The following is a 65,830-nucleotide window of genomic DNA, read 5'->3' on the forward strand; positions in this document are numbered from 1 at the left end:
CTTTAAGCATTCCCTTGATAATTTATAGCCTTCCAATTTTTAATTTACTATTTACTGGTATAAAAGACACATTCACCATTCTCATCTCATACTTTGATTTACCTGGTTTTATTTTTATTTATTTTTAATTTATTTTTAATTTTTATTTATTTATTTTTTTAAATTTTAAAATCTTTAATTCTTACATGCGTTCCCAAACATGAACCCCCCTCCCACCTCCCTCCCCACAACATCTCTCTGGGTCATCCCCATGCACCAGCCCCAAGCATGCTGTATCCTGCGTCAGACATAGACTGGCGATTCAATTCTTACATGATAGTATACATGTTAGAATGCCATGCTCCCAAATCATCCCACCCTCTCCTCTCCCTCTGAGTCCAAAAGTCCGTTATACACATCTGTGTCTTTTTTCCTGTCTTGCATACAGGGTCGTCATTGCCATCTTTCTAAATTCCATATATATGTGTTAGTATACTCTATTGGTGTTTTTCTTTCTGGCTTACTTCACTCTGTATAATCGGCTCCAGTTTCATCCATTTCATCAGAACTGATTCAAATGAATTCTTTTAACGGCTGAGTAATACTCCATTGTGTATATGTACCACTGCTTTCTTATCCATTCATCTGCTGATGGACATCTAGGTTGTTTCCATGTCCTGGCTACTATAAACAGTGCTGCGATGAACATTGGGGTACACGTGTCTCTTTCCATTCTGGTTTCCTTGGTGTGTATGCCCAGCGGTGGGATTGCTGGGTCATAAGGCAGTTCTATGTGCAGTTTTTTAAGGAATCTCCACACTGTTCTCCATAGTGGCTGTACTAGTTTGCATTCCCACCAACAGTGTAGGAGGGTTCCCTTTCTCCACACCCTCTCCAGCATTTATTGCTTGCAGAGTTTTGGATCGCAGCCATTCTGACTGGTGTGAAGTGGTACCTCATTGTGGTTTTGATTTGCATTTCTCTGATAATGAGTGATGTTGAGCATCTTTTCATGTGTTTGTTAGCCATCCGTATGTCTTTGGAGAAATGTCTATTTAGTTCTTTGGCCCATTTTTTGATTGGGTCGTTTATTTTTCTGGTGTTGAGCTGCATAAGTTGCTTGTATATTTTGGAGATTAGTTGTTTGTCAGTTGTTTCATTTGCTATTATTTTCACCCATTCAGAAGGCTGTCTTTTCACCTTGCTTATATTTTCCTTTGTTGTGCAGAAGCTTTTAATTTTAATTAGATCCCATTTGTTTATTTTTGCTTTTATTTCCAGAATTCTAGGAGGTGGATCATAGAGGATCCTGCTGTGATTTATGTCTGAGAGTGTTTTGCCTATGTTCTCCTCTAGGAGTTTTATAGTTTCTGATCTTACATTTAGATCTTTAATCCATTTTGAGTTTATTTTTGTGTGCGGTGTTAGAAAGTGATCTAGTTTCATTCTTTTACAAGTGGTTGACCAGTTTTCCCAGCACCACTTGTTAAAGAGATTGTCTTTACTCCATTGTATATTCTTGCCTCCTTTGTCAAAGATAAGGTGTCCATATGTGTGTGGATTTATCTCTGGGCTTTCTATTTTGTTCCATTGATCTATATGTCTGTCTTTGTGCCAGTACCATACTGTCTTGATGACTGTGGCTTTGTAGTAGAGCCTGAAGTCAGGCAAGTTGATTCCTCCAGTTCCATTCTTCTTTCTCAAGATTGCTTTGGCTATTCGAGGTTTTTGTATTTCCATACAAGAGCTAATCAATGAATATAGTAAAGTTGCAGGATATAAAATCAACACACAGAAATCCCTTGCATTCCTATACACGAATAATGAGAAAGCAGAAAAAGAAATTATGGAAACAATTCCATTCACCATTGCAATGAAAAGAATAAAATACTTAGGAATATATCTAAAGAAACTAAAGACCTATATATAGAAAACTATAAAACACTGATGAAAGAAATCAAAGAGGACGCTAATAGATGGAGAAATATACCATGTTCATGGATCGGAAGAATCAATATAGTGAAAATGAGTATACTACCCAAAGCAATTTACAAATTCAATGCAATCCCTATCAAGCTACCAGCCACATTTTTCACAGAACTAGAACAAATAATTTCAAGATTTGTATGATTTACCTGGTTTTAAACTTGAGGCCTCTGTGGCATGGGTTTTTCCCTTGAGGTACTTCTAAGGGCTTTTAGGAGATTCTGGGCTTTTGGACCCTTTGGTGGGAAAACAAACAAACAATCAATGGGAATAGAAGAGAGGACTGGGGAAGTTAAATGACTATAATCTTTGCATAGTTTTACTTGTAAAATTGAGATGAAACTGAGAGGGTGACAGGCAGGAAGGCCAGGGGTCTCCAAACAGAGGAAATAGCCTGCAAGTGTCAGACATTTCTATCTCTCTTAAGTGGCAGGAAACAAACTAGTGATATTTTTTCCTTCTCTATACAAATTTAATAGGAGGTTTCTCTTAAAATACTGTGTTGCCATAATGACACCTGGTTTCACTTGAAGTTAAACAGTGCCTTTTCTTATGGAAATGTTTATCTTAAGCTATGCTAATGTACTATGCATTTACCCCAAACTCTGTCTTCATGTTGGTTTGGCCTCTTGGCTCAGAACCTACTTGACAAACCAGTATGTTATACTCAGATATTGTTCCTCCAATCTATGTAAATGAAACTATTTGTATGGTGACCTGCCCTTCTTCAAGATTCAAGTTAATCATTTTATGGCCCAGGATGAACCATTTGGTGCCAAGATTATCCCAAAATGCATCTTATGGGTGAGGGGCCTGGTGCCATTCTGAGTTTTAAGAATTCATTTCTTTCATTAACAGGCTGCTTGTGACTATATAACATCCAGCTGAAGACTAGCAGGGGGGTACTCTTTCAGCCCCCTTCTGATGCCTATGCCAGAAGCTTTCTCTATCTCCTTTATACTTTAATAAAACTTTACTACACAAAAGCTCTCAGTGATCAAGCCTCATCTCTGGCCCCAGATTGAATTCTTCTCCTCCGGGGGCCAAGAATCCTGGTGTCGAGATTCAACAACAACCTTTCAAAACTAATACTCTTGCAAATGTGTAAGAGTTTATGTGGTAAGCCTGAGAGCACATGGACTGTTGACAATGTTAACAATACAGAACCGGTGATCTTGTCCCAGTAAGATTAAGAAGATACTGGTTTGGGAAGCTTACCAGATAGGAAGTCAAAGGGGAGAGTATCAGACTGAACATTGTTGTTAATTTTTCTTTAACCTCCAGAAGCTACCTTGCTTCTAGGAGGGCTTGATTTTCACATTTATAAAATAGACTTACAACTATTTCTGAGCAACAAAGTAGGGCTTATTTACTAAAGTTAAAATACTATCATTTGTTGGCCTTTACTGTTGCTATTAATAAAAATAACCAGGAAAATATAGTCTCTATCCTTAGGAAAGTCTCAATCAAATAATGCACGGCTAAAGTATAATGACCAAAACCTATGACAGAATTGTCAATAGTCATAAGAAGGAAACACAGGGTTTGATGAAGACTCAAAGGAAGGAAGGGAAGAAGGAAGGAATTCTCACTGCGTGTTAGACTAGGCAGTAAATAGTCGTTGTGGATGAGGTGACCTTTGAGACGGGCCTGAAGGCAGGATCTGGATGTCCAGCTGTGATGAGAGGAATAGCAGGTGACAGGAATGACCTGAGGAGGGGCCTGGTGACGTGACAAAATAGGAGTCACCTTTAGCTGAGATTATGGGAACGGTGAAGTCGCGCGGTGTGGGATGTGAGTAGAAAAATAGACGGAGTCGTATCTAATTGGTTTAGTGAGTTGGAACATTATTCTCTAGAAAGAGGCTAATTTTTATCACGTTAGGGCTACCCTGTTGGAAAGGTGGATTTGTGTAGGATGGTCAGAGCGTCTAGAGGGGATGCGACCAGGTAGGAGCTAGTGCAACAGCCTGGGAGAGAAGAGTAGTGATGGTTAAGCAGGAAGGAGACGTAATATTTATTGAGCGCTTGCTCTCCTCTAGGCACATTATGTACACTACCCCATGTGACTCCTGACTGTGGGCACCACTAGCTTGCAGCTGCGCTTGAAGAAACAGAAACTCGGGGGTTTTAAGTAACTTGCTGGAGATCAAGAGCTGGTGTTCCAACCTAAAGTGTCCTCCTGCGGCACACACACTGTTTTTTTTGTTTGTTTGTTTGTTTGTTTTTAATTAAGTTTTTATTTTGAGATAATTATAGATGAAATAATGAGGTATAATTATGAGGAATATGAGATATAAGTATGAGGAATAATACAGAGAGAGCCTATGCACTTTTTTCTTAGTTTTTCTAATGTAACATCTCCTGCGCTTCACCTACTTTATGTATCTACCCTCCTCCAAACCCCGGACAATCAGTGATCTTTTTCTGTCTGTACATTTCTGCCTTTTCTATAATGTCATGTAATGGCAATAACAAAATATGTAGCTTTTGAAGGCTAGAAGCCATGTTCCTCAACTAGCAAAGAGTTTGAATTACAGCCTTTTGTATATCTTCTGGTTTTTATAAAGGAATTGAATCTTCCACCTTTGCCAGTTTTTGCTAAATGGGAATAATTTTTTCTTTTGTTTGTTTTGTAAGGCAAACAATCATGTACACCCATGGTGGATTCATGTCAATGTATGGCAAAACCAATACAGTATTGTAAAGTAAAATAAAGTAAAAATAAAAATTTAATTAAGAAAAGAAACTAGGATAACAATCAATAAACTTACAGTGCTAGAAAGAACTACTCTGCACCTTACATTAATTTACAAAGACAATGTGATTCCCCCGGGGTCAGTTCTTTGCTGCCTCACTGTATCAGGCATCAATAGCTACATTTCAGAGTTGAATAGCAATGATCACCCAAGAAGTTTTCTTATTTAAAACTGCCTTCATTAATTAGTTCCTCTGAAACTTGTTTAGGAGTGAGGCAAATCATTTATTCCAGTGTTAGTAATCGCCCATCTCTGGACACTCAATCAGTCTTAATAATGTCCAAAGCATCTTGTTAGAGAGAAGATTAGTTAATATATTGGGTCTTGGAGTCTGTCTCACACTGGGATGAAAAACTTAAGTTAGTTTTTTGCTGTAATAGCTTCTCCGAAGATTAAACTACTGATTGCTCATGTTTGAAAGTCATTCAAAGTTTTTCTGAATCCCAGAAATGTTAGAAGTGAAAACTGCCTTAGCGATAATCAGGGCTGATCCTTCTGTCTGTGAGATGAGGGAACTAATAAATAAAGAACTGACTGTCTCAGGTCATGGAGGTAGAAGTGCAGCATTAAGAACCTGGTCCTCCTGATGGTTAGGGAGGTTACACCTTGCAGGGTCCCATGATATTATAAAACACAGAGGAAAGAAGCGAGGAGGGAGGAAAATAAGGCTCAAATAACTAATCACACTGAAAGAGAATATTAAACATTTTATGATTAACTCATGACTATTCCCGAAGGACTTTCTATTAAAAAAGATAATCACATTCTGGCGGAATTTTAGAAATATGTGATAGAGAAGAAAAGAATTTTTAAAAAAGAAAGTCAATGCCTCCTGATACTTTTTGACAGAGGCTGTAAGGGGTAAGAAATAGTCTTGAAACTCAGGGAAATAAAGACCCTTGCTCTCAACTAAATCAACTTTGCTTTCTTTTCTGGCCATTTTTTTTTTTTTTTTTTAAGTGTCAAGAAGTTGTTGTTTGTTTTTTAATTTTTTTAATTTTTTTAACTTTAAAATCTTTAATTCTTACATGCGTTCCCAAACATGAACCCCTCCCACCTCCCTCCCCATAACATCTCTCTGGGTCAGCCCCATGCACCAGCCCCAAGCATGCTGTATCCTGCGTCAGACATAGACTGGCGATTCAATTCTTACATGATAGTATACATGTTAGAATGCCATGCTCCCAAATCATCCCACCCTTCTCCTCTCCCTCTGAGTCCAAAAGTCCGTTATACACATCTGTGTCTTTTTTCCTGTCTTGCATACAGGGTCGTCATTGCCATCTTTCTAAATTCCATATATATGTGTTAGTATACTGTATTGGTGTTTTTCTTTCTGGCTTACTTCACTCTGTATAATCGGCTCCAGTTTCATCCATTTCATCAGAACTGATTCAAATGAATTCTTTTTAACGGTGAGTAATACTCCATTGTGTATATGGACCACAGCTTTCTTATCCATTCATCTGCTGATGGACATCTAGGTTGTTTCCATGTCCTGGCTATTATAAACAGTGCTGCAATAAAAATTGGGGCACATGTGTCTCTTTCAATTCTGGTTTCCTTGGTGTGTATGCCCAGCGGTGGGATTGCTGGGTCATAAGGTAGATCTATTTGCAATTTTTTAAGGAATCTCCACACTGTTCTCCATAGTGGCTGTACTAGTTTGCATTCCCACCAACAGTGTAGGAGAGTTTCCTTTTCCCCACACCCTCTCCAGCATTTATTGCTTGCAGAGTTTTGGATCGCAGCCATTCTGACTGGTGTGAAGTGGTACCTCATTGTGGTTTTGATTTGCATTTCTCTGATAATGAGTGATGTTGAGCATCTTTTCATGTGTTTGTTAGCCATCCTTATGTCTTCTTTGGAGAAATGTCTATTTAGTTCTTTGGCCCATTTTTTGATTGGGTCGTTTATTTTTCTGGAGTTGAGCTGCATAAGTTGCTTGTATATTTTTGAGATTAGTTGTTTGTCAGTTGTTTCATTTGCTATTATTTTCTCCCATTCAGAAGGCTGTCTTTTCACCTGGCTTATATTTTCCTTTGTTGTGCAGAAGCTTTTAATTTTAATTAGATCCCATTTGTTTATTTTTGCTTTTATTTCCAGAATTCTGGGAGGTGGATCATAGAGGATCCTGCTGTGATTTATGTCTGAGAGTGTTTTGCCTATGTTCTCCTCTAGGAGTTTTATAGTTTCTGATCTTACATTTAGATCTTTAATCCATTTTGAGTTTATTTTTGTGTGTGGTGTTAGAAAGTGATCTAGTTTCATTCTTTTACAAGTGGTTGACCAGTTTTCCCAGCACCACTTGTTAAAGAGATTGTCTTTACTCCATTGTATATTCTTGCCTCCTTTGTCAAAGATAAGGTGTCCATATGTGTGTGGATTTATCTCTGGGCTTTCTATTTTGTTCCATTGATCTATATGTCTGTCTTTGTGCCAGTACCATACTGTCTTGATGACTGTGGCTTTGTAGTAGAGCCTGAAGTCAGGCAAGTTGATTCCTCCCGTTCCATTCTTCTTTCTCAAGATTGCTTTGGCAATTCGAGTTTTTTGTATTTCCATACAAATCTTGAAATTATTTGTTCTAGTTCTGTGAAAAATGTGGCTGGTAGCTTGACAGGGATTGCATTGAATTTGTAAATTACTTTGGGTAGTATACTCATTTTCACTATATTGATTCTTCCGATCCATGAACATGGTATATTTCTCCATCTATTAGTGTCCTCTTTGATTTCTTTCATCAGTGTTTTATAGTTTTCTATATATAGGTCTTTAGTTTCTTTAGGTAGATATATTCCTAAGTATTTTATTCTTTTCGTTGCAATGGTGAATGGAATTGTTTCCTTAATTTCTTTTTCTACTTTCTCATTATTCGTGTATAGGAATGCAAGGGATTTCTGTGTGTTGATTTTATATCCTGCAACTTTACTATATTCATTGATGACCTCTAGTAATTTTCTGGTGGAGTCTTTAGGGTTTTCCATGTAGAGGATCATGTCATCTGCAAACAGTGAGAGTTTTACTTCTTCTTTTCCAATCTGGATTCCTTTTATTTCTTTTTCTGCTCTGAATGCTGTGGCCAAAACTTCCAGAACTATGTTGAATAGTGGCGGTGAAAGTGGACACCCTTGTCTTGTTCCTGAGTTTAGGGGAAATGCTTTCAATTTTTCACCATTGAGGATCATGTTTGCTGTGGGTTTGTCATAGATAGCTTTTATTATGTTGAGGTATGTTCCTTCTATTCCTGCTTTCTGGAGAGTTTTTATCATAAATGGATGTTGAATTTTGTCAAAGGCCTTCTCTGCATTTATTGAGATAATCATATGGTTTTTATTTTTCGATTTGTTAATGTGGTGAATTACATTGATTGATTTGCGGATATTGAAGAATCCTTGCAGCCCTGGGATAAAGCCCACTTGGTCATGGTGTATGATCTTTTTAATGTGTTCTTGGATTCTGATTGCTAGAATTTTGTTGAGGATTTTTGCATCTATGTTCATCAGTGATATTGGCCTGTAGTTTTCTTTTTTTGTGACATCTTTGTCAGGTTTTGGTATTAGGGTAATGGTGGCCTCATAGAATGAGTTTGGAAGTTTACCTTCCTCTGCAATTTTCTGGAAGAGTTTGAGGAGGATAGGTGTTAGCTCTTCTCGAAATTTTTGGTAGAATTCAGCTCTGAAGCCATCTGGATCTGGGCTTTTGTTTGCTGGAAGATTTCTGATTACAGTTTCAATTTCCATGCTTGTGATGGGTCTGTTAAGATTTTCTATTTCTTCCTGGTTCAGTTTGGAAAGTTGTACTTTTCTAAGAATTTGTCCATTTCTTCCACGTTGTCCATTTTATTGGCATACAACTGCTGATAGTAGTCTCTTATGATCCTTTGTATTTCTGTGTTGTCTGTTGTGATCTCTCCATTTTCATTTCTAATTTTATTGATTTGATTTTTCTCTCTTTGCTTCTTCATGAGTCTGGCTAATGGTTTGTCAATTTTATTCATCCTTTCAAAGAACCAGCTTTTGGCTTTGTTGATTTTTGCTATGGTCTCTCTTGTTTCTTTTGCATTTATTTCTGCCCTAATTTTTAAGATTTCTTTCCTTCTACTAACTCTGGGGTTCTCCAATTCTTCCTTTTCTAGTTGCTTTAGTTGTAGAGTTAGGTTATTCATTTGACTTTTTTCTTGTTTCTTGAGGTATGCCTGTATTGCTATGAACTTTCCTCTTAGCACTGCTTTTATAGTGTCCCACAGGTTTTGGGTTGTTGTGTTTTCATTTTCATTAGTTTCTATGTATATTTTGATTTCTTTTTGATTTCTTCTGTGATTTGTTGGTTATTCAGAAGTATGTTCTTCAACCTCCATATGTTGGAATTTTTAATAGTTTTTCTCCTGTAATTGAGATCTAATCTTAATGCATTATGGTCAGAAAAGATGCTTGGAATGATTTCGATTTTTTTTGAATTCATCAAGTTTAGATTTATGGCCCAGGATGTGATCTATCCTGGAGAAGGTTCCATGAGCATTTGAAAAAAAGGTGAAATTCGTTGTTTTGGGGTGAAATGTCCTATAGATATCAATTAGGTCTAACTGATCTAATGTATCATTTAAAGTTTGCGTTTCTTTGTTAATTTTCTGTTTAGTTGATCTGTCCATAGGTGTGAGTGGGGTATTAAAGTCTCCCACTATTATTGTGTTATTGTTGATTTCCCCTTTCATACTTGTTAGCATTTGTCTTACATATTGTGGTGCTCCTCTATTGGGTGCATATATATTTATAATTGTTATATCTTCTTCTTGGACTGTTCCTTTGATCATTATGTAGTGGCCTTCTTTGTCTGTTTTCACAGCCTTTGTTTTAAAGTCTATTTTATCGGATATGAGTATTGCCACTCCTGCTTTCTTTTGGTCTCTATTTGCGTGGTATATCTTTTTCCAGCCCTTCACTTTCAGTCTGTATGTGTCCCTTGTTTTGAGGTGGGTCTCTTGTAAGCAGCATATAGAGGGGTCTTGTTTTTGTATCCATTCGGCCAGTCTTTGTCTTTTGGTTGGGGCGTTCAGCCCATTTACGTTTAAGGTAATTATTGATAAGTATGATCCCGTTACCATTTACTTTATTGTTTTGGGTTCGGGTTTATACACCCTTTCGTGTTTCCTGTCTAGAGAATATCCTTTAGAATTTGTTGGAGAGCTGGTTTGGTGGTCCTGAATTCTCTCAACGTTTGCTTGTCTGTAAAGCTTTTGATTTCTCCTTCGTATTTGAATGAGATCCTTGCTGGGTACAGTAATCTGGGCTGTAGGTTATTGTCTTTCATCACTTTAAGTATGTCTTGCCATTCCCTCCTGGCCTGAAGAGTTTCTATTGAAAGATCAGCTGTTATCCTTATGGGAATCCCCTTGTGTGTTATTTGTTGTTTTTCCCTTGCTGCTTTTAATATTTGTTCTTTGTGTTTGATCTTTGTTAATTTGATTAATATGTGTCTTGGGGTGTTTCACCTTGGGTTTATCCTATTTGGAACTCTCTGTGTTTCTTGGACTTGGGTGATTATTTCCTTCCCCATTTTAGGGAAGTTTTCAACTATTATCTCCTCAAGGATTTTCTCATGATCTTTCCTTCTGTCTTCTTCTTCTGGGACTCCTATAATTCGAATGTTGGAGCGTTTCATATTGTCCTGGAGGTCTCTGAGATTGTCCTCGTTTCTTTTAATTCGTTTTTCTTGTTTCCTCTCTGATTCATTTATTTCTACCATTCTATCTTCTGTTTCACTAATCCTATCTTCTGCCTCCGTTATTCTACTATTGGTTGTCTTCAGAGTGTTTCTGATCTCATTTATTGCGTTATTCATTATATTTTGACTCTTTTTTTTTTCTTCTAGGTCCTTGTTAAACCTCTCTTGCATCTTCTCAATCCTTGTCTCTAGGCTGTTTATCTGTGATTCCATTTTTATTTCAAGATTTTGGATCATTTTCACTATCAATATTCGGAATTCCTTCTCCGGTAGATTCCCTACTTCTTCCTCTTTTGTTTGCTGTGGTGGGCAACTTTCCTGTTCCTTTACCTGCTGAGTATTCCTCTGTCTCTTCATCTTGGTTATATTGCTGCGTTTGGGGTGGCCTTTTTATATTCTGGTAATTTGTGGAGTTCTCTTTATTATGGAGCTTCCTCACTTTGGGTGGGGTTCTATCAGTGGCTTGTCAAGGTTTCCTGGTTAGGGAGGCTTGTGTTGGAGTTCTGGTGGGTGGAGCTGGGTTTCTTCTCTCTGGAGTGCAGTGGAGTGACCCGTAATGCGTTATGAGACATCAAAGGTTTTGGGATAATTTTGAGCTGCTTGTATATTGAAGCTCAGGGGAGTGTTCCTGTGTTGCTGGAGAATTTGCGTGGTATGTCTTGTTTTGGAACTTGGCCCTTGGGTGGAGCTTGGTTTCGGTGTAGGTATGAAGGCATTTGATGAGCTCCTATTGCTTAATGTTCCCTGAATTCAAGAGTTCTCTAATGTTTTCAGGCTTTGCATTTAAGCCTCCTGCTTCTGGTTTTCAGTTTTATTTTTACAGTAGCCTCTAGACTTCTCCATCTATACAGCACCGATGATAAAATGCAGAGAGGTTCACTGAATTACAAGGAGAAGAGAAGATGGAGGGGGTAGTTAGAGGTAACTGGAATGAGATGCGGTGAGATCAAAAGAGGAGACAGCAAGCTAGCCAGTAGTCACTTCCTTATGTGCTCTCTATAGTCTGGACCACTCAGAGGTATTTACAGAGTTATACGGGGCAGAGGAGAGGGAGGAATTAGACAGAGGTGACCAGGAGGATAAGAGAGAGGAATGAGTAGGAGAGAGACAAATCCTGCCAGTAACCAGTTCCTTAGGTGTTCTGCACCATCTGGAACACCCAGAGATTCACAGAGTTGGATAGAGAAGAGATGGGGGAGAAAAGAGACAGAGGCCACCTGGTGGAGAAAAAGGAGAGTCCAGAGGAGGAGAGAGTGATCAAGCCAGTAATCTTGCTCTCAGGTAAACTTGGGTAGTGAAGTTTGGGGTTTTAAATGTACAAAATTGACAACAAAAACCTAAGAGCAAAGATTAAAAATCTAGAGTAGAGGTTGGATTTTCAAAGATACAATATTAAAGAAAAGCAGAAGGAAAAAGGGAGAAAGAAAAAAAAGAATTATTAAAAAACAAACAAACAAACATAAAAGAAAAACACCAACAACCATCCAAAGACTATATATGGTGTTTGCCTTAAAAAAAAAAGTCTTAAAAAAATAGTAATAATAGGTTATAGAAATAAAAATTAGAGGAGAAATAGAAGACTTAACAATTTAAAAAAAAGTTTGAAAAAAAAAAGAAAAAGGAAAAACAAAAAAGCAAAAAAAAAAAAAAAAGGAATGATTTTAAAAATAGTCAAAATATTTCTGGCCCTTCTCTGATGTTATGGGCCGTGTGGGATCACTTCCAAGGTGGTTCCCTCTGTTTAACTTCTTCTGTTTGCTGGTTTTTTAGGCTCACTAGTTCAGTCGTGCTGTGGGAAGGGGGGATGCTGCAAACAAATAGCACCGTCGTGTGCACCCAGTATCTCAGCCCTGCTTGACCTGTCCTTTCTTGCGGCGCACAAACCGCTCCGGCTCTAGGATGCTCAGCCGGGAACCGTCTGGAGCTCGCCCTAGGCTGCGTGCACTTTCCCGGTCCAAGCCGCTCAGGTTCGGCGCTCAGGCAGCCCTCAGAGGCACAAATGCTGCTGGGACTGCGCTTTGTGCCCTTCCCAGGTCCGAGTTCCTCAGGAGTTTGGCGAGCACGATCACCGCGGCTTGTCACCTTTTCTGCCGCTGCTGCTCAGCTCTCTGGGTGGACCGCTGGCGCACCCCGTGAGGCAGACTGTGACTGTCCAGCACCCCCAGAAGTCTTAGCAACGGAGCCTGCTTGCAGTTAGGTACGTAAAGTCTCTCCGGGTCTGCAATTGCCCCTTTCCAGTCCTTACGGCTCTGGCTGCCTGTCCCCGGCGGGGGATGGTCTGCAGCTGGCTTTTTCCATTCCATCCTTTGTTCTGTGCTTGGTCCTGGCGGTGTCTTATGTTCGAGCTTTTCGCGTGGTAGCTATCCCACAGTCTGGTTAGCTAGCCCAAGTTAGATCATTCTGGTTGCGCGTGGGGCGTTCCTGCCTGATTCTTACAAAGCTCTGCAGCCCGAGCCTCCCGCGCGTCCCTGCCTGCCCCCACTTCCCAATGGCAGATGCAGGCGTCTGTGCTGCTTTTCCGCTGGGGGAGTTACTGTTGGGCTTGTAATCTGTTGGTTTTAATTATTTATCTGTTTTTCCTTCCTGTTATATTGCCCTCTGTGTTTCCAAGGCTCGCCACAGACTCGGCAGGGAGAGTGTTTCCTGGTGTTTGGAAACCTCTCTTCTTCAAATTCCCTTCCCGGGACGGGCTTCCCTTCCCGGGACGGAGCTCCCTCCCCACCTCCTTTGTCTCCTTTCTCATCTTTTATATTTTTTCCTACCTGTTTTTGAAGACAATGGTCTGCTTTTCTGGTTGCCTGATGTCCTCTGCCAGCCTACAGAAGTTGTTTTGTGGAGTTTGCTCGGCATTGAAATGTTCTTTTGAGGAATTTGTGAGGGAGAAAGTGGTCTTCCCGTCCTATTCCTCCGCCACCTTTCCCTCCCTCCTATGTTATCTTTCTTGAAGGCAGGGACTACACGTTTGTTTGCTTTTGATTTTTAAAATCAGCAATGGCTAGTTGTCTTACCATTCATACATCTCTAATATTCTTGTCAGAGCACTACTTGATAAAATTTATGGAATTAGATAGGAATTTCACATTACCAGAAAAGCTGCAATTTCTGTGATTTTATGCCATCTTCCCTAAAGGATAAAAAAAGCCTCAATGTTCAAAATAAAGAAATCAAACAATATTAATATTAATTCTAAAATTATATATTATCTATTTTAAACAAGGTTCTAAACACTTTGTGTTTTAACTTATTTTGCAAATTATTCATAGAATGCTTAAATATAGTTGCTATTTGCTATTTTTAAAAACTATTTTACTTCGTAGAGAAATGTATATCTTATACACTTTTTATTTTAGTTATCTGAGGTTTAAGCAAGTTTCCCGCTGCTCTAGGCAGGTTTTTATCTCTTTCAGTTGTTTGAGGTTTGAGTGAGATAATATCCATAAAATTCTCAACCCTGTGCCTGGAATTTAGCAAGAACGTGCCATAGTAACCATTCTTTTTATTAAGTATTGAGAGTGGAGGACAGATGTGGAGGGAATCCTGAGTTCTTGGTGTTGAGGGTGCTTTGCACATGTGTCTTTTTGAATCATGGTTTTCTCAGTTATATGTTCAGTAGTGGTGATTCTATTTTTAGAGTTTTTTTTTTTTTAAGGAATCTCCATAATGTTCTCCAAGTGGCTGTATGAATTTACATTCCCATCAACAATGCAAGAGAACTCCTGTTTCTCCACACCCTCTCCAGCATCTATTGTTTGTAGGTTTTTTGATGATGGCCGTTCTGATCAGGGTAGATTGGCACCTCATTGTAGCTTTGATTTGCCTTTCTCCTGTATGGATGTGAGAGCTGGACTATAAAGAAAGTTGAGTGCCGAAGATTTGATGCTTTTGAACTGAAGAAGACTCTTGAGAGTCCCTTGGACTGCAAGAAGATCCCCCCAGTCCATCCTAAAGGAGATCAGTCCTGGGTGTGTTCATTGAAAGTGCTGATGTTGAAGCTGAAACTCCAATATTTTGGCCACCTGATACGAAGGACCAACTCATTTGAAGAGACCGTGATGCTGGAAAAGATTGAAGGCAGGAGGAGATGGGGATGACAGAGAATGAGATGGTGGATGGCATCACCGACTCAATGGACATGAATTTAAGTAAACTCCGGGAGTTGGTGATAGACAAGGAAGCCTGATGTGCTGCAGCCTATGGGTTCACAAAGAGTCAGACATGACTGAACGACTGAACGGAACTGAATTGAACTGAACTGAACTGAACAATTAGTGATGCTGAGCAACTTTTCCTGTGTCTCTTGGCCATCTGTGTGTCTTAGACTTTCGGCCAATTTTTTGATTGGTTGTTTGTTTTTAGATAGTGAGTTTCATGAGTTCTTTGTTTATATTGGAAATGAATCCTTGTCAGTACCTTGTACGGAAGTGCACCTAATTGGGGATCACCATTACAAAGAACAGTGGGTGATTCATACTGTTTTTGCAAGATGGTGGGGGAATGCCAAATGTTTTAGGCTAATTTTTGACTTGAATTATGTGGCATGACTAGAAGCATGCAAGGTGGAGTAGCTTGCAAAAATATTGCAAGCTCAAGGGACAGCATGCTCAAATCCAAGGAGAGGTGCTCATAGTGGAGGCTTTTCCAGGTAATAAGACAGAGTTCTGAGGGTCTGCATCATTGAAAACATGGTGGTGATGACTCGCAGAAGAGGTGACTGGGCAGGAAGGCCGTAATTTATGAGCCTTTTTGTGTCATGTAGGGAAGCGTGAACTGTTATCTTGTCAAGTTCCAATACTGGTCTGAAGTTACTTAGAGGGACTGTGGTTTACAGTCGGGTCATAAACAGAAACATTTTTCTTTAATTGAGGTTCTGTCTATAGAAGTGCAAATGACTCAGCCTTAATTTGTCCAGCCTTTTGCGGGGGATCTCCTCTGTTATGCAGCTTGGTTGGTAAAGAATCTACCTGCAATGCAGGAGACCCAGGTTCGATTTCTGGGTCAGGAAGACCCGCTGGAGAAGGGACAGGCTACCCACTCCAGTATTCTCAGGCCTCCCTTGTGGCTCAGCTGGTGAAGAATCTGCCTGCAATGTGGGAGACCTGGGTTCAATCCCTGGGTTGGGAGGATCCCCTGGAGAAGGGAAAGGCTACCCACTCCATTGTTCTGGCCTAGAGAGTTCCATGGACTAGTCTATAGGGTCACAAAGAGTCTGACACAGCTGAGCCACTTTCACTTTCCTCTATTATGCAGGAGTATTTCATAAATTTAAGAACACAGTCAGTTATTATGACCTTGTTCCTTTTTCCTCTCCTTCCAAAAATGGCCCCTGTGCCTAACATAGTTACACTTAAGCAGCTTTGCCCTCTTGCATTCTCTGAGTATATTAGTGTGACTTGGTTAGTTGTGTCTGACTCTGTGATTGTAGCCCAACAGGCTCCTCTGTCCATGGAATTCTCCAGGCAAGAACACTGGAGCTGGTTGCCATTTCCTTCTCCAGGGGATCTTCCTAATCCACAGATAGAACCTGGATCTCCTGCATTGGCAGGCAGATTCTTCATCATCTGAGCCACCAGGGAAGCCTTATTCTCTGAGTGGTCCTTAGGGATTCTAGGCGCACAGTGACATTTTCTGCCCCTTTGCCTTAGTTCCCCTCCATCCTTTGCTTCAAGATTGGGCATGTGTGCATGGCACTGAGTGGGTGTTTAGATAGAGGAGGGCTCTCCTATCCCACCTGTAGTGGTGAAAGCCTCCAAATCATAGGATAGGAGTGACTCATAGGTTTTGCAGAGACTCTAACAGCACGTTGCCTGACCAAGTATTATTTCCTCCTTTTTCTTTCCAGGACTCAGATATGAATACTTGAATACATCATCAAAAGGCATTTTTAAAAAATTGACAAAAAGTTTTATATATTTAAGATGTACGACATGATACTTTGATATACATATACACTGGAAAATGATCATCACAATTCAGCTAATTAACACATCCATTACTTCATATAGTTATTTTTTATGAGTGATAAGAGCACTGAAGATTTATTCTCTTAGCAAATTTCAAGTATATGATATACTTGTTTTCTACAGTACTTTTTAAAAATTATTTTTAATTGGAGGATGATTGCTTTACAGTGTTGTGTGTTTCTGCCATAAATGGACATGAAGCAGCCGTAGTATGCCTAAGTCCCCCGACTCTTGCACCTCCCTCTCACTTCCCCACACCATTCCACCTCCCTACCCCATCACGCCTCCTCACCCCATACCAGCCCATCCCTGTAGGTTGTCACAGAGCCCCACACCCCTTTAGCTTGTCACAGAGCACTGGGTTGAGCTGCCAATGTCATACAGCAGGTTCCCACTGGCTATCTATTTTACATATGGTAATGCATATGGTAATGTGCTTCCGTACTCCCCTCTCAATTCGCCCCGTCTCTCCTGCCCCCACAGTATCCACAGGTCTGTTCTCTGTGTCTCTGCTGCTGCCTGAAGAGATGCAGAGGAGCCTGGCGGGCTCCAGCCCATGGAGTCACAAAAAGCTGGACACGGCTTAGCGTCTGAGCACATAGGTTCATCAGCACCATTTCTCTAGAGCCCATCAGTTCAGTCACTCAGTCATGTCCGACTCTGCAACCCCATGAATCGCAGCACGCCAGGCCTCCCTGTCCATCACCAACTCCCAGAGTTCACCCAAACTCATGTCCATCGAGTCAGTGATGACATCCAGCCATCTCATCCTTTGTCGTCCCCTTCTCCTCCTGACCCCAATCCCTGCCAGCATCAGAGTCTTTTCCAATGAGTCAACTCTTTGCGTTAGGTAGCAAAAGTATTGGAGTTTCAGCTTCAACATCAGTCCTTCCAATGAACACCCAGGGCTGATCTCCTTTAGAAGGTACCGATTGGATCTCCTTGCAGTCCAAGGGACTCTCAACAGTCTTCTCCAACACTAGAGTTCAAAAGCATGAGTTTTTCGGCACTCAGCTTTCTTCACAGTCCAACTCTCACATCCATAAATGACCACTAGAAAAACCATAGCTTTGATTAGATGGACCTTTGTTGGCAAAGTAATGTCTCTGCTTTTGAATATGCTATCTAGGTTGGTCATAATTTCCTTCCAAGGAGTAAGATCTTTTAATTTCATGGCTGCAATCACCATCTGCAGTGATCTTGGAGCCCCCCAAAATAAAGTCTGACACTCTTTCCACGGTTTCCCCATCTATTTCCCATGAAGTGATGGGACCAGATGCCATGATCTTCATTTCCTGAATGTTGAGCTTTAAGCCAACTTTTTCACTCTCCACTTTCACTTTCATCAAGAGGCTTTTAGTTCCTCTTCACTTTCTGCCATAAGAGTGGTGTCATCTGCATATCTGAGGTTATTGATATTTCTTCCGACAATCTTGATTCCAGCTTGTGCTTCTTCCTGCCCAGCATTTCTCATGATGTACTTTGCATATAAGTTAAATAAGCAGGGTGACAATATACAGCCTTGACATACACCTTTTCCTATTAGGAATGAGTCTGTTGTTCCATGTCCAGCTCTAACTGTTGCTTTCTGACCTGCATACAGATTTCTCAAGAGGCAGGTCAGGTGTTCTTGGTATTCCCATGCTTTTCAGAATTTTCCACAGTTTATAGTGGTCCACACAGGCTTTGGCATAGTCCATAAAGCAGAAATAGATGTTTTTCTGGAACTCTCTTGCATTTGCCATGATCCGGCGGATGTTGGCAATTTGATCTCTGGTTCCTCTGCCTTTTCTAAAACCAGCTTGAACATCTGGAAGTTCACGGTTCATGTAGTGCTGAAGCCTGGCTTGGAGAATTTTGACCATTTCTTTACTAGCATGTGAGATGAGTGCAATTGTGCAGTAGTTTGAGCATTCGTTGTCATTGCCTTTCTTTGGGATTGAAATGAAAACTGACCTTTTCCAGTCCTGTGGCCACTGCTGAGTTTTCCAAACTTGCTGGCACATTGAGTGCAGCAGCATCATCTTTCAGGATTTGAAGTAGCTCAACTGGAATCCCATCACCTCCACTAGCTTTGTTCATAGTGATGCTTTCTAAGGCCCACTTGACTTCACATTCCAGGCTGTCTGGCTCTAGATTAGTGATCACACCATCGTGATTATCTGGGTCCTGAAGATCTTTTTTGCACAGTTCTTCTGTGTATTCTTGCCACCTCTTCTTAATATCTTCTGCTTCTGTCCGGTCTATACTATTTCTGTCCTTTATCGAGCCCATCTTTGCATGAAATGTTCCCTTGGTGTCTCTAGTTTTCTTGAAGAGATCTCTGGTCTTTCCCATTCTGTTGTTTTCCTCTATTTCTTTGCATTGATCACTGAGGAAGGCTTTCTTATCTCTCTTTGCTAGTCTTTGGAACTATGCATTCAGATGGTTATATCCTTCCTTTTCTCCTTCGCTTTTCACATCTCTTCTTTTCAAAGCTATTTGTAAGGCCTCTTCAGACAGTCATTTTGCTTTTTTGCATTTCCTTTCCATGGGGATAGTCTTGCTCACTGTCTCCTGTAGAATGTCATGAACCTCATTCCATAGTTCATCAGGCACTCTGTCTATCAGATCAAGTCCCTTAAATCTATTTCTCACTTCCACTGTATAATCATAAGGGGTTTGATTTAGGTCATACCTGAATGGTCTAGCAGTTTTCCCTACTTTCTTCAATTTAAGTCTGAATTTGGCAATAAGGAGTTCATGATCTGAGCCACATTCAGCTCCTGGTCTTGTTTTTGCTGACTGTATAGAGCTTCTCCATCTTTGGCTGCAAAGAATATACTCAATATGCATGCATTAATATACAATGCTTGTTTTCCCTTTCTGACTTACTTCACTCTGTATAGCAGGCTGTAGGTTCATTTCCCTCCCTAGAACTGACTCAAATGTGTTCCTTTTAGTGACTGAATAATATTCCATTGTGTATATATACCATAGCTTCTTTACCCATTCACCTGTTGACGGGCATCTAGGTTGCTTCCATGTCCTGGCTATTGTAAATAGTGCTGCAATGAACACTGGGCTATGTGTGTGCTTGCACTATTATTTATCACAGCCATCATGCTGTACATTGGATCCTCACAGCTTCTGGGTCTTTACACTGAAATCTGTGCTCTTGTACCAAAGTCCTCCCATGTGCAGCACTGCCCAGTCCATAGCAACCACCCTTGAATCCCACTGTCTGGATTTAACACGCAAGTGAGATTCTGCAGTACTTTTTTCTGCATCTGGGTCTTGTAATATGCCCTCCAGGTTTATCCAGATAGCAAGGTTCCCCTCTCGCTTATGGCTGAATAATAATAGACTTGATCCAGAAGGTTCTACAAATCACCTCTGACTGCTCTCACGCTCTGGGATCAGATTTGCACAATTAAGCTCTTTTTCCCTCCAAGGTTGAGTGTTGTTCAAGGACACTCTCTAGTTCTCTGTGTAAATTTGCATTTATGTGCCCACATTTGTGTTATCCTTATACTTTGTGAGATAGCAAGAATTAAATTAGACACACAGCCTAAGCTTACCCATAGTCATACCTGTTTCAATTCTGGAGGAAATGAGGCAACAATGTGATATGTTTTAAAGCATTGGAGTGAAAATATGACCCAAGATTCTAGAGAATTATTAGAGCAGCTGTGTGAAGAGGAAGGATTCAAAGCAGGGGGAGTCAGGAGCCAGAAGTTTAGTGCCAGCACAGCAGTCTAAGCATGAAGCAGGCGGCAGCCAGACGGGAAGGGTGTTTTTGAGATAATGGTTTGCAGTAGGTTTAACAAGAGGTGTAGAAACTGAAAACTGAAAGAAAAAATAGATATAAGAGAGAATTCTGGGGGAAAATAAAAAAAAAAACCTGCTATTTTCATGTAAATAGTCTACTTGGATTTTGATATAAGATATTGTATAAGCTAGAAAACAACAGCCCTTCCCCTTCAGTTGGGGAAGTAGAAGTAAAAGCAGTTCCATTTATAAATTTTTAATATATTATTAAAGCTGTTATGAAATTATGGAAGCAATCTCCAGCAAGATTTTTTTTTTTTAATTTGGAACGTCTACAGACAGTGTGCAACATGGCCCAGTAGTCCATGGAATCCATGTACTGCCAGATGCTAGCTAGGGATGCCAGGGCCAGGATCTAACAATGGTCTCCCAGGCTCTCTGGACTTAGGCAGACTCATTCTTGGACTAAGAGCTGGACTGTATTCTGTCCACTCCAGGCAAGAATACCAGAGTGGGTTGCCATGCCCTTCTCCAGGGGATCTTCCCAACCCAGGAACCGAACCCGGGTCTCCTACATTGCAGGCAGTTTCTTTACCGACTGAGCTGTGGACTACAAATTATTCTTGAGCGTTGGTTGTGTGCTGACTATTCTTTTGGTACTCCTTTCTGCCAAACTCTCTTTTATCACAAATGCAGGCATGGAAGTCACAAAGCGGAAGGGTTTTACGGATCAACTGGGCCAATTATATTCATGATGAGAGTTCTCTTCCTACTTCATCCCGGAAAGATAACTGGCATTAAAATTGTTCACTTGGCACCAGGATAGCACGTGGCATGTTCTTTGCTTTTAGCAGCAAATCCCAAAGGGATTCTCAGGCTTATATTTTCTCCCGGTATTGTTACCTTTGGAAACAGGATTCCTGTGGAATGAATAGAATGCACTTTTGATTCTAAGGTAATCTGAAAAAATGTGGGCTTTAGTTGAAATTCAAGTGAGGAAACTATTTATAATTCACAAAACAACTACCTTGTTGAATTGGCCAGGCAAAAAAGGTGAGTAAATCACCATATGGTCAAAACCAAAACACTTTACAATATAATCAAATCATAATATATTTCCACTTCATGAAATACAGTAAGGTTTTCTTTCCTATAGTTATAATTGATGAAGAAAGTGGAAAGAAAGAAGTGAAGTTGCACAGTTGTGTCCAACTCTTTGCAATCTCATGGACTGTAGCCTGCCAGGCTCTCCATCCATGGGATTTTCCAGGCAAGAATACTGGAGTGGGTTGCCATTTCCTTCCGAGGGCATCTTCCAGACCCAGGGATCAAACCCTAGTCTCCCACACTGCAGGCAGACTGAAATGCCTTCAAATGTCATTTCTTTCATTCTTGTTCTCCTTTTCAGTGAAACAGATAATTAGATGTATACTTTGTGGATGTTTTCATTCTCATAAACCCTGAGTACTTGCATGTAGCTCTCTGTGGCCCAGTGTCTCCTTTTATCTTGCAGTGAGTTGATCCACCCTTAACGTCAGTAAGAGTATAGAAATACTAATATTGGTCAATATTTTCATGACTTTGAAATGTTTCTTTTTATATGGTGTGAAGTTCATGAGATAGAAGCTCTTTAAGAGAAAGAGCAAAATTTTATATGTCTATCAATCTAGCTCTATGTATATCTATGTCTATATTTATATCTATTTCCATATATAATATATCCATCTATATTTATAGTTCTATATATATTTCACTTTTTAATGTCTAAGATTTATGTATAAAATATAGACGTAGATGAATATATTTAGGCATTTCTTTAAGATCATATTGTGCTATTATAACTACAACTCAAGAAGTACCTGATTAAATTATCAAACTGAATGACATAGATTGCAAACACATTAACCCTGAAGAGGGCTGAGAGATCACAAAGACCTCAGCAACCTAGATGTTCATCAGCAGACGAATGGATAAGAAAGCTGTGGTACATATACACAATGGAGTATTACTCAGCCATTAAAAAGAATACATTTGAATTAGTTCTAATGAGGTGGATGAAACTGGAGCCAATTATACAGAGTGAAGTAAGCCAGAAAGAAAAACAGAAATACAGTATACTAATGCATATATATGGAATTTAGAAAGATGGTAACAGTAACCCTGTATGTGAGACAGCAAAAGAGACACAGATGCATAGAACAGTCTTTTGGACTCTGTGGGAGAGGGAGAGGGTGGGATGATTTGGGAGAATGGCATTGAAACATGTATAATACCATATAAGAAATGAAAAAAAAAAGAATGAAGGGCAAAAGAAGAGCTGCTGTATGAAACAGAAATGGAGAAGGAGATAAAGATAGATAATTAGAGAGGTGAAAAGATTTCTAAAGCTTTACATCCAAGAGAGGATTTGGAGCTTGTCAAGGCTGCCGTATCAAAATACCAGAGACTGCCTGTCATAGACAATTGAAATGTGTTTCTCCCAGCTCTGGAGGCTGGAAGGCCAAGATCAGTGACCCAGCATGGCTGACTTGTTCTGACATCTTTTTCCTTGGCTGGCACTTGGTGACTTTCTTACTTTCTCCTGACTTGGATCTGTGTGTGTGTGTGTGTGTGTGTGTGTGTGTGTGTGTGTGTGTGCGCGCAAAAGCATCCCTGGTATCTCTTTTCCTGTTTCCATTTTTGTTTGTTTTTAGAAAGATACCAGTCAGATTGCATTAAGTTTCATTCTAACCATCTCAGTTTAACTGAATTTCCATTATAAAGGCTCTGTCTCAAAATTCAGTCACATTTGAAGTTACTGGAGGTTACATCTTCAATATATGAATTTTAGAGGGTTGCGATCCAAGCCATGGCCTCAAGAATGGATAGTGTTTCCTGACGAATGAGGCAAGGAAGTGTAGCCTGGACAGACAGTGAGACATAAGAGAGGGAAAAACGCTATGAATCACATGATAACATCTAGAAAAGTCCAGTTAGTATAATTTGGAGAGGTTTTTGTTTTTGTTTTTCTTTTTATCACACACATGCTGTGTGTGCTAAGTCAATTCAGCCGTGTCCAACTCTGCAACCCTATGGACCATAGCCTGCCAGGCGCCTCTGTCCGTGCGATGCTCCAGGCAAGAAGACTGTGGGCTGCCATGCCCCTCTCCAGGCAATCTTCCCAACTCAGGGATTGAAACTGGGCCTCCTAGGCCTCCTGCATTGGCAGCCAGGTTCTTTACCCTGGCGCCACCTGGGAAGTCCCCACACACAGTCACACATGGGTATGATTACATTTGACATATTCATTCTGAGAGTGGACTTTTAATGAAATGCTCCTCATTTTACCATACCCTAACTCATATATTATCCCCATGCTCCAAAGGAGCTCCAATTGTGTCTTTGGAGAGGGAGGCACATATTTCTGGGATGCTCTGTGGAAGAGGTCCCAAAGGACTATTGAGGAAATACCTATATTAGATCTAACAAAGTTCCCCAAAGCATCAGAGGAGAGGGAAGAGGGTGTCACTTCCAGGAGCGTCCTTCCTGATCAAGGGTAAGAAACTAGGGTCAGGGGCAGGTAAGTGGTCTGGCTTTTCTGTGACCTCAGACAGCATCTAGCCTGGCTCTCAAAGGGTCATTCTCATGCCAAACACACACACACAATCTTCTAACTAGAGTTTTGTTCGTGTTATATGTAACCCTCATTTAGAGTTCTAATTCAGTCTGGTAGCTATGCTAGGTCATCATATATTCACATACACAGTAGAGAAAATAAGAGGCGAAAAATAAAAAAGACATGCTTTTTTGACTCTAGTGGTTCTGAAAATGCTGTGCTCTTTAAATGGCTAGTGTGTGATATTTTCCTTCTTGGTCCTCATTTTCTGGCCCTAAAAGAATGCATTCTTCCCTTGAATTTTAAGTGCTCCAGTGAAGGGAGAAAGGGACAGAGCTGCTTCAGGGATCACACAACATATGAAGTCCTTGTATATGGGAGGCTCAACAGGACTGACTCTGACGTTTTCTTTGTTGCTTATTTTATTCACTTTTTAATTGCAATTTATCTCAAATTCAGAAATTATTTTAGTCCATCTTGGTGGTTATGAATCTTCTCTTTATTTACTCTTCCTTTTCATTAGTGACATAATACACTGACCACTTGAGGGAAGATGTGTCCTGGGGAGTCTGAGCAAGGTTAGAAAGGAGACACCTTTAAGTTTTAAAGGGAATTACTCATTAATTAATTTTAGAAATATTTATTAAGCACCGATCAGATGCCAAGAACTGTTCTATACTTTGGAGTACAGCAGTAAACAAAACAGAAAAGTCTTTCTGACCTGTGTTGTTACATTCTGGTGAAGAAAGATGGACAATAAACTTAAGCAAAAGGAGAGGACTGCAGTTGTTGTCCAGTCACTGATTGACTCTGACAGTAAGTGACCGCGTTGACTGCAGCACTCCAGACTCCCAGGTCCCCCCGTCTCCGGAGTTTGCTCAAATCCATGTCCATTGAGCCAATGATGCTATCTAGCCATTTCAACCTCTGCCGTCCCCTTTACCTTTTGGCTTTCAGTCTTTCCCAGCATCAGAATCTTATGTCTGGGGAAAAAGGGCAGGATCTGAGCAGAATAAGAAGGATGGGGATTGTTGATGGGAAGGGAATATAAAATTTAAAATAGACTGATGAGGATGGGCAGAAATGCCAGAAAGTGTCATTTGATAGAAACTTAAAGAAGGTGAGAGAGTGAGTCTTGCAAACATCTGGGGAATAGTGCTCACACCGAGGAACAGATAGATCCAATATATCTGATGCTGGGCTGGGGCTGCTATTAAGAAATAGCAATAAAGGAGGACTGAGTCTTGGAAGGTGAGGATCTGCAGGTAATGGAGGGTCTGCTTGTGAAGGACATTCGGGCCACTGCACAGACTTGGACTTTACATAAATTAGTAAATTTGTAGTTTTTTTTTCTTTTTTAAGAACAAGAGTTACATGAATTCCCTTGTTTTTGTAAACAACAATACTGACTGATACATTGAAAATAAACTATAGAGGAACAAATGTGTAGACCAGTTTGAAGGATTTTGTAATATTTTTGGCAAAAATTGTAGTAGTTTGACCAAGATGCCACCAGTGGAGGTGATGAGAAGGGCTCAGATTCAGGGAATGTTTTGAAGGCAGGGACATGAGGATTCCTTGGAATTTTAAACAGGAGGCAGGAGAGAGGGAGAGTAGGTTGATTCCAAATGTGTAGCTTCAGTAGAATTTACTAATAATAAGAGAAATGAGCAGTTCAATCTGTTTGGTGGAGTGAGGGCTAGGGATTCAGCTGTAAACATGTGAAGTTCAAAGTATTTATCACTCATCTCATGATTATAAAATATTAGCATTGCAAAGAACTTAGGAATCTTTCAGGAGTTGTTTTTAACCTAAGAATCATAACTACTGAATCAACGAATAAATATCTAGTGATTTGTCTTCTCTCAGAACTTTTGATTGTTCCAGTTCAATTCATTCTCTCGGTTGTGTCTGACTCTCTGAGACCTCATGGACTGCAGCACGCTAGGCTTCCCCAGCCATCACCAACTCCTGAAGCTTGCTCAAACTTGTATCCATAAAATCGGTGATGCCATCCAACCATCTCATCCTCTGTCTTCTCCTTCTCCTCCTGCCTTCAATCTTTCCCAGCACAAGGGTCTTTTCCAATCAGTCAGTTTTTCACATAAAGTAGCCAAAGTATTAGAGTTTCAGCTTCAATATCAGCCCTTCCAAGGAATATTCAAGACTCCTTTCCTTTAGGAGGGACTGGTTGGGTCTCCTTGCAGTCCAAGGGACTCTCAAGAGTCTTCTCCAACACCACAGTTCAAAGGCATCAGTTCTTCAGAACTTGGCTTTCTTTATATTCCAACTCTCACATCCATACATGACTACTGGAAAAACCATAGCTTTGACTCTATGGACTTTTGTTGGCAAAGCAATGTCTCTGCTTTTTAGCTTGCTATCCAGGTTAGCCATAGCTTTTCTTCAAAGAAGCAAGTGTCTTTCAATTTCATGGCTGCAGTCACTGTCTGCAGTGAATTTGGAGCCCCGCCTCCACCACAAAAAAAAAACAGTCTCTCATTGATTTCATTGTTTCCCCATCTATTTGCCATGAAGGGATGGCCATTATTTCAGTTTTCTAAATATTGAGTTCTAAGCCAGCTTTTCACTCTCCCGTTTCACTTTCATCAAGAGGTGCTTTAGTTCTTCTCTTTCTGCCATAAGGGTGGTGTCATCTGCATACCTGAGGTTACTGATATTTCCCCCAGCAATCTTGATTCCCTTGTGCACTTCATTCATTCCAGCATTTCACATGATATACTCTGCATATTTGTTGAATAAGCAGAGTAACAATACACATCCTTGGCATACTCCTTTCCCAGTTTGAAACCAGTCTTTTTGTTGTTGTTGTTCATTTTCAGTTCTCGCTGTTACTTTCTTGACCTGCATACAGATTTCTCAAGAAGCAGGTGAATTGGTATGGTATTCCCATCTCTTTAAGAATTTTTTTACAGTTTGTTGTGATCCACAGAGTCAAAGGCTTTGGCAAAGTCAATAAAGCAAAAGTAGATGTTTTTCTGGAACTCTCTTGCTTTTTTGATGATCCAGGGGATGTTGGCGTTTTGATCTCTGTTTCCTATGCCTTTTCTAAATCCAATTTGAACATCTGGAACTTCACAGTTCATGTACTGTTGAAGCCTGGCTTGGAAAATTGTGAGCATTACTTTGATAGCATTGTGAGATGAGTGCAATTGGGTGATAGTTTGAACTTCCATTGGCATTGCCTTTCTTAGGGATTGGAATGAAAACTGACCTTTTCCAGTTATGTGGCCACTGCTGAGTTTTCCAAATTTCCTAGCATAATGAGTGCAGCACTTTCACAGCATCATCTTTTAGGATTTGAAATAGCTCAACTGGAATGCCATCACCTCCACTAGCTTTGTTCATACTGATGTTTCCTAAGGCCCATTTAACTTCACATTCCATGATGTCTGGCCCTAGATGAGTGATCACACCATCGTGATTATCTGGGTCATGAAGCTCTTTTTTGCGCAGTTCTGTGTATTCTTGCCACCTCTTCTTAGTATCTTCTGATTCTGTTAGGTCCATACCATTTCTGTCCTTTATGTGACCATCTTTGCATGAAATATTCCCTTGGTATCTCTAATTTTCTTGAAGAGATCTCTAGTCTTTCCCATTCTATTGTTTTCCTCTATTTTTTTTGCATTGGTTACTGAGGAAGGCTTTCTTATCTCTCCTTGCTATTCTTTGGAACTCTGCATTCACATGGGAATATATTTTCTTTTCCCCATTGCCTTTTGCTTCTCTTCTTTTCTCAGCTGTTTGTAAGGCCTCCTCAGACAACCAATTTATCTTTTTGCATTTCTTTTTCTTGGGGATGGTCTTGATCACTGCCTCCTGTACAATGTCAGCAACCTCTGCCCATAGTTCTTCAGGTACTCTGTCTATCAGATCGAATCCCTTGAATCTATTTTGTCATTTCCACTGTATAATCATAAGACATTTGATTCAGGTCACACCTGAATGGTCTAGTGGTTTCCCCTATTTTCTTCAATTTAAGTCTGAATTTGGCAATAAGAACTTCATGGTCTGAGCCACAGTCAGCTCCCAGTTGTTGTTTATTTAAACACAGGAAATTGTGGATGCTGGGAAGAAGATAATAGTCCTTTTAGTGTGTTCTTAAAGAGATCGACGAGTCCACAAATTTAATCCATGTCAGGTAAAGAACCAGGAAGTGGTAATTAGAATAAACAAGCTCACATGATTGATTTTTAGGGAAACAAGAATGTGAGAATCTTAAAGTGAAAAGAAGAGTGCCCTTCTGTGGTGCATCGCATCTCTCTTCAATCCAGATGGTGAGAATGGCCCACGTATCCAAAACTACATGCATATTTAAGGATTGTTAATCTGTTCTTCTGGAGAAGGGAATGGCACCCCATTCTAGTATTCTTGCCTGGAGAATTCCATGAACAGAGGAACCTGGTGGGCTACTGTCCATGGGGTCACAAAAGAGTTGGACATGACTGAGGACTAACACTAATCTATTCTTTTTTTTTTATTAAAAAAAATTAGATCTGTTCTTATACATGATGTTGTAGACAACCTTTCTACTCTTATCTTTATGATAGATTCTATGAGGGATGTTGATAAATGGTATCTTAGGAACTGAATGCTGTAAAAAGATCAACTAATTTTTCCTGACATGAAATTGTGCTCCAGGGTGGACACTGGCATTCTTAACAGCACACATGTTTTTATCTCTTGATTCCACAATCCTAATAGGTAAGCAAAAGGATTCACTGTACAGAACAGGGAATTATGTCTTCTAATAACCTTGAAATATAGGCAGAGAGATAACTGAATCACTGTGCTATACACCTGAAATGAACACACTATCGCAAATCAACTCCAGCTCCATAAAAAAGAAACAAAAAGGAAAAACACACACACAGACACATACATAGGTGATTAGCATCAGGCTCTGCCCCTGTCAATTCAAGGCACTAAAATGTGCATTTCAAAGCCTGCCAATCCTTTGCTGAGTGCATGCGAGTAGGCAAATACACACACACACACACACACACACACACACACACATATATATATATATATATAACTTTTCTGCGTTTTAGAAAGATTATGGGGGACATCACTATTCTGGCTTAAATGTTTTCCTTGTGGAAACTTAGCCACATTGCTTTTTCTTGAGGTCAGATTTAAAAGATAAGTCAAGCATTACTCATTTTTCTCGGAATGAAAATAGCTGTTACTGTATGATATTTTCTGGTGACATTTTTATGTACATATCACTGATATTTTTCTCATTTCTTAAATATGAAAAAGTGTAGGTTGGAGGTTGTTAAAAGACTTGCTCACGATTACAGACCCATCAAGGGACCCAAGCAGGATTTGAACTCAGGTGCCATTCCAACTGTGCAGCTGTGTACGGCCGACTATGCCAGCCCTGTCTGTTCCCAGCTAGGCTTGCTGATGGTCTCTGCTCAGCTGTTCTGTTAGCGAGGGCTAGGTGAGGAAGAATGGACTAGCTCATATGACGGGGGTCCAGCTTGCTGTGAGAAAGGAGGTCCAAAAGAGAATGTAACCAGATGTGTCACCTTTCAGCAGTCTAACTGAGGCTTATTTATATTGTGGAGTCAGAATTTCAAAAGTGAGAATAGAAGCAGGTAATGTTTCTTGTATGTGTGTTAGTTTCTCAGTCATGTCTGACTCTCTGTGACCCCATGGACTGTAGCTTGCCAGGCTCTTCTGTCCATGGAACTCTTCAGGCAAGAATGATGGAGTGGGCAGTCTTCCCTTCTCCAGGGGATCTTCCTGACCCAGGGATCGGACCTGGGTCTCCTGCATAGCAGGTGGATGCTTTACTGTCTGAGCCGCTAGGGAAGCCCAGTGTTTCTTGAGATCCGTGCTTAATAGCTACCTGGTGCTGACAATGTGGCAAACTATTTGTCAGTGCAAACCACAAGATCATTCCAGATCAAAGGGCAGAATACGAGCATCTACTCTTGATTTCATGAAATGTTAAAAAAAAAAAAGTAATTTGAAAACATTAATCACATAGATCATTGGTTTGTGGTTAATTTACCTCTCTATTTTAGAGACTGACTCCGGGTCTCCCACATTGAAGATGAGTTCTTTACTATCTGAACCACCAGGGAAGCCCATTAGAGAGTTCATTTGCTGGGCTACAGTCCATAGCATCGCAAAGGGTCAGACTGAAGTGACTTAGCACACTGCACACATGCACAATGTATAATATGATTAATCTGTGATCTCAGAATGATGACTACTTGATTTGGTCTTTTAATAGAATGTTCTAAAAGTTTCACCAAATTTATTTATTCACTCTTTCCAAGATTTTGGAGCTTCTTGTGTAAAAATATAGAAAAGATGCTTCCACTGTTAACTAAAACTTGAAAAGATCTTGTCTTTAAGACTTTCCTAGTCTTTGGAGGTTAAATTGCTGTATAAATACACATTCCTGGTTAGAAAAGGAATTGAAACTGAGAGTCTTTGGGTTTGTTTGTTACTGTAAGTTCCCAGCTTATGCAAGCTGTAGTAATTTTCCCAAGACTTCTGAGTGCCTCTTTCCTACCTTTATGGGAGGATAAACTCAGCAGGTAATAAACAATGAAGGATTTCAGAGATATTTCTGTTGGAGGGAACTTTTCCTCTCTTTTAGTCCATTCTCTGATTTGCAGTCAAAATGAACCTTGAAAATATGCATCTGACCATGTTACTTCCTCATGATGGCAGTGTTCCCGTTTGTGTTGGTTTCAAGACCCCAATTCCCAATATGGCTTCCAGTAAGCTTAGTGAATGAATAACTCTTACGACTCATGCCTGATTCCTCTCTCCACCCCTTTCTTAAGTTAACCATTCTTAGTTTCTTAGCTCACCAGACTCTCATGTTAAGGATCTGATATGTCTTTTCTTCTTGTCATGAAAATCCTCTCCTCTCTCACATTACCCTTGACAAGGGGCCAGAACTGGATTCATTTTACAGGGTCATATAAATATCTCTTCTTCTGGGAACACTTTCAGCATAGACCAGAACTTTCTTTTTTTTTTTAATTATATTCCTCTTTAGAAGGCAGTTATAGAAGAGTAGCAATTAGTTTGTGAAGATATTTTAGTTTTGTTCCCCAAATTATATTCTATTAAAAATGAATATTATGTTTATGGTGGTACATGTAGACTATTATTCAATCATAAAAATAATAAAATACTAGCATTTGCAGCCACATGGATGGATCTAGGCGCTTCCCAGGTGCTGCTAGTGGTAAAGAACCCTCCTGCCAAAGCAGGAGATATAAGAGACTTGGGTTTGATCCCTGGGTAGGGAAGATCCCTTGAAGGAGGAAATGGCAAACCAGTCCAGTATTCTTGCTGAAAATCCCATGGACAGAGGAGTCTGGTGGGCTATAGTTCATAGGGTCACAGAGAACTGGACAGGACTGAGCATGCATGCACACCACGCTACACATAAAATCTATAAATAATAAGAACATGTTGTATAGCACAGGAAACCTTAGTCAATTCCCTACAATGGCCTATGGGAAAGGAATCTAGGAAAGAGTGGAGATATATATAATGAATTTTTTTTTTTACTGTACATCTGAAACTAATACAACATTGTAAATGAATTGTACTTTGATATAAACTTTTTTAAATGAGCTTAATGAGTCTCAGGTATTTTCTATTCTTTAGTCAGGTGATAATGTAGCAGAGAAAATTTATAGTAACTATTGAGATGGTGTCTATAGCCTTCTTATTCATTTATTTTTTTGCATTGTGTTACTTTTTCTTCTTTTAACATTTATGTTTATTAATTTTTTTCACTGCATCTAGTCTTAGTTTCGTTGCGAGACGTCTCTGCTGCTCATTGTAGTGTGAAGCATCTGTTAGTCACAGCATGCCAGCTCTTAGTTGCAGCACATGGGATCTAGTTTCCTGAACAGGGATTGAACCTGGGCCTCTTGCATTGGGAGAGTGGAGTCTTAGCCACTGGACCTAAAGGGAAGAACCTATAATGCACCCTTTTATACATTATCAATGTAAAGAAAACTGAGCACCAAAGAATTGATGCTTTTGAACTGTAGTATTGGAGAAGACTCTTGAGAGTCCCTTGGACTGCAAGGAAATCCAACCAGTCCATCCTAGAGGAAATCAGTCCAGAATATTCATTGGAAGGACTGATGCTGAAGCTGAAACTCCAGTACTTTCACCTGATGTTGAAGAACTGACTCATTTGAAAAGACTGTGATGTTGGGAGAGATTGAATGCAGAAGGAGAAGGGGATGACAGAGGATGAGATGGTTGGATGGCATCACCGACTCTATGGACATGAGTTTGAGTAAACTCCGAGAGTTGGTGATGGACAGGGAGGCCTGGCGTGCTGCAGTCCATGGGGTCACAAAGAGTTGGACACGACTGAGCAACTGAACTGAATATAATAACCAAAAGCTCCACCCAAGATAATTCTATTAAGTTTGAGTATATTAGGAAGTTGTATTGTACAACTGAATAACAATGGCACTATAACTGTGAAACTCCCAGGGTGTATGGGAATCAATCATGTAACCAATACACTTTGGTTGAAGTTCTAATAGATGAAGAGAAGTGGTAAGAGGGAGGATTATAATAATTTAAGTTAAAACAAGTTTACAGAACCTAGGATATATTGCTAAAGCATCTGTGCTTTGGGTATTAATGAGAAGAAATCCATTATATACTGAAAAGAAATGGAATGGCCTTCAGGACTCCAAAGTTGCTTTTACCATCATGTCATCAGTCAAGCCACATCCTCTCTGAACCCTCAGCCACATTGGAAAGGTTAGGATAACAAGTCATTGAAAGATTAAGCTGCTTCACTAAGTAACAAGTGGAACCAATATATCTTGAGGTATAAAATTCAGATTTGCATTCTAGATATAGAATTGTCTCTGGTTTGCCTCAAAGATTAATATTTTAACATTAAAGTAAATCACAGCTCTCTTAGTTTTAGCTTGCTCTCACTGCCTCTATGGGGGTTTCACAGGTGGAGCTAGTGGTTAAGAATCTGCCTGTCTGTAAGAGATGCAAGTCCAATCTCTGAGAGCTCTGGAAGTTCAAGATATAAACCTGGAATGATTCATAATTTTTCAATGGTGCTTTGACACCAACAAATTGGTTCTTTGTAATATTCAACATTACTGAATCCAAATATGCGTCAACTATGTATATAAATCTCACATGAACTAGAGAAAAGTGCAGAATACTTTTCTCAGTTTGAAGGTACAGAAATTCAAGTTGTTAGAGAATTATAGGATTGCCTTAGCTGGAAGAAGAAGATAAAAGTATATTTACTTATAAGAGAGGTCAATGGCCTCACAATTGAGAACATGAGGTCTTGGTACAGAAAATTCTATGTTCAACTACTATCTCTGCTGTTGATCAGTTCTAGGTCCTTGGAAACATTTCTTAAACTATATGAAGATTATAATAGTATCTTAAAATCTGTGGAAAGTATTAAGTGGGTTAAGTATAGGATTTAGGACACTGTCCAAATAAGGTGAAGTGTGTGTGTGTGTGTGTGTGTGTGAGTGTGTATTTCTATGTGTGCTAATAGTGACAGGAGCAGTACAGTGTATTAATATTTGTTGAACTATCAGATCATGCTAGACACATAGATTCTCAATAACACATGCAGAATACTCAAAGTTTTGACCTCTCATCATGTACCAGACATTTGGCTGACCTTTTCCTGTGTATCTGCTTAACTCAGTCATTCAACCTGTCAGTATCATTATTTTGTTCATCCATTTGATGAGACTCAGATACTAACCCTGCATTAAGCAAATAGCAAGTGCAAGCCTTAACTCTGAAGTCAATTATTTCCCCCAATTCTAGTGGTCTTCCCAAGTGATAGATTGAAGATGTGATATTTTAGTGACTTTGTAAGGGATTAATGTGCCTCCTAGCAGTTGTTGAGTTAATTGATACCTCTATTTCTTTATTCCAAAAGAAAAATCAGCAATTTTTTCTCATTATCTTATCAAGCTTTCTCCCAGTGGACATGGATGTTGGAAATCGCACCATCCTGACTGAATTCATCTTACTGGGTCTCTCAACAGACCCCCAGTGGCAACTAATACTATTTGGGATATTTCTGACTGTATTTGGTTACCTTGTCAGGAACATGACCCTGGTTATCTTAATCCGTATTGATTCCCACCTGCACACACCTATGTATTTTTTCATTGGCAATCTGTCTTTCTTGGATTTCTGGTACACCTCTGTGTACACTCCCAGAATCCTGGCGACTTGTGTCTCAGAAGATAAGCGCCTTTCCCTGGCTGAATGTGGAGCCCAGCTATTCTTTTCTTGCGTTGTAGCCTACACTGAGTGCTTTCTCCTAGCAGCCATGGCGTACGACCGCCACATGGCAATCTGTAACCCGCTACTTTATTCGAGTTCTATGTCCCCTTCTCTCTGTACCAGACTTGTTGCTGGCTCCTATATAGGAGGCTTCTTGAATGCCATAGCCCATACTGCCAACACTTTTTGCCTGAGTTTCTGTGGCAAAAATATCATCGACCACTTCTTCTGTGATGCACCACCACTGGTGAAGATGTCGTGTACAGACACCAAGGTCTATGAGGAGGTCCTCCTGGGTTTTGTGGGTTTCACAGTCCTCTTGAGCATTCTTGTCATCATCATTTCCTATTTCCACATCCTTCTCGCTATTCTGAGGATCCGCACGGCTTCGGGAAGGCGCAAGGCCTTCTCCACCTGCGCCTCACACGTGGTCTCCGTACACTCTTCTATGGATCCTTGCTCTTCATGCACTCAAGGCCAAGTTCCGCCTACTCCCTGAAGAGAGACAAAACGGCTGCCCTGTTCTACACTGTGATCAACCCACTGCTCAACCCTCTCATCTATAGCGTGAGAAACAAAGACGTCAAAGAGGCCTTCTGGAAAGCAGCAAAGACCATAAGACCTCAGAGATGAAGGTTATCTTTTCTGCAGAATGTTCCCGTTGCATTTTCTAGGTTATTGGCTTATTAACATGTTTGTAAACATTACCATATTTCAAGTAAATGCAGCATGTTATACTTAAAAGAAGGAACACTGATTAAACCATATGTTTTTATTACTCCCTTTTTGTGATTAAATGATTTTAAATATACGATATTGGTATGTTTGATGTTTTAACATACTGTAGTATGCTTGATTCAGTAGTTGTGGTTTAGATGCTTAGTCATGCTGGACTGTTGCAACTCCGGGAACTGTAGCCTGCCAGGATCCTCTGTCCTTGGGTTTCTCCAGATGAGAATGTTAGAGTGGTTTGCCATTTCTTTCTGCAGGGGATCTTCCTGACCCACGTATCAGACCCACATCTCCTAAACTGCAAGTGGATTCTTTACCACTGAGCCACTGTGGGAAACTTATTATGCTTCTTAGCGATACTATATTTTCCATAACATTTATCTGCCTGATTAACTTTGGAAAGTCTTAAAGACAAAAATGAATTTGATGGATTTTTGTATAAAATTTGATTTTGAAACTTAGTGCACAAACTTCATTCTGTGGGTAAAATATTTGGAGTGGCTAAATTTTTGGAAATTGACTCAAGATTTTATACACGTTTATTTTTAGGAAGTAATTCCACCATATTTATTCAAGAGCTCTAAATGAGTACATAGACAATATCATTGTAAATTTGTCTTTGTAAAATTGATGTATTCTACATTAATTTAATATGGGGCCAAATATTTGGCAAAATATTAAATTGATGTAGATGAAATGCTAGGTCCATGAGTCAAGGCAAATTGGAAGTGATCAAACAGGAGATGACAAGAGTGAACATCGACATTCTAGGAATCAGCGAACTAAGATGGACTGGAATGGGTGAACTTAACTCAGATGACCATTATCTACTACTGTGGGCACGAATCCCTTAGAAGAAATGGAGTGGCCAAATACTCAACAAAAAAGCCCCAAATGTTGAGCATCTTTTCATGTGTTTGTTAGCCATCTGTATAAAAATGCAAATCAAAACCACAATGAGGTACCACTTCACACCAGTCAGAATGGGTGCGATCCAAAAATCTGCAAGCAATAAATGCTGGAGAGGGTGTGGAGAAAAGGGAACTCTCCTACACTGTTGGTGGGAATGCAAACTAGTACAGCCACTATGGAGAACAGTGTGGAGATTCCTTAAAAAATTGAAAATAGAACTACCGTATGACCCAGCAATCCCACAGCTGGGCATACACACCGAGGAAACCAGAATTGAAAGAGACACATGTACCCCAATGTTCATCGCAGCACCGTTTATAATAGCCAGGACATGGAAACAACCTAGATGTCCATCAGCAGATGAATGGATAAGAAAGCAGTGGTACATATACACAATGGAGTATTACTCAGCCGTTAAACAGAATTCATTTGAATCAGTTCTGATGAGATGGAGGAAACTGGAGCCGATTATACAGAGTGAAGTAAGCCAGAAAGAAAAACACCAATACAGTATACTAACACATATATATGGAATTTAGAAAGATGGCAATGACGACCCTGTATGCAAGACAGGAAAAAAGACACAGCTGTGTATAATGGACTTTTGGACTCAGAGGGAGAGGGTGGGATGATTTGGGAGAATGGCATTCTAACATGTATACTATCATGTAAGAATTGAATCACCAGTCTATGTCTGACGCAGGATGCAGCATGCTTGGGGCAGGTGCATGGGGATGACCCAGAGAGATGTTATGGGGAGGGAGGTGGGAGGGGGGTTCATGTTTGGGAACGCATTTAAGAATTAAAGATTTTAAAAGTAAAAAAAAAAAAAAGCCCCACATGCAGTACTTGAATTCAATTTCAAAAATGACAGAATTATCTCCATTTGTTTCCAAGGCAAACCACTCAATATTACAGTAATCCAAATCTGTGCCCTGATCAGTGATGCTCAAGAAGCTGAAGTTGAACGGTTCTATGAAGACCTAGAAGATGTTCTAGAATTAACACCCAAAAAAGATGCCCTTTTCGTTATAGGGGACTGGAACGCAAAAGTAGGAAGTCAAGAAATACCTGGAGTAACAAGCAAATTTGGCCTTGGAGTACAGAATGAAGCAGGGCAAAGGCTACTAGAGTTTTACCAAGAGAACGCCCTGGTCATAGCAAACACTGTCTTCCAACAACACAAGAGAAGACTCTACACATGGACATCACCAGATGATCAATACCAAAATCAGATTGATTATATTCCTTGCAGCCAAAGAGGGAGAAGCTCTATACAGTCAAAAAAAACAAGACCAGCAGCTGACTCTGGCTCAGATCATGAACTCCTTATTGCCAAATTCAGACTTAAATGGAAAAAAGTAAGAAAAACAACTAGACCATTCAGGTCTGACCTCAATCAAACCACCTATGATTATACAGTGACAGTGCAAAATAGATTCAAGGGATTAGATCTGATGAACTATGGATGGAGGTTCATGACATTGTACAGGAGGCAGGGATCAAGACCATCCCTAAGAAAAAGCAATGCAAAAAAGCAAAATGGTTGTCTGACGAGGCCTCACAAATGGCTGGGAAAAGAAGAGAAGCTAAAGGCAAAGGAGAAAAGGAATGATATGCCCATTTGAATGCAGAGTTCCAAAGAATAGCAAGGAGAGACAAGAGTCTTCCTCAGTGATAAATGCAGAGAAATAGAGGAAAATAATAGAATTAGAAAGACTAGAATGCCTGTCTCAGAATCATTTAAATCAGCTTCTGCACCCCCAGGATTGTAGATTCCTGCAAACCCTTAGTATTTAATTGCAATTAAATAAAACTGTTTTTTGGGAAATTGGGAATTAGTAAGATGGAGAAGGGGACGACAGAGGATGAGATGGTTGGATGGCATCACTGACTCAATGAGTTTTACATAGAGTTTGAGGAAGCTCCAGGACTTGGTGATGGATACAGAAGCCTGGTGTGCTGCAGTCCATGGGGTCACAAAGAGTTGGACATAACTGAGTGACTGAACTGAAGATAGAGCATTTTTTTCTGAGACTAAGTTTTCCTAGTGAGAATTTTCATTCTCATTTTTCTTTAGTTATGTAGAAGCCAAATTAAACTTATGTGTATACATATGCATACCATATATATATATATACCATATATATATATATGTCCAGAACATACATATATATGCATATGTTATTAAAATCATGTGCATATTAAAGTCACATGTTCATTAATATTATTTCATAAACATTTTAATTTATCTATTTTTAGTTGAGGGAGAGTTTCTTTCCAGTATTGTGTTGGTTTCTGCCATATAGCAACATGAATCAGCCATAGATATATATATATGTGTCTCTCTCTTCTGAACCACCCTTCCACTTCCCAGCCCACCCCACATCTCTAGGTTTGTCACAGAGCCCTACTTTGTGCCCCTGAGCCACACAGCACATTCCCACCAGCTATCTGTTTTACATATGGTAATGTGCGTGTTCCCGGGCTACTCCTTCCGTTTGGCCCATGGTCTCCTTCCACGCCTTCTATCCCAAGTCTGTTCTCCATGTCTTTGTCTCCATTGCTGCCTTTGTTACAAGTTGAATACCTTTCCTCTGTTCTAAACCCATGCTCCATCCTTTTAATCTCATCTCTGCTCCAGGATGCTCCGCTGTACTAACTGCATCCGTGGGCTCATTTGTTCTCTGCGTACTTAGTGTGTTTAGCCAGTGGTTGTGGCTAGAGGGAAGAGAATAGGGTCAGAGTGTTTTTTCCCAGCCTCCTTTCTTGCAAAAATGTCATAGCTAGCTTCATCCCTGGACCTAAACCATAGATCCTGCTGGATGGCCCATTTCAAAGCTTCCCCTTCAGTGCTCATAGCCTCTTTCTTTTCATATATTGATTCCTCCAGGAACAGAGGAGGTAACAGCTCTCAGAAGTTATTAGTTCTAGATTTATCACATTAGTCTGGAAATTATGCAAGCCTTAGACATTCTTTTATATTAATACCTTTATTAAACCCTCACCAAATTAACCAGTTTGTGTGACCTTCCACTACCTGCCAGGTTCATAACAGATATTGGTGTTAGAGCAGTCTCAGGAGACAAACATTCAAATATAATTGAATTGTTCACATATTTGGAGATTAGACATTTAAACTCATCCTGGTGGGAAATGGCACAGTGGTAACATATAGCATCTTGCAGTAGTTTACCGTACCCTTCTCCAGTGGATCTTCCTGACCCAGGGATTGAACCCATGTCTCTTATGTCTCCTGCCCTGGCAGGTGAGTTCTTTACCACTAGCACCACCTGAGAAGCCCCTGCAGTAGTATCAGACTTACTTGAGTGATCACCAGTGGCATCATGGAGTGAAAGCTAGGTGGAAACAAAGCACCGAGGGGTCGCTTCCTGTAGCAGAGAAGCTTTCAGATGGAGACTATAAACATTATGGGGGGAGTTGGCTTCCACTGCAGTTTAAACCTGAGACTAACCAACTGATAAAACAGACAGGTGGCAGCAAGCATAAACTATGGATCTGAAGAAATCTCTCACTTCCTCTGGTCCTTGGGAAACTATATTTGAGGAAAGATGCTATGACCATATTGTAGCAGTGCAGAGTTACCTCCCCAAAGAAATTCATTTGGTATTTAAGGAAAGATAAGAATATGACCAGAAAGGAGTGAGGTTCTGAGGCAGGGGATAGGGGCATTTGGGCAGAAAAGTAAAAATCTGAGAATTTTCATCTCAAGTCCTTAAATCTCATTTCAAAATCCAATGATTTCCCCCTTTATCTAGAGAATAAGAACTTTCACAGCACTGTCTTGTTTATGATTGCACCTGGAGGGTTGAACACATGCAAAAATAAGCCTCCCTTACACTCAACCCCATCATCCTCCTTTTCCTCTGTGTTTGGTGTGAAATTTCAAAACCCACATAGCCCAGACAGTGAAATGCCAAATCTGATCTGCTAATAATTGCAGGACATCACTAATTGAGATTGGCAAGAGTGTGGAGAATATATATAGGAATGGATCCTGAGAGCGTGAGACCAAGGACAATGGAACTCTGAGTTTAGTATGGCTAACTCTGTGTTTAGTATGACACAGGAACACTAAGCAAGTGTGTGGGATTTGAAATAAGAGGGTCAGACCAACTTGGCTTGGTATTGAAGATGGACGACAGAAATATTGTAAATGACCTATTAGGTGTGATCTACTCCATGGCTGCCTAAAAATCACCCTCCTCACCTCTCACCTGGCTTCCCCAAGGGCTTCGAGAACATTTACTTTTCCAAGGTATTCATCAGAAGGTCTGATGCTGAAGCTGAAACTCCAATACTTTGGCCACCTGATGGGAAGAACTGACTCATTTGGAAAGACTCCAATACTGGGAATGCTTGAAGGCAGGAGGAGAAGGGGATGACAGAAGATGAGATAGTTGGATGGCATCACTGACTCAATGGATGTGAGTCTGAGTAAACTCCGGGAGTTGGTGATGACAGGGAGGCTTGGCATGTTGCAGTCCATGGGGTCACAAAGAGTCAGCCATGTCTTAACGACTGAACTGAACTGAAGAAACACATTGTTTAGGGAGTCATTAGCACCCTTGTGAAGTTCGGCAGGAGCTACCATCAGTATGCTATGGGTGATGGCAAGAGAAGCTACTGTAGGATTGAACTCCAAAACATTAGAAGCCAGGCTTCAGGTTTCTCTAAAGAGTTAGCTACCAACTGCTGAGGGTCAAAGCACACGTACACACATATTTGTTTACTTACAGAGATGTTATATATAAAAACTACCTTAGAGGTGAAGGGGCTGAGTCCTTGTCAGAGGAAGGAACTAGCAAATATAGTGGAAAACTGATGTGCTCAAGGTCACATAGGTAAAAGCAAAACTTTGTCAAGAACCTGATCTTCCTGATAGATTCTAGGGTACCATGAAATCTGTTCATAGAAAAAGGACAAAAAGAAAGACAGAAGGGAGAAATGAAGGAGAAAAAGCTCCAAAAGCTATCACATTGAAAGGGAATATTCAGCATTTTAATAATCCATTCACTCATGATCAGTCCCCAAAGACCTTCCATTAAAGGCAAAAGAAGGTAATTGCATTTTTGTGGGATTTTAGAAATCACAATAAAGTAGCATAGGAATTTAACCCTTTAGTTACTTATTTTTAAAGAGAGTCAGTGTTTTCTGATGCTTCCTGAAGAAGCTGTAAAGGGAAGGAAATAGTGTTGAGCACTCAGGGAAATAATGACACTTGGTCTCCTTTACCTTTATTTGTCCTCTTTTCTTTCTTTTTAAAGAGCTTGTTTTTTTTGGAAGCGGACTCTTTAAAGTTCTTAGTGAACTTGTTGCAATATTGCTTCTGTTTTATGTTTTGTTTGTTGGCTATGAGGTATGTGGGATCTTAGCTCTCTCACCAGGGACTGAACCCACATCCCCTGCACTGGAAGACGAAGTCTTAACCACTGGACAATCAGGGAAGTCCCTGGAAGGTGCTTCTTGTTGAGTACATACCTCTATAAACAGATGCTGTTGCTTTCACACACATTTGGTAAAAAATTCTTCAAGAAAGATAACTTTCCTTACTAAGCTCACTTTGGAATATATCGTTTAGCTGTCCACATATGGATAAATGGTAATTTAAAAATGCAAAAGTTCTAAGTGTATTATAAAAATGTCAATATTTATATAAAATATATTTATAAACACTGGCAAAACCACATTAAACATTTTTAAAGTTCTATTACATAGACGTGAAATAAAATTCATATTTTATTATGACACGAGAAAAATTTAGAGATTAAAAAAAAGAGTTTTGATGTCCTTTGATCTCCTCTCTCCTCCGTGCTGTGCATCGTGTATCAGCATCATGCATCGACCCATCAACAGAAACGCATGCTCAATCGTAAAGACCAACCCTTTCCCAGAGTCAACAGCTCCTTAAAAGAAAACCTTGCTTCTTGATGCTGTAAGGGGTCACGGGCATATTTAGATTTGGATTGTGTAACTGTCAGTGGGCTTCCCTGATTGCTCAGTTGGTAAATAATCCACCTGCAACACGGGAGACCTGGGCTCAGTCCCTGGGTTGGGAAGATCCCCTGGAGAAGGGAAAGAGTTCCCACTCCAGTATTCTGGCCTGGACAATCCCATGGACTCTATAGTCCATGAGGTCACAAAGGATCAGACATGACTGAGTGACTAACTTTTTTCAACCTGTCAATAATCCATTATTTAATGTACATCTCTCTGTCTCAAAAAACTTTTATAACTGTGCCTCGACTTCTTGCTGCAGTTAATGGGGTTGCAAAGAGTCAAACACAACTTAGCAACTGAACAACAAACAATGACAACTTGACTTCTAAAGTGCAGAAGCCTTCTCAGAGTTTTCTGAGATGTTATAATTCTCAATTTGGCTTAAATAAAAGTTTTCCATTTCTTTCTCAGACTCACTAATTTTTCATTGACATAGGTAATATATTAATTCATGCCTGCTTGCTACCAAAAGGAATTAAGTCATGCTGAAATATAAAGACAAAAAAATGATGAAAACCACCTTTAATCTTTTACTTTGTAATCTTCAAATACACCTTTCTTCTCATGAGGTAACAGTCTTGCCTCTTAACTTTTTAAATAGACTCTTTTGTTTTTTAAGGAATTTTTGTTTCCCAGCACAATTGAGTGGAAAGACTTGAAATAAATTATTAGCCCCAAAATGGAATCTCTTTTGCCTCAGGTGCTTGTCAGTAAAACTGAACTTTCATGTTCAGGTAAATGTTTCCCTTGACTAGAAGCTATTTTTCTTTTTTAAAATTATTATTTTAATTGGAGGCTAATTACTTTACAATATTGTAGTGGTTTATGCCATAATGTGAAATGAATCAGCCATGGGTGGACACGTGTTTCCCATCCTGAACCCCCTTCCCACCTCCTTCTGTATTTCATCCCTCAGGGTTGTCCCAGGGCACCAGCCCTGAACACCCTGTCTCAGGCATCGAACCTGGACTGGTGATCTATTTCACATATGATAATATACACAATTCAGTGCTATTCTCCCAAATCATCCCACCCTCGCTTTCTCCCATAGAGTCCAAAAGTCTGCTCTTTACATCTGTGTCTCTTTTGCTATCTTGCATATAAGGTCATCATTACCATCTTTCTAAATTCCATTCATATATGTTAGTATACTGTATTGGTGTTTCTCTTTCTGAGTTACTTCACTCTGTATAATAAGCTCCAGTTTCATCCAGCTCATTAGAACTCATTCAAATGCATTCTTTTTAATAGCTGAGTAATATTCCATTGTGTATATGTACCACTGCTTTCTTATCCATTCATCTGCTGATGAACATCTAGATTGCTTCCATGTCCTGGCTATAGTAAACAGTGCTGCAATGAACACTGGTGTACATGTGTCTCTTTCAATTCTGGTTTCCTCAGTGTGTCTGCCCAGCAGTGGGATTGCTGGGTCGTATGACAGTTCTATTTCCAGTTTTTTAAGGAATCTCCACACTGTTCTCTATAGTAGCTGTACTAGCTTGCATTCCCACCAACAGTGCAAGAGAGTTCCTTTTTCTCCACACCTTCTCCAGCATTTATTGTTTGTAGACTTTTGGATAACAGCAATTGTGACCGGCGTGAGACGGTACCTCATTGTGGTTTTGATTTGCATTTCTCTGATAATGAGTGATGCTGAGCATCTTTTCACGTGTTTGTTAGCCATCTGTATGTCTTCTTTGGATAAATGTCTGTTTAGATCTTTGGCCCATTATTTGATTGGGTCGTTTATTTTTCTGGAATTGAGCTGCTGGAGCTGCTTGCATATTTTTGAGATTAATTTTTTGTCAGGTTCTTCATTTGCTATTATTTTCTCCCATTCTGAAGCCTGTCTTTTCACCTTTTTTTTTTTTATAGTTTCCTTCATTGTGTAAAAACTTTTAGGTTTAATTATGCCCCGTTTGTTTATTTTTGCTTTTATTTCCATTACTCTGGTGGTGGGTCATAGAGGATCCTGCTGTGAGTTATGTCAAAGAGTGTTTGCCTATATATCCCTCTAGGATGTTCAAGCTGGTTTTAGAAAAGGAAAAGGAACCAGAGATCAAATTGCCAACATCTGCTGGATCATGGAAAAAGCAAGAGAGTTCCAGAAAAACATATATTTCTGCTGTATTGACTATTCCAAACCCTTTGACTGTGTGGATCACAATAAACGGTGGAAAATTCGGAAAGATATGGGAATACCAGACCACCTGACCTGCCTCTTAAGAAACGTATATTCAGGTCAGGAAGCAACAGTTAGAACTGGACATGGAACAACAGACTGGTTCCAAATAGGAAAAGGAGAACGTCAAGGTTGCATATTGTCATCCTGCTTATTGAACTTATATGCAGAGTACATCATGAGATAAGCTGGGCTGGAGGAAGCACAAGCTGGATTCAAGATGCCGGGAGAAATATCAATAACCTTAGATATGCACATGACACCACCCTTATGGCAGAAAGTGAAGAGGAGCTAAAAATCCTCTTGATGAAAGTGAGAGTGAAAAAGTTGGCTTAAAGCTCAACATTGAGAAAACGAAGATCATGGCATCTGGTCCCTTCACTTCATGGGAAATAGATGGGGAAACAGTGTCAGATTTTAATTTTGGGGGCTCCAAAATCACTGCAGATGGTGATTGCAGCCATGAAAGTAAAAGACGCTTACTCCCTGGAAGGAAAGTTATGACCAACCTAGATAGCATATTCAAAAGCAGAGACATTACTTTGCCAACAAAGGTCCATCTAGTCAAGGCTATGGTTTTTCCAGTAGTCATGTATGGATGTGAAAGTTGGACTGTGAAGAAAGCTGAGTGCCAAAGAATTGATGCTTTTGAACTGTGGTGTTGGAGAAGACTCTTGGGAGTCCCTTGGACTGCAAGGAGATCCAACCAATCCATTCTGAAGGAGATCAGCCCTAGGATTTCTTTGGAAGGAATGATGCTAAAGCTGAAGCTCCAGTACTTTGGCCACCTCATGTGAAGAGTTGACTCATTGGAAAAGACTCTGATGCTGGGAGGGATTGGGGGCAGGAGGAGAAGGGGATGACAGAGGATGAGATGGCTGGATGGCATCACCAACTCGATGGACATGAGTCTGAGTGAATTCCGGGAGTTGGTGATGGACAGGGAGGTCTGGTGTGCTGCGATTCATGGGATCGCAAAGAGTTGGACACGACTGAGTGACTGAACTCAACTGAACTGAGGAGTTTTATCGTTTCTGGTCTTACATTTAGATCTTTAATCCATTTTGACTTTATTTTTGTGTATGGTGTTAGAAAATGTTCCAGATTCATTCTTTTACAAGTGGTTGACATGTTTTCCCAGCACCATTTGTTAAAGAGATTATGTTTCCTCCATTGTATATTCTTGCTTCCTTTGTCAAAGATAAGGTTTCCATAGGTGCCTGATTAATCTCTGCGCTTTCAATTTTGTTCCATTGATCTATTTTTCTGTCTTTGTGCCAGTACCATATTGTCTTGATGACTGTAGCTTTGTAACATAGTTGAAGTCAGGCAGGTTGATTCCTCCAGTTCCATTCCTCTTTCTCAAGATTGCTTTTGGCTATTCGAGGTTTTCTGTCTTTCCATACAAATAATGAAATTACGTGTTCTAATTCTGTGAAAAATACTGTTGGTAGCTTGATAGGAATTGCATTGAATCTATAAATTGCTTTGAGTAGTATACTCATTTTCACTATATTGATTCTTCCAATCCATGAACATGGTATATTTCTCCATCTATTTGTTTCATCTTTGATTTCTTTCATCACTGTTTTATAGTTTTCGATATATATGTCTTTTGTTTCTTTAGGTAGATTTCAGTTCAGTTCAGTTCAGTTCAGTTACTCAGTCGTGTCTGAGTCTTTGAGACCACATGAACCACAGCACACCAGTCCTCCCTGTTATCACCAACTCCTGGAGTCCACCCAAACCCATGTCCATTGAGTCAGTGATGCCATCCAACCATCTCATCCTCTGTTGTCCCCTTCTTCTCCTGGCCTCAATCTTTTCCAGCATCAGGAATTTCCCAGTGAATCAGCTCTTCACATCAGGTGGCTAAAGTATTGGAGTTTCAGCTTCAACGTCAGTCCTTTCAATGAACACCCAGGACTTATTTCCTTTAGGATGAACTGGATGGATCTCCTTGCAGTCCAAGGGACTCTCAAGAATCTTCTCCAGCACGATAGTTCAAAAGCATAAATTCTTCCATGCTCAACATTCTTTGTAGTCCAACTCTCACATTCATACATGACCACTGGAAAAGCCATAGCCTTGACTACATGGGCCTTGGTTGGCAAAGTTATGTCTCTGCTTTTGAGTATGCTATCTAAGTCGGTCATAACTTTCCTTCCAAGGAGTAAGTGTCTTTTATTTCGTGGCTGCAATCACCATCTGCAGTGATTTTTGAGCCCCCCAAAATAAAGTCTATCACTATTTCCACTGTTTCCCCATCTATTTGCCATGAAGTGATGGGACTGGATGTGACGACCTTCGTTTTCTGAAGGTTGAGCTTTAAACCAACTTTTCACTCTCCTCTTTCACTTTCATCAAGAGGCTCTTTAGTCCTTCTTCACTTTCTACCATAGGGGTGGTGTCATCTGCATAACTGAGGTTACTGATATTTCTCCCGGCAATCTTTATTCCAGTTTGTGCTTCTTGCAACCCAGCGTTTCTCATGATGTACTCTGCATAGAACTTAAATAAGCAGGGTGACAATATACAGCCTTGACGTACTCCTTTTCCTGTTTGGAACTGGTCTGTTGTTCCATGTCCAGTTCTAACTGTTGCTTCCTGAGCTGCATATAGGTTTCTCAAGAGGCAGGTCAGGTAGTCTAATATTCCCATCTTTTTAAGAATTTTCCACAGTTTATTGTGATCCACACAGTCAAAGGCTTTGGCATAGTCAATAAAGTAGAAACAGATGTTTTTCTGGAACTCACTTGCTTTTTGATGATCCATCGGATGTTGGCAATTTGATCTCTGGTTCCTCCGCCGTTTCTAAAACCAGCTTGGACATCTGGAATTTCATGGTTCAAGTATTACTGAAGCCTGGCTTGGAGAATTTTAAGCATTAGTTTACTAGCATGTGAGATGAGTGCAATTGTGAGGTAGTTTGAGCATTTTTGGCATATCATTTCTTTGGGATTGGAATGAAAACTGACCTTTTTCCAGTCCTGTGGCCACTGCTGAGGTAGATTGATTCCTAAGTATTTTATTCTTTTCATTGCAATGGTGAATGGAATTGTTTCCTTAATTTTCTTTTCTATTCTCTCATTATTAGTGTATAGGAATGCAAGGGGTTTCTGTGTGTTTATTTTATATCCTGCAACTTTACTATATTCATTGATTAGCTCTAGTAATTTTCTGGTGGAGTTTTTAGGGATCATGTAGAGGATCATGTCGTGTGCAAACAGTAAGTGTTATAGTTTTCTTTTGCAGTCTGGATTCCTTTTATATCTTTTTCTTCTCTGATTGCTGTGGCTAAAACTTCCAAAAATATGTTGAATAGTAGTGGTCAGAGTGGGTATCCTTATCTTGTTCCTGACTTTAGGGGAAATGCTTTCAAATTTTCACTATTGATGATAATGTTTGTTATGGGTGTATCATATATGGGTTTTATTATGTTGAGGTATGTTCCTTCTATGCCTGCTTTCTGGAGAGTTTTTATCATAAATGCATGTTGAATTTGTCAAAGGCTTTCTCTGCATCTATTTGATTTTTATCTTTCAATGTTTTGTATCACATTGATTGATTTGCGAATGTTGATGAATCCTTGCATTCCTGGGATAAAACCCATTTGGTCATGATGTATGCTCTTTTAAATATGTTGTTGGATTGTGTTTGCTAGAATTTGTTAAGGATTTTTGCATCTATGTTCATCAGTGATATTGACCTGTAGTTTTCTTTTTGGTGTGTCGTCTTTGTCTGCTTTTGGTATTAGGGTGATGGTGGGCCTCATAGAATGAGTTCGGGAGTTTATCTTCCTATGCAATTTTCTGGAAGAGTTTGAGTAAGATAGTGTTAGCTCTTCTCTAAATTTTTTGTAGAATTAAGCTGTGAAACCGCTTGGTCCTGGGCTTTTGTTTGTTGGAAAATTTCTGATTACAGTTTCTTTTTTGTGCTTTTGACTGGTCTGTTAAGATCTTCTATTTCTTCCTGGTTCAGTTTTGGAAAGTTATACTTTTCAAAAAATTTGTCCATTTCTTCCAAGTTGTCCATTTTATTGTCATATAGTTGCTGACAGTAGTCTCTTATGATCCTTTGTATTTCTGTGTTGTCTGTTGTTATTTCTCCATTTTCATTTCTAATTTTGTTTACTTGATTCTTCTCCCTTTTTTATTGATGAGTCTGGCTAATGGTTTGTCTATTTTATTTATCTTCTCAAAGAACCAACTTTCAGTTTTGCTGATTTTTGCTATGGCCTCCTTTGTTTCTTTTTCATTTATTTCTACTCTAATTTTTATGATTTTTTTTTCCTTCTACTAACCCTGGGATTCTTCAATTCTTCTTTTTCTAGTTGCTTCAGGTGTAGAATTAGGTTATTTATTTGATTTTTCTCTTGTTTCTTGAGGTAAGCTTGTATTGCTATGAACCTTCCCTTTCGTGGTGCTTTTACTGAATCCCATAGGTTTTGTGTTGTTGTGTTTCATTTTAATTAGTTTCTATGCATATTTTGATTTCTTGTTTGATTTCTTCTGTGATGTGTTGGTTATTCAGATCTGTGTTGTTTAGCCTCCATATGTTTGTATTTTTAATATATATATATTTTCCTGTAGTGGACATCTAATCTTACCACATTGTTATTAGAAAAAAATGCTTGGATGATTTCGTTTTGTGTGTTGTTGTTTTTTTTGTTTGTTTGTTTTTTTTTTAATTTACCAAGGCTAGATTTATGGCCCAGGATGTGATCTATCCTGGAGAATGTTCCATGTGCACTTGAGAAAAAGGTGAAATTCATTGTTTTGGGGTAAATGTCCTATAGATATCAATTAGGTCTAACTGGTACGTTGTATAATTTAAAGTTATTGTTTCCTTGCTAATTTTCTGTTTGATTGATCTATCCATACGTGTGAGTATGGTATTAAAATCTCCCAATATGATTATGCTACTGTTAATTTCTCCTTTCATACTTGTTAGCATTTGGCTTATATTGCAGTGCTCCTATGTTGGGTGCATATATATTTGTAATTGTTATATCTTTTTCTTGGATTGATCCTTTGATCATTGTGTAGTGTCTTTCTTTGTCTCTTTTCACAGCCTTTATTTGAAAGTCTATTTTATCTGATATAAATATTGTTACTCTTGCTTTCTTTTGGTCTCCATTTGCATGAAATATCTTTTTCCAGCCCTTCACTTTCAGTCTGTATGTGTCCCTAGGTTTGAGGTGGGTCTTTTTTCGACAGCATATATAAGGATTTTGTTTTTGCATCCATTCAGCCAGTCTTTGTCTTTTGGTTGGGGCATTCAAACCATTTACATGTAAAGCAATTATTGGTGAGAATGACCCCATTGTCATTTACTTTGTTGTTTTTGATTCGAGTTTATAAAACTTTTGTGTGTTTCCTGTCTAGAGAAGATTTTTTAGCATTTGTTGAAGAGCTGGTTTGGTGGTGCTAAATTCTCTCAGCTTTTGCTTGTCTGTAAAGCTTTTGATTTCTCCTTCATATTTGAATGAGATCCTTGCTGGGTACAGTAATCTAGGTTGTAGGTTTTTCTCTTTCATCACTTTTAGTATGTCCTGCCATTCCCTTCTGGCCTGAAGAGTTTCTATTGAAAGATCAGTTGTTATCCTTATGGAAATCCCCTTGTGTGTTATTTGTTGTTTTTCCCTTGCTGCTTTTAATATTTTTTCTTTGTGTTTGATCTTTGTCAATTTGATTAATATGTGTCTTAGGCTGTTCCACCTTGGGTTTATCCTGTTTGGGACTCTCTGGGTTTCTCGGACTTGGGTCGCTATTTCCTTCCCCATTTTAGAAAGTTTTCAAGTATTATCTCAAATATTTTCTCATGGTCTTTCTTTTCATCTTCTTCTTCTGAAACTCCTATGATTTGAATGTTGCAGCATTTGACATTGTCCCAGAAGTCTCTGAGGTTGTCCTCATTTCTTTTAATTCTTTTTTTTTCCTTCTTTCTCTCTGCTTCATTTGTTTCCATCACTCTATCTTCCACCTCACTTATCCTATTTTCTGACTCAGTTATTCTACTGTTGGTTCCCTCCAGAGTGCTTTTGATCTCATTTATTCCATTATTCATTATTGACTGACTCTTTTAATTTCTTCTAGATCCTTGTTAATTGCATCTTCTCAATCCTTATCTCTAGACTATTTATCTATAATTCCATTTGTTTTCAAGATTTTAGATCATTTTAACTATCATTATTCTGAATTCCTTTTTACGTAGACTCCCTATCTCTTCCTCTTTTGTTTGGTTTGTTGGGCATTTATCATGTTCCTTTACCTGCTGAATATTCCTCTGCCTTTTTTCTTGTTCAGGTTGCTGTGTTTTGGGTGGCCTTTCTGTATGCTGGAAGTTTGTGATTCCTCTTATTGTGGAGGTTCCTCCCCGTGGGTGGGGTTGGACGAGTGGCTTGTCAAGGTTTTCTGGTTAGGGACGCTTGTGTCGGTGTTCTTGTGGGTGGAGCGGGATCTATTGTCTCTGGAGTGCAATGAAGTGTCCAGTAGTGAGTTTTGAGGTGTCTATGGGTTTGGTGTGACTTTTGACCACTTGTATCTTAAAGCTCAGGGTTATGTTCCTGCATTGTTGGAGAATTAGTTTGGTATAGAGGAAAAGAACAGAATGGGAAAGGCTAGAGATCTCTTCACGAAAATTAGGGATACCAAGGGAACATTTCATGCAAAGATGGGCTCGGTAAAGGACAGAAATGGTATGGACCTATCAGAAGAAGAAGATATTAAGAAGAGGTGGCAAGAATACACAGAAGAACTGTACAAAAAAGATCTTCACGACCCATATAATCATGATGATGTGATCACTAATCTAGAGTCAGACATCTTGGAGTGTGAAGTCAAGTGGGCCTTAGAAAGCATCACTACAAACAAAGCTAGTGAAGGAGATGGAATTCCAGTTGAGCTCTTTCAAATCCTGAAAGATGATGCTGTGAAAATCCTGCACTCAATATGCCAGCAAATTTGGGAAACTCAGCAGAGGCCACAGGACTGCAAAAGGTCAGTTTTCATTCCAATTCCAAAGAAAGGCAATGCCAAAGAATGCTCGAACTACCGCACAGTTGCACTCATCTCACATGCTAGTAAAGTACTGCTTAAAATTCTCCAAACCAGGCTTCAGCCATATGTGAACTGTGAACTTCCTGATGTTCATGCTGGTTTTAGAAAAGGCAGAGGAACCAGAGATCAAATTGCCAACATCCGCTGGATCATGGAAAAAGCAAGAGAGTTCCAGAAAAACACCTATTTCTGCTTGATTGACTATGCCAAAACCTTTGATTGTGTGGATCACAATAAACTGTGGAAAATTCTGAAAGAGATGGGAATACCAGACTACCTGACCTGCCTCTTGAGAAATCTGTATGCATGTCAGGAAGCGACAGTTAAAACAGGACATGGAACAACAGACTGGTTCCAAATAGGAAATGGAGTACGTCAAGGCTGTATATTGTCACTCTGATTATTTAACTTATATGCAGAGTACATCATAAGAAACACTGGACTGGAAGAAACACAAGCTGGAATCAAGATTGCTGGGAGAAATATCAATAACTTCAGATATGCAGATGACACCATCCTTATGGCAGAAAGTGAAGAGAAGCTAAAAAGCCTCTTGATGAAAGTGAAAGAAGCGAGTGAAAAAGTTGGCTTAAAGCTCAACAGTCAGAAAATGAAGATCATGGCATCCAGTCCCATCACTTCATGGGAAATAGATGGTTAAACAGTGGAAATAGTGTCAGACTTTATTTTGGGTCTCCAAAATCACTGCAGATGGTGACTGCAGCCATGAAATTAAAAGGTGCTTACTCCTTGGAAGAAAAGTTATGACCAACCTAGATAGTATATTCAAAAGCAGAGACATTACTTTGCTGACTAAGGTCCGTCTACTTAAGGCAATGGTTTTTCCTGTGGTCATGTATGGATGTGAGAGTTGGACTGTGAAAAAGGCTGAGCACTGAAGAATTGATGCTTTTGAACTGTGGTGTTGGAGAAGACTCTTGAGAGTCCCTTGAATTGCAAGGAGATCCAACCAGTCCATTCTGAAGGAGATCAACCCTGGGATTTCTTTGGAAGGAATGATGCTAAAGCTGAAGCTCCAGTACTTTGGCCACCTCATGTGAAGAGTTGACTCGTTGGAAAAGACTCTGATGCTGGGAGGGATTGTGGGCAGGAGGAGAAGGGGACGACCGAGGATGAGATGGCTGGATGGCATTACGGACTCGATGGACGTGAGTCTGTGTGAACTCCAGGAGATGGTGATGAACAGGGAGGCCTGGTGTGCTGCAATTCATGGGGTTGCATAGGGTCGGATATGACTGAGCGAATGAACTGAACTGAACTGAACTGAACTGATGTCTTACTCTGAAACTTGTTGGCTCTTGGGTGGAGCTTGGTTTCAGTGTAGGTATGGAGGCTTTTGGAAGAGCTCTTGTTTATTAATGTTCCTTGGAGTCAGGAGTTTTCTGGAGTTCTCTAGTTTTGGATTTAAACCTCCTGTCTCTGGCTTTCAGTCTTATTCTTACAGTTGTCTCAATACTTCTCCATCCATACAGCACCAATGATAAAATATCTAGGTTAATGGTGAAAAGATTCTCCACACTGAGGGACACCCAGATAGGTTCACAGAGTTACATGGAGAAGAGAAGAAGGAGGAAGGAGATAGAGGTGACCAGAAGGAGAAGCAGGGGAGTCAAAAGGAGTGAGACAGATGTTGCCAGTAATTTGTTTCCTAAGTGTTCTCCACAGCCCTGAATACCCAAACAGATTCACAGAATTAAGTAGAGAGGAGAAGGGGAGGGAGGAGATAGAGGTGTCCTGGGGGAGAAAAAAGTGAATCAAAATGGGGAGAAAGCAATCAAGCCAGCAATCACACTCCTAAATAACGATGGACACTGAAGATTGTATTCTTAAAGGCAAAAAATTGATAACAAATACCAAAAAGCAAAGATTAAAAATCTAGAGTAGAGGTTATACTCTCAAAAATACAATATTAACAAAACAAAACAAAATCACAAAAATTATAAAAAATGTATATATGAAATTTGCTTGAAAAATGAGGTCTTTTTTTTGCAAGGTAATAGTAGGTTATAAAAATGAAAATTAAAGGAATAATGAACTTAAACATTAAAAAAATTAAAAAATGATGATAGTAAAATATATCTAGGAATTTCTCTGGAGCTGTTGAGGGCAGTGTGGGGTCAGTTCAGTTTCAGATAGTTCCTTGTTTTAGCTTATCCTTCTTCTCATGGTCTATAGGCACCTTCCAATGTAGTCAGTGCTAGCAGTAGGGTTTTAATCTGTTGCACCTGTCACTTCCAGAGCAGTTCCCTCTTCTTTGTTTATTCTGTTTGCAAGTCTCTTCAGTATCTAATTTCTACCCTGACACAAGGGGGCGAAGGTGGTCACTTATTTAGGCTAACTTGTTCAGTTGTGCTGTGGGAAGGGAGGAACACTGCAAAGAAATATCACTGGCGTGTGTGGGGAGTACTCACAGTGTCTGGGCTGCACTGGGTTTGCCCCTGCTCATGGCATGTGTCCTTTCCCAGTCTACACTGCTCAGGCTCCAGGTTGCTCTGCAGGGAAACCCTCTTAAGCAGGTCCTGGGTTGTGTGCACTTCCCGGGTCTAAGCCACTCAGGCTCAGGTTCTTGCATACTCCACAAAGGCACAGACTCGGTTGAGCCTGCATTTTGTGCCCTCCCAGGTTCGAGCAGCTCAGGCGACCAGGTGCTTGGAGAGTGTAGTCTCCCAGCTGGGCAGTGCCTCTTATCACTTTCTTGGTCCCAGACCTTTGGTTTCCTGGGTGTGCAGCAGGAGCACTATCTCAGGTGTGCCATGTGTCTCCTCTGGGGAGCTGATCTCTGACTGCAACCCTCCTGGTGGATGTCAACCTTCCAGGATCCCAGGAAGACTTTGTTAGTAATTGGGAGACTGCTCACAGTTTGGTGGAGAATGCCATCTCTGTGGTCGAGACTGTGCCTTGCCTTTAGGCTCTGGCTGTCGCCCGACTGGCTCTCAGCCTCTAGCGGGGTGGGGGGGGGTACTTGGGGTAGGAGCCAGTCCGCAGGTGGCTAGCTCTCCTCCGGTGTTCCCTCAACCCTTTGTTCTGTGAGCGGGCCAGGCTGTGGTAGGAAAGTTCTCTTTCTCTCTCTTTTTTTTTTCTTCTCTTATGATCCCACAGTTTGGGTTGCTATCTCACATTTGCTCCCTCAGATTGTCCTCAGGACATTCAGGCCCTGTCCCCACCCTAAGCAATGCAAAATGCCTCCCTGTTTAACCCCGTGTGCTTCTGGTGGACTCAAACATCTGGGCTACCTCTCCGCTGGGAGTCGTGACTAGGCATGTAACCTGTGGGTCCTTTTTTTTTTTTTTTCCCTCCCAGTTATGTTGCCCTCTGAGATTCCAAAACTCCCCAAAGACTCGCCAGTGAGGAGATATCCTGGTGCTTGGAAACTTCTCCTTCACAGCTCCCTCCCTGGGACTGATTCCCCGTCCTATTTCTCCACCATTTTGGGACCGACCCCAATAAATATTATTTTTAAAAAAGACAGTCTTAGTAAGTCCTTAAAAATGCATACTAAAGGCAATGCCAAAGAATGCTCAAACTATCACACAATTGCACTCATCTCATATGCTAGTAAAGGAATGCTCAAAATTCTCCAAGCCAGGCTTCAGCAATACGTGAACCGTGAACTTCCTGATGTTCACGCTGGTTTTAGAAAAGGCAGAGGAACCAGAGATCAAATTGCCAACATCCGCTGGATCATGGAAAAAGCAAGAGAGTTCCAGAAAAACACCTATTTCTGCTTGATTGACTATGCCAAAGCCTTTGACTGTGTGGATCACAATAAACTGTGGAAAATTCTGAAAGAGATGGGAATACCAGACCACCTGACCTGCCTCTTGAGAAATCTGTATGCAGGTCAGGAAGCAGCAGTAAGAACTGGACATGGAACAACAGACTGGTTCCAAATAGGAAAAGGAGTACGTCAAGGCTGCATATTGTCACCCTGCTTATTTAAGTTCTATGCAGAGTACCTCATGAGAAACGCTGGGCTGGAAGAAGCACAAGCTGGAATCAAGATTGCAGGGAGAAATATCAATCACCTCAGATATGCAGATGACACCACCCTTATGGCAGAAAGTGAAGAGGAACTAAAAAGCCTCTTGATGAAAGTTAAAGTGGAGAGTGAAAAAGTTGGCCTAAAGTTCAACATTAAGAAAACGAAGATCATGGCATCCGGTCCCATCACTTCATGGGAAATAGATGGGGAAACAGTGGAAACAGTGTCAGACTTTATTTTTTGGGGCTCCAAATCACTGCAGATGGTGATTGCAGCCATGAAATTAAAAGGCGCTTACTCCTTGGAAGAAAAGTTATGACCAACCTAGACAGCATATTCAAAAGCAGAGACATTACTTTGCTGACTAAGGTCCGTCTAGTCAAGGCTATGGTTTTTCCTGTGGTCATGTATGGATGTGAGAGTTGGACTGTGAAGAAGGCTGAGCGCCAAAGAATTGATGCTTTTAAACTGTGGTGTTGGAGAAGACTCTTGTGAGTCCCTTGGACTGCAAGGAGATACAACCAGTCCATTCTGAAAGAGATCAGTCCTGGGATTTCTTTGGAAGGAATGATGCTAAAGCTGAAACTCCAGTACTTTGGCCACCTCATGTGAAGAGTTGACTCGTTGGAAAAGACTCTGATGCTGGGAGGGATTGGGGGCAGGAGGAGAAGGGGACAACCGAGGATGAGATGGCTGGATGGCATTACAGACTCGATGGATGTGAGTCTGAGTGAACTCTGCGAGATGGTGATGGACAGGGAGGTCTGGCGTGCTGCGATTCATGGGGTCACAAAGAGTCAGACACGACTGAGCGACTGAACTGAAGTGAACTGAATGTTTCATCAGTTGTCACAATGGTTTATAATGTAAAATACTTAACTGTAAAATGAAGTTTGTAGAGGGCAGACACCAATAATATAGATCAGAGAAGAAAACTAAAAATTTAGACCTAAACCTGTACGTATATACACACAGATCCCTTCTCATGAATTGTCTTCAGCTACTCTCAAGACTGAAGACTGATAGTTCTATAGGAGGTTTGTTTGTGATGTACGATGTATGAGAAGTCCTAACCAGTTTAATCCAGTGATTTTAAGTCATATGAACAAAATATAATTATGTGTACACTCATTTCCATTTCGTAACTACAATGGATCATCTCCAAGAAAAAGAAATGCAAAAAAGCAAAATGGCTTTCTGAGGAGGCCTTACAAATAGCTGTGAAAAGAAGAGACGTGAAAAGGAAGGATATACCAGTTTGAAGGCAAAGTTCAAAAAAATAGCAAGGAGAGATAAGAAAGCCCCTTCCTCAATGGTCAGTGCAACGAAATAGAGGAAAACAATAGAATAGGAAAGACTAGAGATCTCTTCAAGAAAATTAGAGATGATGACTCAATGAACATGAGTTTTAGCATGCTCTGGGAGTTGGTGATGGACAGGGAGGCCTGGTGTGCTGCAGTCCACGTGCTCACAAAGAGTCGGGCACTACTGAGTGGCTGAATTGAACTGACCTGAGTTGAACTACAAAGGAAAAAGTAACTGGAAATGAAATCTATCGGTTGGTCACTAAGCCATATTTTGCACATGTTAGAGTTTTTTTTGATAATCAGAATTTTCAATTAAAATAGTTTTTGAGTGCTAACATTCACCTTTGTGCCTGCTATGTAGCTTCAGGAATGTCTGACTCTGTGTGGCCCCATGGACTGTAGCCTGCCAGGCTTCTCTGTCCACATGATTCTCGAGGCAAGAGGACCTGAGAAGGTTGCCATGCTCTCCTCCAGGGATCTTCCCAACCCAGGGATCAAGCCACATCTTGATCTCTTGCATTGGCAGGCAGGTACTTTACCACAATGCCACCTGGGAAGCCACAGGAAGAAGTGCAAACACCAAAACATAATATAAACTAGGATGAAGTAAAATCTTTCATTTTAATGAATTCATCACTGTGCCTTCGCCAGCAAGCAAAAATGAAAGAAAATATTTACTTATATATTGAATAAGTAATACATTTGCTACATGTTGTGGAGAGTAAAGCTATGACTAACCAAATTATTTTCTCAAAGAGCTTACAATATATTTAGTGAGAGAGAAATATTATACACATACATTTTCTTTTAAAAATACCTCTTTAAATTAATCTTCACTTCCTTTCAATAAACATTTAAATGTGATTGCCCCAATTCTTTCATTACCACTCCGTGTTTCATGCACAGCGAAAGCATGGAGAGAGGCTCAGTGAGGGGACATATGTGTAATAAGTGATTCACTCTGTGGTACAGCAGAAACTAACACACATTTGTAAAGCTATTACACTCCAAAATAAATAAACAATAAATAAAAAATTTAAAAAATAGAATCAATATTTTCAGGGATCATCAAAATTATAAGATTTCATTCAGAATGTTAACGATGAATTCAATAACATTTCATGTCCAAAGAATTGCAAAATGAGCATTTTCCTACCTACAAATGCAGTCATCTTAGATTTCAATGATAAAAAGAATATTCAAGTTTATACATGTAAGTGTATGCAGAAAGTCTCAAAAAATATAGGAAATGTCAGAAATATCACACATGTTCATAATATATACACATGAAACCTACATAATTATCAATCTAGAAGAACACATACTAAACACATCATAACTTCTAGTGCATTTCTATTTCCTTAAATTTTCAATATTTTTCAAATTTTACAATATTAACATATTCCATTCAAAATCCAAATTTGTGAGATGGTGAGTGTTTCCTTAGCTGTTTGTGTGTTTGCCTTTTATTTGATTTTTATTGTATTATTTTTAAATTTTTATTTATTTTTTTAGATTGGAGGTTAATTACTTTACAATATTCATAGAGCTAGAGCAAATAATTTCACAATTTGTATGGAAATACAAAAAACCTCGAATAGACAAATCAATCTTGAGAAAGAAGAATGTGTGTTTGCCTTTTAAATCAACCTAAAATAACTCATAAAGCACAACTAAATATTCATTACGAAGAAGTTACTGTGTGTTGAAAATACTGGCGGGATATCAATATTCTATGATACTGGCCAACATTTATTAGTGCTGCCTTAAACACTTCGCATAGCTGAATTGATTTAATCTTTATAGTAACTATGTGTGTGAGTGCCTGCATGCTCAGTCACTCAGTCCTGTCAGACTCTTTGCAGATCCATGGACTGTAGCCCACCAGGCTTCTCTGTCCATGGAATTTTCTAGAACACTGGAGTGGGTTGTCATTTCCTTCTCCAGGGATCTTCCAGACCCAGGTATTAAACACATGTTTCTTGCATTGACGATGGATTGTTTACCACTGAGCCCCTGGGAAGCCTCTTATAGCAACTATATGGGCCTGGAATTATTATTTATCTAGTGAAGTTGAGGAAACTTGAGGCTTGAATTTTCAGAGATTTATGGGTTATACAAGTAATAGAGCAACAGACCTAGAATCTAAATTTTGGAATGTTTGGTTCCCAAGCAAGTGCTCATAATCACTCTGCTATAACACTTCTCTATAAAGTAAAGGAAATGATTTCTTAAATTGGTATCATTGTTCCCATAACTGACCTTTTTTCCATCATAACATTCTCTGAAGTTGGATTATGTTTTGGAATATATATGACATATTTTAAAAGCTGACAACTATACTTTCTCATTTAGGAAATCAGTTTCACTTAAAAATGTATATAGTTAGACCGTGGTTTAACATGGTTCTGGTTTCCAATTATAATGTAGATTTCCAAAGTCATATTCTTAAAAATACCCAAGATTATATTTAGTTAGGCAAATGATGGCTCAACACAATAAACAAACAAACAAACGATTCTATTTGTCTCTGAAGAGACAGCAAAGAAATACACTACAGGAATGGAAAAAAAAAAAAGAGAGAGAGAGAGCTTTGAAACTTAACATCACTGTTATTTTAATTATTTGGAGTCCTTTCTTTTCTTCATGACCCTATTGAGTGCATTTTTTACTTCTTTGTTTCTAAGACTGTATATAAGTGGATTCAGCATGGGGATGACAATAGTATAAAAAACAGAAGCCACTTGATCCTTTCCCAAGGAGTAGGACTTACTTGGTTTTAAGTAAGTGAAAATCATAGTGCTGTAAAAGATGGTTACTCCCAGGAGATGGGAGGCACAGGTAGAGAAAGCTTTCTGCTTCTCTGAAGTGGAAGTGATTTTCAGGATAGTGGACAGGATGGACACATAGGACAGGGATATTGTGATAAGAGACACCAGTAGGGTGGAACCGGCAGAAATGAATATGATGATTTCAATGCCGTGTGTGTCAGTGCAGGACAGGGCTAAAATTGCTGGTCCATCACAGAAAAAGTGATAAATTATCTTTGAGTTGCAGAAATGCAGTCTACTCAAGCACAAAACATTGACAGAGGTGTCCATAAAGCCAATCAAATAGGATCCAAAGACGAGAGAGCAGCAGCGCCTGGTGGACATAACCACCTGGTAACGCAGAGGGCTGCAGATGGCTGCATAGCGATCGCAGGCCATGGAAGAGAAGGAAACATTCAGTGGCCCCAAGAAGACAAAGAAACACATCTGAGTGAAGCAGTTCAGGTACGAAATATTCTGCTTGGAAGTCAGTAAGTTGCCTAAGGTTTTAGGGGTGATGACACTTGAGTAACTGAGGTCAAGAAATGACAAGTGACTGAGGAAAAAGTACATGGGGCTGTGAAGCTGGGGGTCCAGGCGGATTATCAGGATCATCCCCACATTCCCCAGCACAGTCATCAGGTATATCAGGAGGAAGAGGGTGAAGAGGACCAGCCGGATCCTGGAGTGTGGTGCCATTTCCTTCTCCCGGGGGTCTTCCCAACCCAGGGACTGAACCCAGGTCTCCTGCATGCAGGCAGATACTTTAACCTCTGAGCCACCAGGGAAGCCCTGCAGCCTCCTCAAAAACCATGATAAATGCAAAACTATGAGGAGAAAGCTGTCCTTACTTAACATTTTCTGACACTGAGACTCATTTTGTTCACTTTAGGGGTTTTCCTGACTTCAAACTATTCTTGTACCATTCATTGTGTCATGTCAGAAGCAAAAGCATGATCAGAGATTTTTAAAATCTCTCTTAATTTGATGATGGTGTAGCTTCATTCCCAAATTCATTATAGTTTTATCTATCTACCTATCTATCTATCTGTCTGTCTATCTATCTATCTATCTATCTATCTATCTATCTATCTATCTATCTATCTATCTATCTATCTATCTGTCTATCTGTCTGTCTGTCTGTCTGTCTATATACACATACACATATGGGCTTCCCTGGCAGCTCAGATGGTAAAGAATCTGTCTGAAAAGCTGGAGAATAGGGTTTGATCCCTGGGGTGGGAAGATCTCCTGGAGAAGGGAATGGCTATCCACGCCAGCCTTCTTGCTTGGAGAATTCAATGGACAGGGAGGCTGGAGGGCTACATTCCATGGTGTTGCAAAAAGTCAGACATGACTGAGTGCCTAACACTGTCACTTCTATATGTATACAGATAGATAGATAGATTATATATGTGTATATACACACACACATACACACACACACACATATATTCCTTTTTCCTTTAATCTAGAATGATAGAAAGTACATCAGGGATAAATGCAAGGACATTTTGAAAAAATGTATATGGACATTTAATCATAACTCTGAACAAATAAAATATATTTGTTTCTTATGCTTAACAAGAAAATCATGGCATGTTTTCTCTTAGAAAGAGAATAAATAGCAAGGCAATATTAAAGCACAGAAATAAAAGTTAGATACCTGATTTTATTAGTATTAAATAAATACAAATCTTGAAATTATCTACAGAACAATATATGTTAAATACAGTGAAAATTAAAACATATATACAATTAGAACCACAGTAAATATAAAGAAGTTTCCACAGTGAGGATGTTTCATACAATTATTAAAATCTGAGCATTGTAGTTATGATGCATGGATGAAAATCCCTGGTCAAGAAAGAAAGGGAAATATAATCAGTTCACTAATTTTCAATAAAGATAATGAAATATCTTGAAGGCAACTAATCTGACTCAGACACTGTGCTTAGGAGAAAAAAATTGATGTTAAATTAATAAAGGGAATGAATGATGAGTTAAGACAGTATCCTCAATAAGTCCCTAAAGTAATATATACTATGGTTCATCAATTATCACCTACATTAGTTTATAATGTAAAATATTTTATTATAAAATGAAGTTTGCTATCATCAGTCACCAGTAATACATATCTGAGAAGAAAATTAAAAATTTAAACCAGACATATATATGTGCACTCACAGATCCCTTCACATGAATTGTCTTCAGTTATCCTAAAACTGAAGAGCAATTATCACTACAGGAAGTTTCTTTTCGATGTATGATGCAAAAGAAGTCCTAAAAACTTGACTCCAATTTTTTTTTTTTAGTTTTTTATTTTTTTAATTTTAGTATCTTTAATTCTTACATGCGTTCCCAAACATGAACCCTCCTCCCACCTCCATCACCGTAACATCTCTCTGGGTCATCCCCATGCACCAGCCCCAAGCATGCTGCATCCTGCGTCAGACATAGACTGGCGATTCAAATCTTACATGATAGTATACAGGTTAGAATGGCATTCTCCCAAATCATCCCACCCTCTCCCTCTCCCTCTGAGTCCAAAGGTCCGTTATACACATCTGTGTCTCTTTCCCTGTCTTGCATACAGGGTCGTCATTGCCATCTTCCTAAATTCCATATATATGTGTTAGTATACTGTATTGGTGTTTTTCTTTCTGGCTTACTTCACTCTGTATGATCGGCTCCAGTTTCATCCATCTCATCAGAACTGATTCAAATGAATTCTTTTTTACGGCTGAGTAATACTCCATTGTGTATATGTACCACAGCTTTCTTATCCATTCATCTGCTGATGGACATCTAGGTTGTTTCCATGTCCTGGCTATTCTACACAGTGCTGCGATGAACATTGGGGTACATGTCTCTTTCAATTCTGGTTTCCTTGGTGTGTATGCCCAGCCATGGGATTGTTGGGTCATAAGGTAGTTCTATTTGCAATTTTTTAAGGAATCTCCACACTGTTCTCTATAGTGGCTGTACTAGTTTGCATTCCCACCAACAGTGTAAGAGGGTTCCCTTTTCTCCACACCCTCTCCAGCATTTATTGCTTGCAGATTTTTGGATCGCAGCCATTCTGACTGGTGTGAAGTGGTACCTCATTGTGGTTTTGATTTGCATTTCTCTAATAATGAGTGATGTTGAGCATCTTTTCATGTGTTTGTTAGCCATCCGTATGTCTTCTTTGGAGAAATGTCTATTTAGTTCTTTGGCCCATTTTTTGATTGGGTCGTTTATTTTTCTGGAATTGAGCTGCATAAGTTGCTTGTATATTTTTGAGATTAGTTGTTTGTCAGTTGCTTCATTTGCTATTATTTTCTCCCATTCAGAAGGCTGTCTTTTCACCTTGCTTATATTTTCCTTTGTTGTGCAGAAGCTTTTAATTTTAATTACATCCCATTTGTTTATTTTGCTTTGATTTCCAGAATTCTGGGAGGTGGATCATAGAGGATCCTGCTGTGATTTATGTCTGAGAGTATTTTGCCTATGTTCTCCTCTAGGAGTTTTATAGTTTCTGGTCTTACATTTAGATCTTTAATCCATTTTGAGTTTATTTTTGTGTGCGGTGTTAGAAAGTGATCTAGTTTCATTCTTTTACAAGTGGTTGACCAGTTTTCCCAGCACCACTTGTTAAAGAGATTGTCTTTACTCCATTGTATATTCTTGCCTCCTTTGTCAAAGATAAGGTGTCCATATGTGTGTGGATTTATCTCTGGGCTTTCTATTTTGTTCCATTGATCTATATGTCTGTCTTTGTGCCAGTACCATACTGTCTTGATGACTGTGGCTTTGTAATAGAGCCTGAGGTCAGGCAAGTTGATTCCTCCAGTTCCATTCTTCTTTCTCAAGATTGCTTTGGCTATTCGAGGTTTTTTGTATTTCCATACAAATCTTGAAATTATTTGTTCTAGTTCTGTGAAAAGTGTGGCTGGTAACTTGATAGGGATTGCATTGAATTTGTAAATTGCTTTGGGTAGTATACTCATTTTCACTATATTGATTCTTCCAATCCATGAACATGGTATATTTCTCCATCTATTAGTGTCCTCTTTGATTTCTTTCATCAGTGTTTTATAGTTTTCTATATATAGGTCTTTAGTTTCTTTAGGTAGATATATTCCTAAGTATTTTATTCTTTTCGTTGCAATGGTGAATGGAATTGTTTCCTTAATTTCTTTTTCTACTTTCTCATTATTCGTGTATAGGAATGCAAGGGATTTCTGTGTGTTGATTTTATATCTTGCAACTTTACTATATTCATTGATTAGCTCTAGTAATTTTCTGGTGGAGTCTTTAGGGTTTTCCATGTAGAGGATCATGTGATCTGCAAACAGTGAGAGTTTTACTTCTTCTTTTCCAATTTGGATTCCTTTTATTTCTTTTTCTGCTCTGATTGCTGTGGCCAAAACTTCCAGAACAATGTTGAATAGTAGCGGTGAAAGTGGACACCCTTGTCTTGTTCCTGACTTTAGGGGAAATGCTTTCAATTTTTCACCATTGAGGATAATGTTTGCTGTGGGTTAGTCATAGATAGCTTTTATTATGTTGAGGTATGTTCCTTCTATTCCTGCTTTCTGGAGAGTTTTTATCATAAATGGATGTTGAATTTTGTCAAAGGCCTTCTCTGCATCTATTGAGATAATCATATGGTTTTTATTTTTCAATTTGTTAATGTGGTGAATTACATTGATTGATTTGCGGATATTGAAGAATCCTTGCATCCCTGGGATAAAGCCCATTTGGTCATGGTGTATGATCTTTTTAATGTGTTGTTGGATTCTGATTGCTAGAATTTTGTTGAGGATTTTTGCATCTATGTTCGTCAGAGATATTGGCCTGTAGTTTTCTTTTTTTGTGACATCTTTGTCAGGTTTTGGTATTAGGGTGATGGTGGCCTCATAGAATGAGTTTGGAAGTTTACCTTCCTCTGCAATTTTCTGGAAGAGTTTGAGGAGGATAGGTGTTAGCTCTTCTCGAAATTTTTGGTAGAATTCATCTGTGAAGCCATCTGGACCTGGGCTTTTGTTTGCTGGAAGATTTCAAAAGAAATCAAAAAAGAAATCAAAATATGCATAGAAACTAATGAAAATGAAAACACAACAACCCAAAACCTGTGGGACACTATAAAAGCAGTGCTAAGAGGAAAGTTCATAGCAATACAGGCATACCTCAAGAAACAAGAAAAAAGTCAAATAAATAACCTAACTCTACAACTAAAGCAACTAGAAAAGGAAGAGTTGGAGAACCCCAGAGTTAGTGGAAGGAAAGAAATCTTAAAAATTAGGGCAGAAATAAATGCAAAAACAAAAGAGACCATAGCAAAAATCAACAAAGCCAAAAGCTGGTTCTTTGAAAGGATAAATAAAATTGACAGACCATTAGCCAGACTCATCAAGAAGCAAAGAGAGAAAAATCAAATTAATAAAATTAGAAATGAAAATGGAGAGATCACAACAGACAACACAGAAATACAAAGGATCATAAGAGACTACTATCAGCAGTTGTATGCCAATAAAATCCACAACGTGGAAGAAATGGACCAATTCTTAGAAAAGTACAATTTTCCAAAACTGAACCAGGAAGAAATAGAAAATCTTAACAGACCCATCACAAGCACGGAAATTGATACTGCAATCAGAAATCTTCCAGCAAACAAAAGCCCAGGTCCAGATGGCTTCACAGCTGAATAGTACTCTTTTAGGATTAGGGAGTAGAGACTAGCCAACAGGCATCCTTACTATGCTGCTGCTGTGCCTGTCATATGTTCCGTGTATCCTCCCCTCCCCAGGTGACTGATCCTAGTGAGGTGGAATGATAACTCCTTTAACACTTATTCCATCAGCTTCTGAGAAGCTATTAGAGTTCAAATATGCCCACTGCTCATGACTTGTAATGCCATTTAATTCCCCTTTACTTTTGGTTTGTTGAACGTTAATGAGCGTTGACTACTGAGTCAAACATCCCTGTGTCTGACTATACTCAGCTCACCTGTGCCATCAGGCAAGTCGCTCGGCTTCCCTTAAGACTCATATTTTTATCTATAAAATGAGATTAATTATAAAACTTTCCCTTTGGAATTGTTGTGAGGACTATATGGAATAATACTTATGAAGGGTACAACTCAGTACTTCCTGCTTAGAAGATGCTCATAACTATTGCTAAGAATTTTAATCATTCAGAGTTAGAATATAGAAATGCTCTTCATGAACTTGATAAAATTTATTTTTCTCTCTAATTAGAAGGAATGCAGATGACACCACCCTTATGGCAGAAAGTGAAGAGGAACTAAAAAGCCTCTTGATGAAAGTGAAAGAGGAGAGTGAAAAAGTTGGCTTAAAGTTCAACATTCAGAAAATGAAGATCATGGCATCCAGTCCCATCACTTCATGGGAAATAGATGGGTAAACAGTGGAAACAGTGTTAGACTTTATGTTTGGGGGCTCCAAAATCACTGCAGATGGTGACTGCAGCCATGAAATTAAAAGACACATATTCCTTGGAAGAAAAGTTATGGCCAACTTATACAGCATATTCAAAAGCAGAGACATTACTTTGCCGACTAAGGTCCGTCTAGTCAAGGCTATGGTTTTTCCTGTGCTCATGTATGGATGTGAGAGTTGGACTGTGAAGAAAGCTGAGCACTGAAGAATTGATGCTTTTGAAGTGTGGTGTTGGAGAAGACTCTTGAGAGTCCCTTGGACTGCAAGGAGATCCAACCAGT

At 39.5% G+C, this 65,830-nt stretch overlaps 2 protein-coding genes across 2 annotated transcripts; one reads left to right on the forward strand and one right to left on the reverse strand.

The window, feature by feature from the left end:
- Positions 1 to 33,770: 33,770 nt before the first annotated feature.
- On the forward strand, positions 33,771 to 34,705 carry LOC114112477 (olfactory receptor 9G4-like). Its single transcript, XM_042232805.1, is given in 2 exon segments — positions 33,771 to 34,509; positions 34,512 to 34,705. Coding segments are annotated over 2 exon segments (933 nt in total).
- Positions 34,706 to 58,914: 24,209 nt separating this feature from the next.
- On the reverse strand, positions 58,915 to 59,802 carry LOC114118513 (olfactory receptor 8H1-like). Its single transcript, XM_042232627.1, has one exon. The coding sequence runs from the start codon at positions 59,800 to 59,802 to the stop codon at positions 58,915 to 58,917; it is 888 nt and encodes a 295-aa protein (XP_042088561.1).
- Positions 59,803 to 65,830: the final 6,028 nt, after the last annotated feature.

This window comes from Ovis aries, chromosome 15 (assembly GCF_016772045.2).
Source record: "Ovis aries strain OAR_USU_Benz2616 breed Rambouillet chromosome 15, ARS-UI_Ramb_v3.0, whole genome shotgun sequence".
NCBI classification, from domain to species: domain Eukaryota; kingdom Metazoa; phylum Chordata; class Mammalia; order Artiodactyla; family Bovidae; genus Ovis; species Ovis aries.

Bases quoted from the DNA above. Each gene is read 5' to 3' on its own strand.
- LOC114118513 (XM_042232627.1), bottom strand. From the start codon at position 59,802: ATGGCACCACACTCCAGGATCCGGCTGGTCCTCTTCACCCTCTTCCTC.